Below are 69061 nucleotides of genomic sequence, written 5' to 3' on the forward strand. Positions count from 1 at the left end.
TAGTGAGCCGAGATCGTGCCACTGCACTCCAGCCTGGGCGACAGAGCAAGACTCCGTCTCAAAAAAAAAATTTTTTTTTAAGTTTTGTGCAGTGGCAGTATCATAGCCGATGAGGTTTGTCCAATGTACAATTATTGCTAATTGAAAACGTTTCAGGCCAAGCACAGTGGCTCATGCCTATAATCCCAGCACTCTGGGAGGCCGAGACAGGCCAATCATGAGGTCAGGAGATCGAGACCATCCTGGCTAACACGGTGAAACCCCCGTCTCTACCAAAAATACAAAAATTAGCTGGGTGTGGTGGCAGGCACCTGTTCCCAGCTACTTGGGAGGCTGAGGCAGGAGAATGGTGTGAACTCAGGAGGTGGAGCTTTCAGTGAGCTGAGATCGCGCCACTGCACTCCAGCCTGGGCGACAGAGCGAGACTCTGTCTCAAAAAAAGTTTCAAGCCAGGCATGGTGGCTCACGCCTGTAATCCCAATACTTTGGGAGGCCAAGGCGGGTGGATCACCTGAGGTCAGGAGTTCGAGACCGGCACAGCCAACATGGCGAAACCCCATCTACTAAAAATACAGAAATTAGCCGGGTGTGGTGGCACACGCCTGTAATCTCAGCTATTCAGGAGGCTGAGGCAGAAGAATCACTTGAACCTGGGAGGTGGAGATTGCAGTGAGCCAAGATTGCACCACTGCACTCTAGCCTGGGCAACAGAGTGAGACTCCAGAGTTGAGACTCTGTCTCAAAAGAAAAAAAGAAAAGGTTTCTGTTGGGCCAGGCCCAGTGGCTCACACCTGTTATCCCAGCACTTTGGGAGGCCAAGGCAGGCAGATCACTTGAGTCTAAGAGTTTTGAGACCAGCTTAGGCAACTTAGAGAGACCCTGTCTTTACAAAAAGTTAGCCAGACATGGTGGCACATGCCATGGAAGGATCACTTGAGCCCGTGAAGTCGAGGTTGCAGTGAACTGTGATCTTGCCACTGCACTCCAGCCTGGGTGATGGAGTGAGACCATGTCACAAAAAAAAAAAAAAAGAATTTTCACATATCCCACTGTGGTAACTTACAATATAGTTGGCATTGGCAATTTTTGACAGTCTCTACAGAGACTGACTTTAAAAAAATAAAATAAATTTCAGGCTGGGCATGGTGGCTCATGCCCACAATCCCAGCACTTTGGGAGGCCAAGGCGGGTAGATCACCTGAGGTCAGGAGATTGAGACCAGCCTGGTCAACATGGTGAAACCCTGTCTCTACTAAAAATACAAAAATTAGCTGGTGGTGACACACACCTGTAATCCCAGCTACTCGGGAGGCTGAGGCAGGAGAATTGCTTGAACCCAGGAGGCAGGAGGTTGCAGTGAGCTGAGATTGTGGCATTGCACTTTAGGCTAGGCGGCAAAAGGGAAACTCCATCTCAAAAAATAAATAAATAAATTTCAAATTGAAAGGTGAGGCTATTTTATAATTTTTTTTTTTTTAATTTGAGACAGAGTCTCAGTCTATCACCCAGGCCAGAGTGCAGTAGTGCAATCTCGGTTCACTGCAACCTCCACCTCCCGGGTTCAAACAGTTCTACCTCAGCCTCCCAAGTAGCTGGGATTATGGGCACCCGCAACCACACCTGGCTTATTTTTGTATTTTTAGTAGAGATGGAGTTTCACCATATTGGCCAAGCTGTCGAACTCCTGACCTCAAGTGATCTGCCTGCCTCAGCCTCCCAAAGGTTTATGCCCACAGGGTTGAGCCACAGAGCCCGGCCCTATTTTACAAAATTGTAATGAAGCTGAGAAAAGATAATTCATCTAAGATCACTTGATAAATGACAGACTCCAAAGCCCATGGCTACTTGACCAAATCACTTTGCTCTGTATACATCCTTATAGAGAACTAGGTTTGGAGCCAAGAGGGACTCCTGATTTATCCCTCTCATGGGCAGTAGGTTTGTTATAGTGGGCCCTTGGCCTTAGCTTGGTTTTCTTTATCAGTAAAGGAGAGCATGCCCAGATCATGCCATACCAACTTGATGGCCTAGGCCTAGGGTTTGGCTTGTGAGGTGTGACTAAATCACATAGCCTCAGATAAGGAATGAGGGAAGATTTAAAGCAGGATTGATAAAGCAGATTATGTTTTATACTTAACAAAATCTTAAACTGGATGTTTCAGCTGGGGTATCAAGATCTAATAGATATGAAACTCCAAAGGGAGACAGCAGATGTAAATGCAGTATTTTAAAGGAACTTACCAAGGACCAGTTGCACAACTCTTGAACCCCCTCACCCATTTCAAGAGTATAAAAAGTGAAGATAGAAGGCCAGATGCAGTGGCTTACTCCTGTAATCCTAGCACTTTGGGAGGCTGAGGCGGGAGGATCACTTCAGGCTAGTTCAAGACCAACCTGGGCAACATGGTGAGACCTTATCTCCACAAAAAAATTAAAAAATTAGGCCGGGCGCGGTGGCTCACGCCTGTAATCCCAGCACTTTGGGAGGCCAAGGTGGGCGGATCACGAGGTCAAGAGATCGAGACCATCCTGGTCAACATGGTGAAACCCTGTCTCTACTAAAAATGCAAAAAATTAGCTGGGCATGGTGGCACGTGCCTGTAGTCCCAGCTACTTGGAGGCTGAGGCAGGAAAATCACTTGAACCTGGGAGGTAGAGATTGCAGTGAGCACCGAGATCGCACCACTGGACTCCAGCCTGGTGACAGAGCAAGACTCCGTCTCAAAAAAAAAATAAAAAATTTAAAAAAATTAAAAAGCCAGGGGCAGAGGCTTATGCCTGTAATCCCAGCACTTTGGGAGGCTGAGGCAGGCGGATCACTTGAGGTCATCAGGAGTTCAAGACCAGCCTGGCCAAATGGTGAAACCCCGTTTTTACTAAAAATACAAAAATTAGCAGGGTGTGGTGGTGGGCACCTATAATCCCAGTTACTCTGGAGGCTGAGGCAGGAGAATCACTTGAACTCAGGAGGTGGAGGTTGCAGTGAACTGAGATCGCACCACTATACTCCAGCCTGGGCGACAGAGCAAGAGTAATCCATCTAAAAAAAAAAAAATTAGCCAGGCATGGTGGTGCATGCCTGTAATCCCAGCTACTACTCAGGAGGCTGAGGCAGGTGGATCACATGAGCCAGGAGTTTGAGGCTGCCATGAGCCATCATCATACCACTGCACTTCAGCCTGGGCCACAGAGTGAGACCCTGTCTCAAAAAAAAAACAACAACAAAAAAGCGGAGATTGGGTTTATAAAAGAGCTTTCTTTGGAGAGAGCTACTACCATGCTGTGAGCCCTATTCAATCCCAAAGAGAAGAGGTGGGGAAGGGCCAGGTGAGGTGGCTGACGCCTGTAATCCCAGCACTTTGGGAAGCTGAGGCGGGCAGGTCACCTGAGGTTAGGAGTTCGAGACTAGCCTAGCTAACATGGTGAAACCCCGTCTCTACTAAAAATACACAAAAATGAGCCAGGCGCGGTGACGGGTGCCTGTAGTCCCAGCTACTCAGGAGGCTGAGGCAGGAGAATCGCTTGAACCCGGGAGGTGGAGGTTGCAGTGAGCTGAGATCGCACCACTGCACTCCAGCCTGGGCAAGGGGAGCAAAACTCCATCCCGCCCCCCAAAAAAAGAGATGAGGTGAGGAGTAATTCTGTCTTCTCAATCCTAGAGACAGTGGCTTCAAGACCACTGAAACATTTTGTATTTGTCCTTGGGTAAGGGATAATCATTAGACTGTGTATGACTCATGGTAGAGGAATTTCAAGGCAAAGGCTGACTAACAACAGAGCCTGATGTAACAAAGTAGAGAGTCACATCCTGGAAGTCACCACACTGGCTTCTTGATAAACGGTCAGATATACATGAATCCTGTGGACCATGTGTGGAGCCAGTTTAAATCCTACTCAAGAGAACTGCCTGGATGCATAGTGGGGCTCTTCATGTGGAAAAGAACACTGGAAAACAAAAGGATAATGAGAGAGTGGTGGCTATAGAAATAGAATACATCACCTCACTTCAGGAAGTTGCCACTGCCTTTGGAAAGCACCCCCAGGGAAGCCTCTGATGGAGCCATACAAATGCTCATGAGATAATTCTTAACATCAGCCAGGCCTAGACAGCATGAAGCCACTAATAACCCTTCCTCTTCATTCTGCCCCATTCCTAGAAATATCAGTGTAGCAAAAGGAGAGAAGCCAACTACCCCTCTTTCACAGAGGCGAGCTGGCTGGCTCTGTTGACCCTAGCTGTGGGGTAGAGAGATTCTTACCTATGATGAAAATTGATGTGTTAATATATTTCTGACCAAGAGTATGTTTTGCTACTTAAAGTGGTTGCAAAGACTGTTACCTAAAGGTGATCCACATCTGAGGAAAACCTCTCCCACTGAAATAAATTGTGCAGAGACAGGGGAAAACAAATTAAACTTTAATTTTCATTACATTTCTTCAGTTGGTACTTGTTAAGCATTCCAGTTATGGTCATCTTTGTATTCTCTGAGGCACTTAATTGGCACTCATGATATTGAGATTATTCCTTCCAGATTGTAGTATGTAACCTTCTGGTTAATATCCTCTCTCTAATAAAACAAAAGACAGTTTTAGGGACTTAAATTTCAATAAATCTGGTTGAGGCCAAGGAACCAGAAATAAATTGAAAACAGAATAAAGTTAGTTGGAAACTAACTTTAAGATCATCTAGTTCCAGGCCAGGCACGTGGCTCACCCTGTAATCCCATCACTTTGGCAGGCTGAGGCAAGTGGATCTCTTGAGCTTAGGAGTTAGAGACCAGCCTGGGTAACATAGCAGAACCCTGTCTCTTAAAAAAAAAAAAAAAAATCTAGTTCCAACGAATGCCTCCTCAGTGAATCTTTTTCACAGTATCCCTGGAAAGTGGACATTTAGTCTCTTGAATAACTCCAGTGTCTTGAAATCTACTATCTTCACCCTCATGAAAACGTCAAGAGTTTGAGGACCACGTCTTTCTACATCTACTAGCCTAAACATTCTCCCTCCCTTTAGCTAGTCCTCCTTGACATAGTGTGGACTCCTGGCATCACCTTGTCTACTCTCTGGATGAGCTCAAATGTGTCAGTGTGCCTGTCTAACTTTGGTCCAGATGTGGCCTCACCAAGCCAAATAGAACTAAACCATTACCTGCTTGCTTGTAGACCTGGACCGTAGGAGAGCCCAAGGCCCCCTTAGGTTTTCTTTACTACTTATGCTACTGACTCATATCAAACTGACACCTAAGCTGGACCTGGTGGTGCACACTTGTAGTCTTAGCTGCTCTAGAGGCTGAGGCAGAAGATAGCTTGAGCTCCAAGAGTTTGAAACTGGCCTGGGCAACATAGCAAGATGCCCATCTGACAACTGACAAAAACCTACAGGTGTTATTTTCGGGGTAAGGTAGGGTTGTTTTGATTTCATAATAATAAATTAATGCATTAATTTTATACAACATATAACATTAAAAACCTTCATTCAAAAAAAAAAAAACTACAGGTTGGACGTGGTGGCTCACGCCTGTAGTCCTAGCACTTTAGGAGGCCAAGGTGAGCGGATTGCCTGAGCTTAGGAGTTTGAGACCAGCCTGGGCAACATGGTGAAACCCCATCTCTACTAAAATACAAAAAATTAGCTGGGCATGGTGTACTCCTATAGTCCAGCTACTCGGCAGGCTGAGGCGGGAGAATGGCTTGAACCCAGGAGGTGGAGGTTGCAGTGAGCCGAGATCATGCTACTGCACTTCAGCCTGGATGACAGAGCAAGACTCCAACTCAAAAACAAAAAACAACAACGACAAAAAAAGCCGGGCTTGGTGACTCATGCCTGTAATCCCAGCACTTTGGGAGGCCGAGGCCGGCCGATCACTTGAGGTCAGAAGTTTGAGACCAGCCTGGCTAACATGGTGAAACCCTGTCTCTACTAAAAAAAAAAAAAAAAAAAAATACAAAAATTATCTGGCCATGGTGGCAGACACCTGTAATCCTAGCTACTGAGGAGGCTGAGGCAGGAGAATCGATTAAACCCGGGAGGCGGAGAGGCGGAGGTGCGGTGAGCTGAGATGACACCACTGCACTCCAGCCTGGGCGATAGCGTGAGACTCCTCAAAAACTATGAAAAACTACAAACAAGGCTTCCTTGCCATTATTCCAAGTCCTGGTCCTTTCCTTCCAGAGATAAACACTGTTTAATATTGATTATATATCCTTCTAGCCCTTTTTCTATATATTTACATGTAGAAATATATGGGACTTTTTTTTTTTTTTTTTAGACGGTCTCACTCTGTTGCCCAGACTGGAGTGTACTGGCATGATCTTGGCTCACTGCACCCTCTGCCTCCCGGACCAAGTAATCCTCCCACTTTGGCCCCCAGAGTAGCTGGGACTACAGGCACATGCCACCACGCCTGGATAATTTTTGTTTATTTTTTGTAGAGACAGAGTTTTGCCATGTTGCCCAGGCTGATCTTGAATTCCTGGACTCAAGCGATCTGCCTGCCTTGGCCTCCCAAAGTGCTGAGATTATAGGCATGAGCCACCATACCCGGCTAGTTATATGAGACTTTTAAAACATAAATGAACCGGGCATAGTGCCTCACACCTGTAATCCCAGCACTTTGGGAGGCTAAGGCAGGAAAATCACTCAAGGCCAGGAGTTTGAGACCATCCTGGGTAACATAGTTTTGTGTCTACAAAAACTAAAAAATAGCCGGGTGTGGTGGCACACACTTGTAGTCCCAGCTACAGGGAGGCTGAGGTGGGAAGATTGCTTGAGCCCTGGAGGTCAAGGCTGCAATGAGCCATGATAGTGCCACTGGATTCCAGCCTGGGCAATAGAGCCAGACCCTGTCTCAAAAAAAAAAAAAAAAAAAAAAGTATCACATGGTTTGTATTATTCCAGATCTTCTTTTTACCCTTAACATGTTTCAGAGAACTTGCATCTCAATACATATAAAGATGTCTCATTCATAAGAACTGTTATATTGTATCCTATAGTATGAATGTATCACAGCTTACTTAACCATTCTGTTGTTGGACATATAGATTGTTTCCAATTGTAGCAAACTATTACAATGTTTCAGTGAAAATTCTTTATGCCTCTTAGTGCTATATGGGAGTATTTCTCTAGGGTAAAATATAAATATATATATAAATATATTATAAATATATATATAAATATATTATAAATATATATATATATAATATTGTTTTATTTTATTTTAGACAAAGTTTTGCTCTTGTCGCCCAGGCTGGAGTGCAATGGCATAATCTCGGCTCATTGCTACCTCAACCTCCCAGGTTCAAGCGATTCTCCTGCCTCAGCCTCCTGAGTAGCTGGGATTACAGGCATGCAACACCACGCCCGGCTAATTTTTTAATTTTTTTGTAGAGACAGGGTTTCATCATGTTAGCCAGGCTGGTCTCAAACTCCTGACCTCAGGTAATCCACCCACCTCAGCCTCCCAAAGTGCTGGGATTACAGGCATGAGCCACTGCACCTGGCCTCTCTACGGTAAATATTGAAAGTTGCTGGATCACAGGGTATGCACATTTAAAAATTTTTTTTCTTTTTAAAGGGACAGAGTATTGCTCTGTTGCCCAGGCTGGAGTACAGTGACGCAATCTTGGCTCAATGCAACCTCCACCTCCCGGATTCTGGCTCAATGCAACCTCTGCCTCCCGGATTCAAGCGATTCTTCTGCCTCAGCCTCCGAGTAGCTGGGCCTACAGGCACGTGCCACCATGCCCAGCTAATTTTTGTATTTTTAATACAGACAGGGTTTCACCATATTGGCCAGGCTGTCTCAAATTCCTGACCTCGTGATCTGCCCTCCTCGGCCTCCCAAAGTTCTGGAATTACAGGTGTGAGCCACCACGCCCGGCATTTAAAATTTTAATATGTACTTTTTGCAACCCAGAACTCATTGTTCAGTATGAGTTTTGATACATATAAGAAGGGATATTATGATACCTGAGACAGTTAACTGATGGGAGTATTGATAGCCATAAAGGTTGGTTCCAGGCCAGGCGCAGTGGCTCAAGTCTGCAATCCCCACACTGAGGTGGGTGTATTGCTTGAAACCAGGAGTTCAAGACCAGCCTGGGCAAGAAAGTAACAAACACCTCATCTCCACAAAAATTTAAAAATTAGCTGGGTATTGGGGCGTGTGCCTGTAGTTGCAGCTACTCAGGAAGGGGAGGCTGAGGCAAAAGGATTGAGCCCAGGAGTTGGAGGCTGCACTGAGCTTTGATGGCACCACTCTACTCCAGCCTTCGTAACAAAGACCTTGTCTCTTAAAAAAAAGATCGATTCTAGGACTGTAGAATAGGTAGTTAAACAGCATGGGATATGAGGGAAATCCTCAGCAGTATTAATTTTGCATTCCAATTTCATGTTGACGAGACATACGATGGCTTTTTGTTTTAAAAGCTTTTATCTTGAGAACATGATGTCTGGAGTTAAAGGTATTGGCATATTCCACACATCTGTACTATTCTTGAGATGGCTTAAGGTGTCAAATTGATAACCTGGCAGATCCCCACCACCTACAGTATAAAGGACCCTAAAGTAAATTGGTTGAAGAAATTAGATCCCAAAGATTCTTGGTGAATTTTGAAGTCTTCATCAGTATATCCATATTAAAAGGAGACGACAGGAAGCCAAAGTAATTATGGGCTGACAGGACAACTGGATCAGTTTCATTAAAAAGGCTAACTTGAAGATAAATCTTTTGACTCCAGCTCTTTAGAGGATCTAAAGTGACCTTGATGGACAGTGGAAGAAATTGCAACATGGAATTCCTTGAATAAAAATTTATTGACTTTAAATAATTTTGTCTATTGTTACATATCCACAATTTAAAAACTATTTACAGCCGGGTGCAGTGGCTCATATCTGTAATCCCAGCACTTTGGGAGGCCAAGGCAGGCAGATCACAAGGTCAAGAGATTGAAGCCATCCTGGTCAACATGGTGAAACCCTGTCTCTACTACAAATACAAAAATTAGCTGGGCGTGGTTGCAGGCGCCTGTAGTCCCAGCTGCTTGGGAGGCTGAGGCAGGAGAATCGCTTGAACCCAGGAGGCGGAGGTTGCAGTGAGCCAAGATCATGGCATTGCACTCCAGCCTGGCAACAGAGCAAGAATCTATCTCAAAAACAAAACAAAACAAAACAAAAAAACAAACAAAAACCTCCTTACACTGTTGAAAAAAAATTGTAATATGTACTTACAGATTGCCCTAAATTGATTTATATTCCCACCAACCTTGTAAGACCGCCATAGGCCATTTGCCCATACTTTTCTAATACTTGATATTAGATATGAGTGGTCATTTAATTTATTATTATTATTATTTTAGAGACAGAATCTCACTCTGTCACCCAGGCTGGACTACAGTGGCATGATCTTGGCTCACTGCAACCTCCACCTCCTGGGTTCAAGCAATTCTCCTGCCTCAGCCCCCTGAGTAGCTGAGATTACAGGTGCACGCCACCATGCCCAGCTAATTTTTGTATTTTTTAGTAGAGACAAGGTTTCACTGTATGTTATCCAGGCTGGTCTCGAACTCCTGACCTCAGTTGATCCGCCTGCCTCGGCCTCCCAAAGTACAGGGATTACAGGCATGAGCCACCGCACCTGGCCTGGTCATTTACATTTTTGCCAGCATGAAAGATAAGCAAAAGTTACACATACATGCATATACATACATGCGTGTGTAGAGATTATAGGTATATGTGTATGGGCATGTATGTATATACCATTTGTATTGTCCTCCATTTTAACTCCTTATTTTGCCCATATTTTTGTTGTCTCTCCTAAGTTATTTTTTAGAGACAGGATCTTGCTCTGTCACACAGGCTGGTATACATGGGTGAGATCATAGCTCACTGTAGCCTTGAACTCCTAGGCTCAAAAGATCCTCCCATCTTAGTCTCTCTCAAGTAGCTAGGACTACAGGCACACAGCATCTCAAGATCCTGGCCTCAGGTGAATCGCTTGACCCCAGGAGGTGGAGGTTGCAGTGAGCCGAGATCGCATCACTGCTCTCCAGCTTGGGCGACAGGAACTGACTCCATCTCAGAAAAAAAAAAAAAAAAAAAAATCCTGAACGCAATTGATTCTCCTGTCTCAGCGTCCCAAAGTGCTGGGATAATAGGTGTAAGCCACCAGGCCCTGACACTTTATTTTTATTTATTTATTTAGTTAGTTATTGAGACAGAGTTTTGCTCTTGTTGCCCAGACTGGAGTGCAATGGCGCGATCTTGGCTCACTGCAACCTCTGCCTCCCAGGTTCAAGCAATTCTCCTGCCTCAGCCTCCCGAGTAGCTGGGATTACAGGCATGTACCACCACGCCCAGCTAATTTTGTATTTTCAGTAGAGACAGGGTTTCTCCATGTTGGTCAGGCTGGTCTCGAACTCCTGACCTCAGGCGATCCACCCGCCTCAGCCTCCCAAAGTGCTGGGATTACAGGCGTGAGCCACTGCGCCCGGCCACTTTATTTTTTTTAACCTTTGCACTGAACTTTGCGTTTGACCCATTTAAACTGCATCTTAGCTAGGTGCAGTGGGGTATGCCTATAGTCCCAGCTACTTCAGAGGCTAACGTTAGAGGATCATCTGAGGCCAGGAGTTTTAAGGCTGTAGTGTGCTATGAATGCACCTGTGAATAGCAGCTGTGCTCCAGCATATAGAGACCCTGTCTCTAAAAAATGAAAAAACAAAACAAACAAAAAAAAAAACCCCACCTCGTTAGATTTGGTCCTGCCTGCCAAGATCTCTTTATATTCTGATTCTGCTATCCAACATATTATCTCTACTAGATTATTGATGTCTACAAATGTGATAATCTGTCATCAACGTTCTTAACTAAACCATTTGTACAAACATTGAATAGGACAGCACTCAGAACAGTATGCACTAGACACTTCTAATTTGGTATTAATCCATTGTTAGTTAATAGGATTCTGAGTATTGTTTGCATTGTCTGCTCAGCCAATAGCAACTGGGAGCCTAGTTCAGCTGGAACGTGCAGCTGCAGGCCCCATTGTAGACTTCACAGAAGAGAGGTGTGAGTTCTGTCTCTCAAGCCAAAAGGAGAAAAAAATTTTTTTTTTCTTTGAAACAGCGTTTTGCTCTTGTTGCCCAGGCTGGAGTGCAATGGTACAATCTCAGCTCACCACAACCTCTGCCTCCCAGGTTCAAGCAATTCTCCTGACTCAGCCTCCCCAGTAGCTGAGATTACAGGCATGCGCCACCACGCCCAGCTAATTTTGTATTTTTAGTAGAGATGGGGTTTCTCCATGTTGGTCAGGCTGGTCTTGAACTCCCGACCTCAGGTGATCCGCCCATCTCGGCCTCCCAAAGTGCTGGGATTGCAGGTGTGAGCCACTGCACCTGGCCTGGAAGTTTTATTTTCTTCCTTTTTTTTCTTTGAGACAGAGTCTCGCCCAAAAGGAGAAAAATTTAAATTTAATAGTAAACAAGTTTTCTACCCATTTCTTAGGCTTAAGTCATCTGGGTCACTGGGTCATTTCCTCTAAAGATCTGCTTCTTTCATTTCAGAACCCACAAATTTTCCAAACACCTATAAATTGTCATTCATTCTTCAATTTTGTTATCACCTAGTTTGGGTCAACTACAGTTCCAATCTACCATATCCTTTCTGGCTTCACTTCTTTCCTTATCCACCTTGGACTTCATGGACAATGATCTCAAGACACTTTTACCACACCCTCAGTTACCTTTGTCTTTTGTTCTTTGGTCGCAACCACCTCACCCCTCCCCAGTTCTAGATCAATGTAAACTTTATGTTTATTTGCTCATTCAAGAAATATTTATTGAGGGCCTGTTGATATGCCAACAGTTGTTCTAGGTATTGAGGACATAGATGTGTTTTCTCTCCTTCTGAGTGTTGGCATCTGTTTTATAGGAGAGCATTAGTTAATCATGAGTCGGAACTGGTACCAGTATGTGGTTTCCAGCCTTAACTTGGCAGTCCTCATGGGGAGCCAAATGCCTTGTCAATTTCTCACAGCTGCTCTCCTTAAGCACCTCTTTCTAGTCCCAGCCTCTGCCTTTTGTAGACCACCTTACAGTCGGCCTCAAAAGGATAATAAACCAGTGCCACATTCCCCAGCATTCTTCCCTTTCCTTTTCCTTTTCCTCCTCCCCTCCCCTCCCCCAGGCTGGAGTAGTACAGCAGCACGATCTCAGCTTCCTGCAACCTCTGCCTCCCAGGTTCAAGCAATTAACCTGCCTCAGCCTCCCTGGTAGCTGAGATTACAGGCACCCACCACCACACCTGGCTAATTATTTTTGTATTTTAGTAGAGACAGGGTTTCAAATGATCCACCTGCCTTGGCCTTCCAAAGCACCGGGATTACAGGCATGAGCCAGCACACCTGGCCTCTTCCCCCTCCCCTCCCCCTCCCCGTCCCCTCCCCCTCCCCCTCCCGTCCCCTCCCCCTCCCCTCCCCCTCCCCTCCCCTTCCCCCTCCCCTCCCCCTCCCCTCCCTTCTCTTCTCTTCCTTTTTTTCCTCGCTCTGTCACCCAGGCTGGAGTGCAGTGGCATGATCTCAGCTCACTGCAACCTCCACCTCCCGGGTTCAAGCGATTCTCCTGCCTCAGCCTCCCACTGTGATTACAGGCACCCGCCACCACGCCCGGCTAGTTTTTGTGTTTTTAGTAGAGAAAGGGTTTTGCCATGTTGGCCAGGCTGTTCTCCAACTCCTGACCTCAGGTGATCCACCCGTCTCGACCTCCCAAAGTGCTCTTTCTCTATCTCTTCTTTCCTTCTTTCTCTCTCTCTCCTCTCTTTCTCTCTTCTTTTTCTCTCTTTTTCTTTTTTTTCCCCCAGACCAGGTCTCACTCTGTCGCCCAAGATGGAGTATAGTGGCGCCATCACAGCTCACTGCAGCTTCAACTTCCCAGGCCCCAGCAATCCTCCCATCTTAGCCTCTGAGGAGCTGGGACCACAGGTGCACACTGCCACACTTGGCTATTTTTTTTTAATGTTTTTTTAGAGACGGGGTCTCACTATGTTGCCCAGGCTGGTCTCCTGGGCTTGAGGGATCTTCCCATCTGAGCCTCCCAAAGTGCCAGGATTACACACATGAGCCACTGTGCCCGGCCACATTCCTCCTTTTGACCTCTGAACTGTGAGGGCACCCATCTGTATGTATCTTCCTGCCTGGCTGAAGAAGAGGATCTCCTTACAAAGGCCTTATAACTCAGACCTTTACCCTCCCATCTGTCTCTTCTGAAATACTGCACCCTAACACTTATCCTTTCTCACTTTTATAATGTATTTTATTCTGCATGGTCATTCTCTTTAACTTACAAATATGTTTGATTCCCTCCTTCTGAATAATCTTTCTTCAACCCAACCACCCTTCTGCTTTCTCTTCACTCTAACATTTCTTGAAAAAAAAGTTTTATTTTCTTTTGAGATGGAGTCTTACTCTGTCAACAGGCTGGAGGGCAGTGGCACAATCTCGGCTCACTGCAACCTCCGCCTCCCGGGTGCAAGCAATTCTCCTGCCTTTGCCTCTTGAGTACCTGAGACTACAAGCGCGCACCACCACGCCCAGCTAATTTTTGTATTTTTAGTAGAGACGGGGTTTCACCATGTTGGTCAGGATGGTCTCGATCTGTTGACCTCGTGATCCGCCCACCTCAGCCTCCTAAAGTGCTGGGATTACAGGCGTGAGCCACCACGCCTGGCCAGAAGTTTTATTTTCATTTTATTTTATTTATTATTATTATTTTTTTTTGAGACGGAGTTTCACTCTTGTTGCCCAGGCTGGAGTGCAATGGCGCGATCTCGGCTCACCACAACCTCCGTCTCCCAGGCTCAAGTGATTCTCTTGCCTCAGCCTCCTGAGTAGCTGGGATTACAGACATGCACCACCACGCCCGGCTAATTTTGTATTTTTAGTAGAGACGGGGTTTCTCCATGTTGGTCAGGCTGGTCTCGAACTCCTGACCTCAGGTGATCCGCCCGTCTCGGCCTCCCAAAGTGCTGGGATTACAGGCGTGAGCCACTGCACCTGGCCTGGAAGTTTTATTTTCTTCCTTTTTTTTCTTTGAGACGGAGTCTCGCTCCGTCACCCAGGCTGGAGTGCAGTAGCGTGATATCGGCTCACTGCAAGCTCCGCCTCCTGGGTTCACGCCATTCTCCTGCCTCAGCCTTCCGAGTAGCTGGGACTACAGGTGCCCGCCACCATGCCCGGCTAATTTTTTTGTATTTTTTGGTGGAGACGGGGTTTCACCGTGTTAGCCAGGATGGTCTGGATCTCCTGACCTCATGATCTGCCTGCCTCGGCCTCCCAAAGTGCTGGGATTACAGGTGTGAGCTACCGCACCCGGCCAGAAGTTTTATTTTCTATACCTTCTTCAGCTCTCTTAATTTGTCAACCCACTGAAATTAAGCGTTTATCCTTATGACTTTACTACATCTATTATCAAAATGCCTAATTGCCAAATACAATAGCCTTTTTTCAGTCCTTATCTGAATTTTTTTCCTCTCTTGTCCTTTTAGGAACTCCTGACTTTCTTCCCAATTTCATATATTCAATGAGACAGGGGTCCCCAAACCCTGGGCTGCAGACCAGCACCAGTTCATGGCCTGTTAAGAACCGGGCTGCACAGCAGGAGATGAGTGACTGGCAAGTGAGCATCACAGCCTGAGCTCCGCCTCCTGTCAGATTAGCAGACATTAAATTCTCATAGGATTGCAAACCCTATCATGAACTATGCATGCAAGGGATTTGGGTTTCGTCCTCCTTATGAGAATCTAATGCCTGATGATCTGATGGAACAGTTTCATCCCAATACCATTCCCAGCTCCTGCACCCCCGCCCCCAAAAGATCCATCGAAAAATTGTCTTCCACAAAACCAGTCACAGGGCCAGGTGCCAGAAAAAGAGTGGTGAGGCCAGGCATGGTGGCTCACGCCTGTAATCCCAGCACTTTGGGAGGCTGAGGTGGGCAGATCACTTGAGGTCAGGAGTTCAAGACCAGACTGGCCAACATGGTGAAACCCTGTCTCTACGAAAATACAAAAATTAGCTGGGCATTATGGTCGGTGCTTGTAGTCCCAGCTACTCGAGAGGCTGAGAAAGGAGAATGGCATGAACCTGGGAGTTGGAGCTTGCCGTGAGCCAAGATCGCACCACTGCACTCCAGCCTAGGCGACAGAGCAAGACTCTGTACAAAAAATAAATAAATAAATAAAACACCTAAAACCACCAAACTATATTAGCTTGAATATAAAAAGCAAAAAGCATGAATTCAAGACACATATGGCTGGAATTGGCGACAGCTCTAGGGGAATCTGCCAAATCGCCAGTGACAGAGCTTCAACTTTAATGCAGTGGGCACAGGCTCCACTGTCAATGAAAGGGTAAACCAGGCCAGGCGCGGTGGCTCACGCCTGTAATCCCAGCACTTTGGGAGGCCGAGGCGGGTGGATCACGAGGTCAGGAGATCGAGACCATCATGGCTAACACAGTGAAACCCCGTCTCTACTAAAAATACAAAAAATTAGCCCAGTGTGGTGGCAGGTGTCTGTAGTCCCAGCTACGCTGAGGCAGGAGAATAGCATGAACCTGGGAGGCGGAGCTTGCAGTGAGCCGAGATTGCGCCACTGCACTGCAGCCCGGGTGACAAAGCGAGACTCCGTCTCAAAAAAAAAAAAAAGGAAAGGGTAAACCAGTAAATACCCACCTTGAAAAAAGAGACAGCAAGGAAACGTCCCTACTGCAATCTTGGCTCTGAATCAGGGGTGGAAGTCAGGGATTGTGAAGACCTCCCCTGGGTATTCACAGGCTAGTCTTCATGAGTTTATAGTCTAAGTTTATACTACCTGAATACACAGAAACACTTCAAGCCCAGAATTTTATTTATTTGTTTATTAATTTACTTACTTACTTACTTATTTACTTACTTACTGAGATGGAGTCTCCCTCTGTTGCCCAGGCTGGAGTGCAATGGCGTGATCTTGGCTCACTGTAACTTCTGCCTCCCGGGTTCATGCCATTCTCCTGCCTCAGCCTCCCAAGTAGCTGGGATTACCGGCACCCACCACGATGCCCGACTAATTTTTGTATTTTTAGTTGAGACGGGTTTCGCCATGTTGGCCAGGCTGGTCTTGAACTCATGACCTCAAGTGATCTGCCCACCTGGGCCTTCCAAAGTGCTGGAATTACAGGCATGAGCCACCAAGCCCGACCAAGCCCAGAATTTATTTTAAAGTAGTTACAGGGTGATAGTAACCTAACTGTCAGGCACTGCAGAGAACGAAATACAGATCCTCTCTGGAGAAAGTCACCTTCAAGGCAAACCTAAAAAAAATCCCTGGAGTTCAGATGGTAAACTATAAGGAAAAAAAATCCCTATTGTTAAGTTCCTTTGAATATGTGTTCACTAATAAAAATCCCACAAACACAAAGCAACAGGAAGTAGGCCACCATAAATGAGAATGAGCAGAAATCATAAATAGCAGAATTATGCCCACAGAGACTTTGGATATTAGAATTATATTGCTGCATATAAAGAAGTATGTTTGCCAGGAGCGGTGGCTCACACCTGTAATCCCAGCACTGTGGGAAACCGGAGGTGCGTGGATCACCTGAGGTCAGGAGTTGGAGACCAGCCTGGCCAATATGGTGAAACCCCGTGTCCACCAAAAATACAAAAATTAGCTGGGCGTGGTAGTGCGTGCCTGTAGTCCTGGCTACCTGGGAGGCTGAGGCAGGAGAATCACTTGAACCCGGGAGGTGGAGGTTGCACTGAACCAAGATCATACCACTGCACTCCAGTCTGGGTGACAGAGCAAGACTCCATCTCAAAACAAAACAAAAAAGATGTTTAATATATATAAAAGCCTGATTCAAGCACCGGACAGAAAAAATAATGTATCACTAGGGAATAAATCACTAAAAATGACAAGACTTCCATAACCATTGCTTGGTTTAAAAAAAAAAAAAACAAAAAAAACAGGCCAGGTGCGGTGGGTCACACCTGTAATCCCAGCACTTTGGGAGGCCAAGGCAGGCAGATCAGGAGGTCAGGAGTTCGAGAGTAGCCTGGCCAACATGGTGAAACCCCGTCTCTACTAAAAATACAAAAATCAGCTGGGCGTGATGGCACATGCCTGTGATCCCAGCTACTCGGGAGGCTGAGGCAGGAGAGCTGCTTGAACTCAGGAAGCAGAGGTTGCAGTGAGCCGAGATCACACCATTACATTGCAGCCTGGGTGACAGAGCAAGAATCTGTCAAAAAAAAAAAAGATTTTTAAAGGAACAATTTCTAGAAATGTAGATACAGTAATTCAACAAATAACTAAAGAAATAATTACATATATACTATGTCTATGTGTGTATGTGTATGTATATATAATATACACTGTGAAGGAAAATAAAGGGTGCCATGAAAACATATCATAGAGTGTTAGGGACTGAATTTTGCCTCCCTTCTCCCTACCCAAAATTCCTGTGTTTGAAGTCCTAACCCCCAGTACCTCAGCCTGGGATTGCATTTGGAGAAAGGGTCTTTAAAGAAGCAACTAAGGTTGGCTGGGCGCGGTGGCTCACGCCTGTAATCCCAGCACTTTGGGAGGCTGAGACTGGTGGATCACCTGAGGTCAGGAGTTTGAGACCAGCCTGGCCAACATGGTGAAAACCTGTATCTACTAAAAATACAAAAATTAGCCAGGCATGGGGGCATGTGCCTGTAATCCCAGGTACTTGGGAGGCTGAGGCAGGAGAATTGCTTGAACCTGGGAGGCAGAGGTTGCAGTGAGCTGAGATTGCACCATTGCACTCCCGCCTGGGTAACAAGAGTGAAACTCCATCTCAAAAAAAAAAAAAAAAAAAAAAGGGCACCGGACAAGATACAGCCATTTATAAGATGCCCCAGAAGAAACAACCTTCGATACCTTGACCTTGGACTTCTAGCCTCCAGAAGTGTGAGGAAATAAATTTCTGTTGTTTAAGCCACTGAGCCTTTGGTACTTTGTTATGGCAGCCTCAAAAAACTAATACTTAAACAATTCATCTCTGGTTCTTCTTTCTCTTTTCCTGCCCACCTCTTAAACATTGGTATTCCTCAGAGTTCTACATGGTCCTCCTTTCTCCTGTTACATAGTCTTCCTGGATAAGAAAGGGCTCTACAATTAGACTTGAATTCAAATGCTAGCCATCAATTAAAAGCTGGCTATAAATTCCCAAATCTACATTTAATTTTCTTTTTGTGTAAAAAATGGGGATAAGAATATGATATGTTTCTCTTAAGAGTTGTTGGGAGGACTAATAATAATAATAGGGTGGGTGAAGTGGCTCATGCCTATAATCCCAGCACTTTGGGAGGTTGGTGTGGGAAGAGCTCTTGAACCCAGGAGTTTAAGACCAGCCTGTGCAACATAGCAAGATTCTGTCTCTCCAAAAAAAAAAAAAAAAAAAAAATTTAATTACCTGTGTGTGGTAGCGTGTGCTTTTAGTCCCAGCTACTTGGGAGGCCAAGGCAGGAGGATCACTTGAGCCAAGGAGTTCAAGGCTGCAATAAGCTATGATCAAGCCACTGCCACTGCCACTTGCCTGGGCAACAGAGTGAGACCGCATCTCAGAAATAATATCTTTTCTTGGCCGGGTGCAGTGGCTCACATCTGTAATCCCAGCACTTTGGGAGGCTGAGGCGGGCGGATGACAAAGTCAGGAGTTTGAGACCAGCCTGGCCAACATAGTGAAACCCTGTCTCTATTAAAAATACAAAAAATTAGCTGGGAGTGGTGGCAGGCACCTGTAATCCCAGCTACTCAGGAGGCTGAGGCAGGATAATGGCTTGAACTCGGGAGGCAGAGGTTGCAGTGAGACAAGATTATGCCATTGCACTCCAGCCTGGGCGACAGAGACTCCATCTCAAAAATAATAATATCTTTTCTTCAGTACTAATTATGTGAAGGGACTGAACTAATTGTTTACTTTCATTATTCATTTAATCCATAATAACCCAGCAAGGTAGTTGTTTTACTCATTTTATAGCTGTGGGAACAGACCAAGAAGGTTAAATTACTCAGGCAGGGTCACTCAGCTAGTAAGGGGCAGAAGCAGATTCAAACCCACATCTATCTGGCATCAAAGCCTATGCTCTTCAACTGTGAATATAGCTAAATTTCAAAGGTAAAGTGGAAAAGAATTCATCTTTGATTTCCATTTCATTGGAAGAAGAGAGCATCACCAAAGACAGGAGCATTCTCTGCAAGAATGATAAAGTGGTGAAGTTCTAAAGGAGCAGTCCCAAACTCTTCTCATCAAGACTGCCTAAATGCCCTACCCCCTAGCCCCTTAGAGGGTTTCTCTTTCTTTCTTTTTTTTTTTTTTTTTTTTGAGACAGAGTTTTGCCCTTATTGCCTAGGCTGGAGTGCAATGGCGTGATCTCGGCTCACGGCAACCTCTTCCTCCAGGGTTCAAGCTATTCTGCCTCAGCCTCCCAAGTAGCTGGGATTACAGGCATGCGCCACCAGGCCCAGCTAATTTTGTATTTTTAGTAGAGACAGGGTTTCTCCATATTAGTCAGGCTGGTCTCAAACTTCCGACCTCAGGTGATCTGCCCACCTTGGCCTCCCAAAGTGCTGGGATTACAGGTGTGAGCCACTGCGCCAGGCTGAGGGTTTCCCTTTGTTTTTTTTTTTGTTGTTTGTTTTTTTTTTTGAGACGGAGTCTCACTCTGTCACTCAGGCTGGAGTGCACTGGTGCGATCTCAGCTCACTGCAATGTCCGCCCCCCGGGTTCAAGCGATTCTCCTGCCTCAGCCTCCTGAGTAGCTGGGATTACAGGTGCCTGCCACTGGTGCCCAGCCCCAGCTAATTTTTGTATTTTTTAGTAGAGACGGGGGTTTCACCATCTTGGCTAGGCTGGTCTTGAACTCCTGATCTTGAGATCCACCCGCCTCAGCCTCCCAAAGTGCTGGGATCACAGGTGTGAGCCACCGCGCCCGGCCGGGTTTCCCTTTCAAAGAAAATTGAGGCCATCAATTATGAGTGCCCTACCCACGCACAAACACCAGAGTGTCTGCCATTTAACAGATGCTCAGTAAATGTTAATTGTCTTCTCATTAAACTACAATCTACCTCTTGATAACTCCTGAAATATTTCTGTAGCCCTGACCATTCCTGTAGCCTTAATCCTGCATATCTGACTGCCTGTTGGATTCCTTATCTACTGAGTCTCACAGCACTTCTGGCTCAGTATGTATCATCTTTCCCGACAAAGCTTGTCTTCCAAATATATACACCCTTATTTAAAAGCATCACTTGGCCGGGCACAGTGGCTCATACCTGTAATCCCAATGCTTTGAGTTCGAGACCAGCTTGAGCAACATAGCAAGACCCTGCCTCTACAAAAAAAAAAAAAAAAAAATGTAAGCCAGGTGCAGTGGCTCACTCCTGTAATCCCAGCACTTTGGGAGGCTGAGGCAGGTAGATCACTTGAGGCCAGGAGTTCGAGACCAGCCTGGACAACATGGCAAGACCCATCACTACTAAAACAAAAATTAGCCAGGTGTGGTGGCACACGCCTGTAGCCCCAGCTACTTGGGAGGCTGAGGCAGAATTGCTTGAACCCGGGAGACGGAGGTTGCAGTGAGCCAAGATCGTGCCACTGCACTTAAGCCTGAGCGACAGAGTGAGACCTGTCTCAAAAAAAAAAAAAAAAAAAACAAATTAAAAATGAGTGTGGCCAGCACCTGTAGTCCCAGCTACTAAAGAGACTTAGGCAGGAAGATTTCCTTGAGCCCAGGAGTTCAAGGTTATAGTGAGCTATGATGGCATCACTGCACACCAGCCTATGTGAGACAGCAAGAACCTGTCTCTAAAAATATATAAAAAATAAATAAATAATTGAAAAAGCATCACTACTTACCCTGCCTCCCATTATAGAAATCTTTTTTTTTTTTTTGAAGCAGAATTTCGCTCTTGTTGCCCAGGTTGGAGTGCAATGGTGTGATCTCAGCTCACTGCAACCTCTGCCTCCCAGGTTCAAGCAATTCTCCTGCCTCAGCCTCCCAAGTAGCTGGGATTACAGGCACACGCCACCACACCTGGCTAATTTTTTGTAATTTTAGTAGAGACAGTGTTTCTCCATGTTGATCAGGCTAGTCTCGAACTCCCGACTTCAGGTGATCCACCTGCCTCGGCCTCCCAAAGTGCTGGGATTACAGGCTTGAGCCATCACACCCGGCCGGAAATCTTGGAAGTTATCTTAAACTTCTTCCTTTCTCTTTGGTCACACATCCAATTGGTCATCAAATCCTGCTGATTCTACCTTGAGAAATGTTTCTCAAATCAAAGTCCTTTCATCCTTTCCCATTCTTTTTTTTTTCTTTTTTCTTTTTTGAGACAGAGTCTCACTCTGTCACCCAGGCTGGAGTGCAATGGCGTGATCTCGGCTCACTGCAACCTCCACCTCCCAGGTTCAAGCGATTCTCCTGCCTCAGCAGCCTGAGTAGCTGGGATTACAGGCGCCTGCCACCACGCTTGGCTAATTTTTGTATTTTTAATTCACCATATTACCATATTGGTCAAGCTGGTCTCATACTCCTGACCTTGTGATCTGCCCACATCGGCCTCCCAAAGTGTTGGGGTTACAGGCATGAGCCACCGCGCCCGGCCCCTTTCCCATTCTTGATAAATTTGTTCAACTCCTTGTCAGATTTTCCCTAGACAATTGCAACAACTCCCTAGCTAGATTCCCATGGACCAACCTCCCCACCTCTTTGCCCACCACTCCTAGACTTGGCTTCCTAAATTACAAAATTCGATCGTGTCATCCCTGCTTAAAATTTTATCAATAGCACTGAAAGCCCTTCACAATCTGTCACCAAACTTCAAACTTTGCCCCCACCACTCCCCTATGCTCTTACTACATACTAACAGGTACTACTGGCTGGACATGGTGGCTCACACCTGTAACCCAGCACTTTTGGAGGCTGAGGCAGGTGATCGCTTGAGCCCAGGAGTTTAAGAGGGGGTAGTGGTGCACACCTGTAGTTTCAGTCACTGGTGGCCAGGGGAGAGGGGCGGCTGAGGTGAGAGGGTGAGAGGATCACCTGAGTCCAGGAGGTCGAGGCTGCAGTGAGCCACGATCATGCGCCACTGCACTCCAGCCTGGGCAACAAGAGTGAGACCTTGTTTCCAAAAAAAGAAAAAAAAAAAGCTACTACTTATTTGAGTGTTTATACGTTAGATACTGGGATAAGCAAGTATATATATCTTTTTTTTTTTTTTTTTTGTGATGGGGTCTCACTCTGTCACCCAGGCTGGAGTGCAGTACTGCAGCCTCCACCTCCAAGGCTCAAGAGATCCTCCCAACTGGGACCACAGGCGCACACCACTGTGCCCAAGTAATTTTTTGTATTTTTGATAGAGACAGGGTTTCATCATATTGCCCAGGCTGGTCTCCAACTCCTGAGCTCAAGCGATCCCCCTGCCTCAGCTGGGATTACAGGCATGAGCCACTATGCCCAGCCTATATATACTCTCATGTATCAGTGTTTCTCAAATTTTTTTGTCTTACAGCCCCTCTATATTATTATTTTATTTAATTTCTAATTAGTATTTTTAGTAGAGACAGAGTTTCCCCATATTGGCCAGGCTGGTCTCAAACTCCTAATCTCAGGTCATCCACCCGCCTCAGTCTCCCACAGTGCTGGGATTACAGGTATGAGCCACTGCGCCAGGCCTCTTTTATTTTTTTTGTAGAGACAGGGTCTCACTGTTGCTCAGGCTGGTCTCGAACTCCCTTGCTCAAGCTATCTTTCTGCCTCAGCCTCCCAAACTGGAGATTTGGGATGCTGGGATTTACAAGTGTGAGCCACCATGTCTGGCCTATATTCTTAAAATGTATTGAGAACCCCAAAAAGCTTTGTGTTTATGTAGGTGGTATCTACCAACATTTGTCCTAATGGAAATTAAAACTGAGAGACTTTAAAAATATAGGATCAAAAAAATAGAGAGAGAGAATTAGAGCCAGGTGCGGTGGTTCACGCCTGTCATCCCAGCACTTTGGGAGGCCAAGGCAAAAGCATAGCTTGAGCCCAGAAGGTCTAGACCAGCCTGGGCAATATAGTCAGACCCTGCCTGAAAATAAATAAATAAATAAATAAATAAAAATATAGAATCAGATTTTGAATCCAAAAATCCAAAATCTGAAACTTTTTTTTTGAGACAGGGTGTCTGTCATCCAGGCTGGATGGAGTACAGTGGCACGAACACAGCTCACTGCAGCCTCAACCTTCTGTATTCAGGGGATTCTCCTACCTCAGCTTCCCTGGTTGTTGGGAACACAGGTGCATGCCATCAAATTTTTTATAGAGACAAGGTCTTGCTATTTTGCCCAGGCTGGTTTTGACCTCCTCAGTTCAAGCAGTCCTCCCTGCTCAGCCTCCCAAAGTGCTGAGATTACATGCATGAGCCACCATGCTCAGACAGGTGTTTTTTTGTTTGTTTGTTTTAATCATGCACGGATGTTGAACTTTATTTAATGCCATGTTTTTTTTTTAACTATTAATTGCATGCATAGGCTGGGGCAAGGTGACTCACACACCTGTAATCCCAGCATTTTGAGAGGCTGAGGTGAGAGGATTGTTTCACCAGTCTGGACAACATAGTGAGGCCCTGTCTCTACAAAAAATAAAAAAATTTAACCAGGTGTGGTGGTACACCCCTGTGCAACCAGCTGTTCGGGAGGCAGAGGTAGGAGGATTACTTGAGCCCAGGAGGTCAAGGCTGCAGTGAGCCATAGTTGTGCCACTGCACTCCAGCCTGAGTGACAGAGCAAGACTCTGTCTTCAAAAAATTCATTAATTAATTTTTTTGTTTTTGTTTTTGTTTTTTTTTAGATGGAGTTTTGCTCTTGTTGCCCAGGCTGGAGTGCAATGGCGCAGTCTCGGCTCACTGCAACCTTCACCTCCTGGGTACAAACAATTCTCCTGCCTCAGCCTCCTGAGTAGCTGGCATTACAGGTGCCTGCCACTATGCCCAGCTAATTTTTTTGTATTTTTAGTAGAGATGGGTTTCACCATGTTGGCCAGGTTGGTCTCAAACTCCTGACCTCAGGTGATCTGCCCACCACAGCCTCCTAAAGTGCTGGTATTACAGGCGCGAGCCACTGCATCCCGCCCATGACAACGTTTTATTAACATTTTCAGGGTGGCAAGGGAGTCATGGAAAGCTAAGCACATTGTAATTCTGAAAAAAAAAATGGGGTTCTGTCAGAAAGGAAGAAAGGGAGGATAAATGTTGGATAAGATGGCTGGGCACGGTGGCTCACACCTGTAATCTCAGCACTTTGGGAGGCCAAGGTGGGTGGATCATGAGGTCAAGAGTTCAAGACCAGCCTGGCCAAGCTGGTGAAACCCCGTCTGTACTAAAAATACAAAAATTAGGCCATGCATGGTGGCTCATGCCTGTAATCCCAGCACTTTGGGAGGGCAAGGTGGGCAGATCACAAGGTCAGGAGTTCGAGACCAGCCTGGCCAACATGGTGAAACCCCGTCTCTACTAAAAATGCAAAAATTAGCTGGGTGTGGTGGCGGGTGCCTGTAATCTCAGCTATTTGGGAGGATGAGGCAGAGAATTGCTTGAATCCAGGAGGTGGAGTTTGTGGTGAGCCAAGATCGTGCCACTGCCCTCCAGCCTGGGTGACAGAGTGAGACTCTGTCTCAAAAAATTAAAAAATAAATACTGGCTAAGACAAGTAGCAATGTCTGTCACACCTCCTGAGAGACTACTGAACTCTAGTTATATGCTAGTGTTACCTGGGGAGACTTGGGCCTGAATTTTTTTTTTTTTTTTCTTTGAGATGGAGTCTTCCTCTATCACCCAGGCTAGAGTGCAGTGGCACAATCTCAGCTCACTGCAACCTCCGCCTCCCGAGTTCAAGCAATTCTCCTGCCACAGCCTCTCCAGTAGCTGGGATTACAGGCACCCATCACCACGCCCAACTAATTTTTGTATTTTTAGTAGAGATGGGGTTTCACCATGTTGGCCAGGCTGGTCTTGAACTCCTGACCTTAGGTGATCCACCCACCTCGGCCTCCCAAAGTTCTGGGATTATAGGCGTGAGCTACCACGCCTGGCCAAATTATGATCTTATATGTGAAAATGATTGAGTATGTAAAAATGATTGATTATGGTGTTGTGATGGGAGATGCTGTGCTGTCGGCACAGTAGTAGCACATAGGCCGGGCGCGGTGGCTCACGCCTGTAATCCCAGCACTTTGGGAGGCCGAGGCGGGCAGATCACTAGGTCAGGAGATCGAGACCATCCTAGCTCTATCCTCGCCACTCATACTATAAACCCCTATGGTTCCAGGTCCTGCCCAAAACATAAATGGGTGGTATGGACACCGTATCACCTTACTAAACTGTGACATTTTGGGGATTAGGAACTTTTGGCCAAGAGGGAGACTCACGCCTATAATTCCAACACTTTATTTATTTATTTATTTTTGAGATGGCGTTTCGCTCTTGTCCAGGCTGGAGTGCAATGGCGCACTCTCAGCTCACCGCAACCTCCGCCTCCCAGGTTCAAGCGATTCTCCCGCCTCAGCCTTCCAAGTAGCTGGGATTACAGGCACGTGCCACCACGGCCCGGCTAATTTTGTATTTTTAGTAGAGATGGAGTTTCTCCATGTTGGTTGGGCTGGTCTCAAACTCCTGACCTCAGATGATTCGCCCGCCTTGGCCTCCCAAAGTGCTGGGATTGCAGGTGTGAGCCACCGTGCCAGGCCTCATTATTATTTTTTTTTTTTTGAGACCGAGTCTTGCTCTGCTGCCCAGGCTGGAGTGCAGTGGCACTATCTCGGCTCACCGCAACCTCCGTCTCTTGGGTTCAAGCAGTTCTCCTGTCTCAGCCTCCAGAGTAGCTGGGATTACAGATGCGCACCACCACACCCATCTAATTTTTGTGTTTTTAGTAGAGACAGGGTTTCGTCATGTTTCCCAGGCTGGTCTCAAACTCCTGGGCTCAAGCGATCCACCCACCTCAGCCTCCCAAAGTGCTGGGATTACTGGCATGAGGCACAGAGCCCGGTCTGTAATCCCAACACTTTGGGAGGCCAAGGTAGGAGGATCACCTGAGTCCAGGAGTTCAAGACCGGCCTGGGCAAAATAGTGATACCCCATCTCTACAAGAAATAAAAAAATTAGCCAAGTATAGGGGCATGCACCTGTGTTCCTCGCTACTCGCGAGGCTGTGGTGGGAGGATCACTTCAGCCCAGGAGGTTGAGGCAGCAATGAACACTGATGGTGCCACTGCACTCCAGCCTGGGTGACAGGGCAAGACCTCATCTCAAAAAAATAAATAAAAAGTGAGCTTGCTCACCTTTCCTATGTCTCTCAGCACCTTGCTTTTGAATTTTAGCTATTATTTTTACAGATCTTTTAACAAAAAGGCTGCTTTAATTAACGTTAACATACATGGCATATAAGAAGATCCTTGTTCTCAAGGGCTTTACAAACCTCTAGAGTCAAATGTGCCTTATTATCAGTACAAAAATAAATGGTGTCAGCTGGGTGCGGTGACTCACGCCTGTAATCCCAGCACTTTAAGAGGCTGAGGCAGGTGGATCACCTGAGGCCAGGAGTTTGAGACCAGCCTGGCCAACATGGTGAAACCACATTGTCAGGCCTCTGAGCCCAAGCCAAGCCATCGCATCCCCTATGACTTGCACGTATACATCCAGATGGCCTGAAGTAACTGAAGATCAACAAAAGAAGTAAAAATAGCCTTAACTGATGACATTCCACCATTGTGATTTGTTTCTGCCCCACCCGAACTGATCAATGTACTTTGTAATCTCCCCCACCCTTAAGAAGGTTCTTTGTAATTCTCCCCACCCTTGAGAATGTACTTTGTGAGATCCACCCCTGCCCGCAAAACATTGCTCTCAACTTCACCGCCTATCCCAAAACCTGTAAGAACTAATGATAATCCATCACCCTTTGCTGACTCTCTTTTCGGACTCAGCCCGCCTGCACCCAGGTGAAATAAACAGCCATGTTGCTCACACAAAGCCTGTTTGGTGGTGTCTTCACACAGACGCGCATGAAACACATCTCTACTAAAAATACAATAATCAGCTGGGCGAGGTGGCTCACAGCTGTAATCCCAGCACTTTGGGAGGCCGAGACAGGCAGGTCACTTGAGGCCATGAGTTCGAGACCAGCCTGGCCAACATCGTGAAAACCCCATCTCTACCAAAAATACAAAAACTAGCCAGATGTGGTGGCGCACGCCTGTAATTCCAGCTACTCGGGAGGCTGAGGTACCGAATCGTCTGAACGTGGGAAGTGGAGCTTGTAGTGAGCCGAGATCGCCCCACTGCACTCCAGCCTGGGCAACAGAGCTAGACTCTGTCTCAAAACAAACAAAAAATGGTGTCAAGACTCTCAGACGAGATGCTAATGGATTAAGGCCTATATGTAAATAGCACCAAAGACTATGGAACAGAGATGGGAGAAGCAAGCAGGGAGGCAGGAATAGTTTAGCTGTGGCAGTTTTAGCTTAATCCACTTACATAAATGGTTCTTTAGGGTAGCACATGGAGCATCCTCATTTCCAAACATTGGACTGAGAGTAGAGAGCTGTGCAAAATAACCACAAGTCCCCAACTATGCCCTCTTAATTATCCCTATCATCTAAGACTGTTGTTCCCATCCATCACTGAACTTCCCCGTCCTCTTCCTTCAACCCCTGTGTTAGTCAACGGTTGAAATTTTGATTTGGTAAAACACCTCTGGCGAAAACCAGCAAAAAGGGCTCGCAAATCAGGTCTCAGGGAAGCACAGAAGTAGCCACGAGAAGGCCCGAGGTGCTCATGGAAAGAGCTCGAGCGCAGGAGGAGCTCGAGCCTGGGAGGACCCCAGGCGCTCGGAGCCGCCGTTACGTAACCGGCACTCAGAGCCTCGGAAGACCGGAAGGCCGAGCTCAGGCCCCGGCCCCGGCCCCGCCCCGGCCCGGCCGGGCAGCCGGTAGGTGCCGTGCGCAACCCTCCGGAAGCTGCCGCCCCTTTCCCCTTTTATGGGAATAGTTTTTTTAAAAAAATAAGAGTTCGCTGGCGCCACCCCGTAGGACTGGCCGCCCTAAAACCGTGATAAAGGAGCTGCTCGCCACTTCTCACTTCCGCTTCCTTCCAGTAAGGAGTCGGGGTCTTCCCCAGTTTTCTCAGCCAGGCGGCGGCGGCGACTGGCAATGTTTGGCCTCAAAAGAAACGCGGTAATCGGACTCAACCTCTACTGTGGGGGGGCCGGCTTGGGGGCCGGCAGCGGCGGCGCCACCCCTCCGGGAGGGCGACTTTTAGCTACGGAGAAGGAGGCCTCGGCCCGGCGAGAGATAGGGGGAGGGGAGGCCGGCGCGGTGATTGGCGGAAGCGCCGGCGCAAGCCCCCCGTCCACCCTCACGCCAGACTCCCGGAGGGTCGCGCGGCCGCCGCCCATTGGCGCCGAGGTCCCCGACGTCACCGCGACCCCCGCGAGGCTGCTTTTCTTTGCGCCCACCCGCCGCGCGGCGCCGCTTGAGGAGATGGAAGCCCCGGCCGCCGACGCCATCATGTCGCCCGAAGAGGAGCTGGACGGGTACGAGCCGGAGCCTCTCGGGAAGCGGCCGGCTGTCCTGCCCCTGCTGGAGTTGGTCGGGGAATCTGGTAATGACACCAGTACGGACGGGTCACTACCCTCGACGCCGCCGCCAGCAGAGGAGGAGGAGGACGAGTTGTACCGGCAGTCGCTGGAGATTATCTCTCGGTACCTTCGGGAGCAGGCCACCGGCGCCAAGGACACAAAGCCAATGGGCAGGTCTGGGGCAACCAGCAGGAAGGCGCTGGAGACCTTACGACGGGTTGGGGATGGCGTGCAGCGCAACCACGAGACGGCCTTCCAAGGTAAGGGGGTTCATTAATCGCCAAGGCCTCACTCCCTTTTTTCCATCTCTCCCCGGACTCACCCGCCAAGGGTGGGTTGGAAACCGAAACGAGTCAGTGTTGAAACGTGTCTCATCCTATTCCTGAAGCCAGAATATTCTGGCCATGAGTCATTGTTTCCGCCCATCTTGATTCTTTTGGAAATGGCAGCTCTTGTTAAAAGACCGGAAAGGGTGGGATGTCAATTTCAAGTGGGGTCAACCTGAGTTCTGTAAATCCCAGTAGCGACTTTCCCGCCGCGGGTGGGCAGGCGAATCTTGCGCCTGTTTAGACAAAGGAGGCCGTGAGGACCTGCATGCTTTTCTTCCTCAGGCATGCTTCGGAAACTGGACATCAAAAACGAAGACGATGTGAAATCGTTGTCTCGAGTGATGATCCATGTTTTCAGCGACGGCGTAACAAACTGGGGCAGGATTGTGACTCTCATTTCTTTTGGTGCCTTTGTGGCTAAACACTTGAAGACCATAAACCAAGAAAGCTGCATCGAACCATTAGCAGAAAGTATCACAGACGTTCTCGTAAGGACAAAACGGGACTGGCTAGTTAAACAAAGAGGCTGGGTAAGTTTGCCTTAAGGATGAAAGGGGCCTTGGAGTGGAAGTAGAATGAAGGATTTTTTTTAGAGAGGTGGGGATATCTAAAGGTTTTTATGACGCATGGCTATTTGCAGGCTCTAACTAAAGGACCATTGTTTATTTGATGTTGATTTAAGTAGTGGATCCTTAGAGATAGTGGTATGGCGGTCTTGAATTGTATCAAAAATCTTGGTTTTCTCTAGGCTATTTTTTGTTCCAATTCAGTTGAATACTCTTCAGTGGATTCAAAGCATGAAAAAATAAGTCACCAGGGGAGGATAGCTGAAATAATTCCTAAGGCGCTCCCTGTTTTAATTGAGAAGATATGGGGTGGAGCCTGCATTTTAAACAGAAACCCAGATCTGATGCAGGATGTACTTAACTAAGTTGAGAAAAAATGATCTGCGCAGTTGAGGTGTTACTGAAATATTAGGTGGTGGAGATTTGAGAATAAGGGTTTTCGTCTTTTACCTCATGGGAACTCTGGAAGTCCCTTTGTTAGGATAAATCCTAATAAGACCAAGATAGTACCGTAAAATGAAGTTTAACTATCATGGGTGCCCGCTTAAGAAACTGAAGAACTTATTTTCTTTTTTTGCCCCGGGGTGAATAATAATTGGTTTACTATTGCTTTAGGGGGAAACCTTAGATATTTTAATTTACTTTCTCTCTGGATAGTAGTGTTGTTAAGAGAGCAGAAACCCATACTTGAAAATGTGCTTTTCTTTTTTGTTTTCTAGGATGGGTTTGTGGAGTTCTTCCATGTAGAGGACCTAGAAGGTGGCATCAGGAATGTGCTGCTGGCTTTTGCAGGTGTTGCTGGAGTAGGAGCTGGTTTGGCATATCTAATAAGATAGCCTTACTGTAAGTGCAATAGTTGACTTTTAACCAACCACCACCACCACCAAAACCAGTTTATGCAGTTGGACTCCAAGCTGTAACTTCCTAGAGTTGCACCCTAGCAACCTAGCCAGAAAAGCAAGTGGCAAGAGGATTATGGCTAACAAGAATAAATACATGGGAAGAGTGCTCCCCATTGATTGAAGAGTCACTGTCTGAAAGAAGCAAAGTTCAGTTTCAGCAACAAACAAACTTTGTTTGGGAAGCTATGGAGGAGGACTTTTAGATTTAGTGAAGATGGTAGGGTGGAAAGACTTAATTTCCTTGTTGAGAACAGGAAAGTGGCCAGTAGCCAGGCAAGTCATAGAACTGATTACCCGCCGAATTCATTAATTTACTGTAGTGTTAAGAGAAGCACTAACAATGCCAGTGACCTGTGTAAAAGCTACAAGTAATAGAACTATGACTGTAAGCCTCAGTACTGTACAAGGGAAGCTTTTCCTCTCTCTAATTAGCTTTCCCAGTATACTTCTTGAAATAGAAAGTCCAAGTGTTCAGGACTTTTATACCTGTTATACTTTGGCTTGGTTTCCATGATTCTTACTTTATTAGCCTAGTTTATCATCAATAATACTTGACGGAAGGCTCAGTAATTAGTTATGAATATGGATATCCTCAATTCTTAAGACAAACAACTTGTAAATGTATTTGTAAAAATTGTATATATTTTTACAGAAAGTCTATTTCTTTGAAACGAAGGAAGTATCGAATTTACATTAGTTTTTTTCATACCCTTTTGAACTTTGCAACTTCCGTAATTAGGAACCTGTTTCTTACAGCTTTTCTATGCTAAACTTTGTTCTGTTCAGTTCTAGAGTGTATACAGAACGAATTGATGTGTAACTGTATGCAGACTGGTTGTAGTGGAACAAATCTGATTGATTAACTATGCAGGTTTAAATTTTCTTATCTGATTTTGGTAAGTATTCCTTAGATAGGTTTTTCTTTGAAAACCTGGGATTGAGAGGTTGATGAATGGAAAGTCTTTCACTTCATTATATGCAAGTTTTCAATAATTAGGTCTAAGTGGAGTTTTAAGGTTACTGATGACTTACAAATAATGGGCTCTGATTGGGCAATACTCATTTGAGTTCCTTCCATTTGACCTAATTTAACTGGTGAAATTTAAAGTGAATTCATGAGCTCATCTTTAAAGCTTTTACTAAAAGATTTTCAGCTGAATGGAACTCATTAGCTGTGTGCATATAAAAAGATCACATCAGGTGGATGGAGAGACATGGAGAGACATTTGATCCCTTGTTTGCTTAATAAATTATAAAATGATGGCTTGGAAAAGCAGGCTAGTCTAACCATGGTGCTATTATTAGGCTTGCTTGTTACACAGGTCTAAGCCTAGTATGTCAATAAAGCAAATACTTACTGTTTTGTTTCTATTAATGATTCCCAGACCTTGTTGCAAATTTTTGCATTGGCATCTTTGGATTTCAGTCTTGATGTTTGTTCTATCAGACTTAACCTTTTATTTCCTGTCCTTCCTTGAAATTGCTGCTTGTTCTGCTCCCTCTACAGATATTTATATCAATTCCTACAGCTTTCCCCTGCCATCCCTGAACTCTTTCTAGCCCTTTTAGATTTTGGCACTGTGAAACCCCTGCTGGAAACCTGAGTGACCCTCCCTCCCCACCAAGAGTCCACAGACCTTTCATCTTTCACGAACTTTATCCTGTTAGCAGGTGGTAATACCATGGGTGCTGTGACACTAACAGTCATTGAGAGGTGGGAGGAAGTCCCTTTTCCTTGGACTGGTATCTTTTCAACTATTGTTTTATCCTGTCTTTGGGGGAAATGTGTCAAAAGTCCCCTCAGGAATTTTCAGAGGAAAGAACATTTTATGAGGCTTTCTCTAAAGTTTCCTTTGTATAGGAGTATACTCACTTAAATTTACAGAAAGAGGTGAGCTGTGTTAAACCTCAGAGTTTAAAAGCTACTGATAAACTGAAGAAAGTGTCTATATTGGAACTAGGGTCATTTGAAAGCTTCAGTCTCGGAACATGACCTTTAGTCTGTGGACTCCATTTAAAAATAGGTATGAATAAGATGACTAAGAATGTAATGGGGAAGAATTGCCCTGCCTGCCCATCTCAGAGCCATAAGGTCATCTTTGCTAGAGCTATTTTTACCTATGTATTTATCGTTCTTGATCATAAGCCACTTATTTATATCATGTATCTCTAAGGACCTAAAAGCACTTTATGTAGTTTTTAATTAATCTTAAGATCTGGTTACGGTAACTAAAAAAGCCTGTCTGCCAAATCCAGTGGAAACAAGTGCATAGATGTGAATTGGTTTTTAGGGGCCCCACTTCCCAATTCATTAGGTATGACTGTGGAAATACAGACAAGGATCTTAGTTGATATTTTGGGCTTGGGGCAGTGAGGGCTTAGGACACCCCAAGTGGTTTGGGAAAGGAGGAGGGGAGTGGTGGGTTTATAGGGGGAGGAGGAGGCAGGTGGTCTAAGTGCTGACTGGCTACGTAGTTCGGGCAAATCCTGCAAAAGGGTAAGGGAGGATTTGCTTAGAAGGATGGCGCTCCCAGTGACTACTTTTTGACTTCTGTTTGTCTTACGCTTCTCTCAGGGAAAAACATGCAGTCCTCTAGTGTTCATGTACATTCTGTGGGGGGTGAACACCTTGGTTCTGGTTAAACAGCTGTACTTTTGATAGCTGTGCCAGGAAGGGTTAGGACCAACTACAAATTAATGTTGGTTGTCAAATGTAGTGTGTTTCCCTAACTTTGTTTTTCCTGAGAAAAAAAAATAAATCTTTTATTCAAATACAGGGTGTGATATGGGTCTTTTCTCATCGACGCCTCTTTTTCCTTCCCTCTCTTAGGCAAACCTTTTAGAGAAGTCAGATGAGCAAATATGTATAGGTGAATTCAAAGCAAAAGCCTCACAAAGCTGATTTGCCTTAGAGCAAAGGACAGTTCCTTTCTTCAATTCAAATTAGAGGTGTTGGGTTTTTAATTAAATATATTACTGCTGTACTTAGAGGAGTTCTTAAACCTCCAAGTAAAAAAATCAAAAACCTCCTTAAAATTAAAATTTCTGTCTTATTTATTTATTATTATTTTTTTGAGATAGAGTTTTGCTCTTGTTGTCCAGGCTGGAGTGCAATGGCACGATCTCCGCTCACCGCAACCTCCGCCTCCCGGGTTCAAATGATTCTCCTGCCTCAGCCTCCTGAGTAGCTGGGAATACAGGCATGCGCCACCACACTCAGCTAATTTTGTATTTTTAGTAGAGATGGGGTTTCTCCGTGTTGGTCAGGCTGGTCTCGAACTCCTGACCTCAGGTGATCTGCCCACTGCCTCCCAGAGTGCCAGGATTACAGGTGTGAGCCATCGCACCCAGCCTCTGTCTTGATTTTTTTGAATCACCAGGTGTTGGTATGTTTTGTTTTGTTTTGTTTTGAGGCACAGTCTCACTCTGTTGCCCAGGCTAGAGTGTAGTGTCGCAATCTTGGCTCACTGCAACCTCAGCCTCCCGAGTAGCTGGGATTACAGGTGCCCGCCACCATGCCCGGCTAATTTTTCTATTGTTGGTAGAGACGGGGTTTTGCCATGTTGGTCAGGCTGGTCTTGAAGTCCTGACCTCAGTGATCCACTCGCCTCAGCTGAAGTGCTGGGATTACAGACCTGAGCCACTGCGCCCAGCCTTGATCTTGAGGTAAGAGGGTACTGTACAGCAGTTACTCTATCATAACACCTAAATAATACCTAAAGTTAAAAGAGTTTTGATGAAGTTCTTGGCAGCAGTGCTTTTCCCCTTCTGCTTTCCAAAAGGAGGTAAAAAGAAGCCAGTCAATTTCAAAAACCCCTATCCTGCCTTTATTTTCAGCTACCTTGAAAGTGAGCTGAATTACCATGGAAATGTGCAAATGTGAGGTTTGCATACTTGGTTTTAAACCCTGAGCTCCATATGCTAATCAGGCAATCAGGATTCTGTGCCTCCCTGCAGTCAGTTGCATTTCTATTTAAAAGTGCATTTTGGTTTGGAAGCCCCTTTCTGGAGCCTAACTACCAAAAGGCAGCAACTTTTTGTATCATTACAAAGAAAGCTGTGTAAGTGCACTCCCAAGCAAAGGTGTGGTAGGAGAGTAGCACCCACAGAGGACCCAAGCCCAAGTCTTGGCCTGAGTTAAGTTAGTGCTATTGCTCCCATTGACGTGCTATGATGTGAAGCCGTTTCTGGTACAGTGTTCCTTTGCTCAGCACCTTAAAAGCTTGGATTTAATAGTAACTGGGTAACCTTAATCAGTAGTCAGAATTATCAACACTTTGCTTTATTTGACACAACCAGACTTTCTCAGTTCCTGTTCTGTATCTAGAGCAAGGTCTTCATACTGTTTTTTCACAAAATGTTTATTTAAAACAGTTGTGACAGCCGAAGGATTTTTTTTTTTACAAAATTAAAATGAAATAACTTGTACAACTGGTGCGTACCATGGCTCCAGCCAGATGCCCAAAGCACTGGCTATTAATTCCTGGAGTTCAGATGGTCAGTTGAGTCTCTATCCTAGTTTTTTGCTTCACTTGTTCAAGCATGGAACTGTTTCTAGAACGCTGCCACTCTTCAAAGGCTTCTCAATTTCAAATTTGAAAACTTAATTCTCTCCCTCTTAGTTTCAAAGTTATTACAGTGTTATCTATGTGAAGTATGTGGAAAGTTGGGGGCTGGGGATTTTCCTCCAGGCAGATTAAGAAACAGCTCTCAGGGTCGGGCGCTGTGGCTCAGGCCTGTAATCCCAGCACTTTGGGAGGCTGAGGTGGGCGGGTCATGAGGTCAAGGGATTGAGACCATCCTGGCCAACATGGTGAAACCCCGTCTCTAAAAAATATGAAAATCACCTGGGCGTGGTGGCAGGCACCTGTAGTCCCAGCTACTCGGGAGGCTGAGGCAGGAGAATCGCTTGAACCCGGGAGGTGGAGGTTGCAGTGAGCTGAGATCATGCCATTGCGCTCCGGGGCTTGGGCAACAGAGCCAGACGCTGTCTCAAAAAAAAAAAAAAAAAAAAGGCACGGTGACTCACACCTGTAATCCCAGCACAGCACTTTGGGAGGCCCCAAGGCGGAGGGATCACGAGGTCAGGAGTTTGAGGCCAGTCTGGCCAATACAGTGAAACCCCATCTCTACTAAAAATAAAAAAAATTAATTGGGCATGGTGGCGGGCGCCTGTAATCCCAGCTACTTGGGAGGCTGAGGCAGGAGAACCACGTGAACCTGGGAGGAACCCCGGAGGTGGAGGTTGCAGTGAGCCGAGATCGTGCCACTGCACTTAAGCCCAGGTGACAGTGTGAGACTCTGTCTCAAACAAAATAAAGAAGTACCTCTCTGGTGCAGTGGCTCACGCCTGTAATCCCAGCACTTTGGGAGGCCAAGGCGGGCTGATCACTTGAGGTCAGAAGTTTGAGACCAGCCTGGCCAACACGGTTAAACGCCACTACTGGTGGCGGGCACCAGTAGTCCCAGCTATTCAGGAGGCTAAGGCAGGAGAATTGCTTAAACCCAGGAGGTGGAGGTTGCAATGAGCCAAGATCATGCCACTGCACTCCAGTCTGGGTGACAGAGCGAGACTTCCTCTCAAAAAAAAAAAGCCAGGGGTGGTGGCTTATGCCTGTAATCCCAGCACTTTGGGAGCCCAAGGCGGGCAGATCACCCGAAGTCAGGAATTCGAGACCAGCTTGGCCAACATGGTGAAACCCCGTCTCTACTAAAAATACAAAAATTAGCCGGGCATGGGGTCATGCGCCTGTAGTCCCAGATTGCAGTGAGCCAAAATCACACCACTGCACTCCAGCCTGGCGACAGAGCGAGACTCCATCTCAAAAAAAACACCTCCGAAAATTTGGTGTCCTTTACTAATAATTCTTCGGAAGTAGAAAAAGGATATACATAGCAAGCTTTTGTTCCCACACTATACTTGGTTTCTAATTTGCAGTTCCCTTCTTGACCTGCATAGAATAATAGTTATTTTCCATTGGGAAATGAGAAATCCTCAACATTGAGGTAAGCTGGGATTTTTTTTTTTTTTAAGAGGTGGGGTCTCACTGTATTGCCCAGGCTGCAGTGCAGTGGGACTATCACGGTTCACTGCAGCCTTGAACTCCTGTGCTCAAGCAATACTCCCACCTCAACCTCCAAAGTAGCTGGGACTACAGGTACCTCACCATGCCTTGTGTTTTGTTTTGTTCATAGAGATGGGGTCTTGCTATATTGCCCAGGCTTGTCTATTTAGCAGGAGCTCTAGGCAGCCAGATGTTGAGAGTGTCTTCATTTTTCCATTACATGACAGTAGACTGCTTATTATATATCATGAGCTGTTAGATAATGAAATTATAAAGAGATCATTCTTCCCCTTAAGAAACTCAAAAAAAGAGGCCGGGTGCGGTGGCTCACGCCTGTAATCCCAGCACTTTGGGAGGCCAAGGTGGGCGGATCACAATGTCAGGAGTTCGAGGCCCGCCTGGCCAATATGGTGAAGCTCCGTCTCTAGTAAAAATATAAAAATTAGCCAGGTGTGGTGGTGGACGCCTGTAGTCCCAGCTACTTGGGAGGCTGAGGCAGAAGAATTGCTTAAACCCGGGAGGCCGAGGTTGCAGTGAGCTGAGATTGGGCCCCTGCACTCCAGCCTGGGAGACAGAGCAAAGACTCTGTCTCAAAAAAAAAAAAAAAAAAAGAAAAAGAAAAAAAAGAAACTCAAAAAAAGATTGGGGAATAGTTCAAAAGAAACATGACAACTACACATGTCAAAAAGCTATAAAGGACATGGGGACATTTGCGGAAATTTATGGATTGTATGTTACTACTGTATCAATGTTAAATTTCTTGAGTATTATACCTTGTTTTTAGGAGATGCATGCTAAAGAATTTATGTATAACAAATCCCATAATGAGAATGCAAATGTGGCTAGATGTTAAAGTTTGTGATCTAGCTGGGTGCAGTGGCTCATGCCTGTAATCCCAGCACTTTGGGAGGCTAAGGCAGGCAGATTGCTTAAACCCAGGAGTCTGAGACCAGCCCAGGCAATATGGTGAAACTCCATCTCTATAAAACATAAAAAAAACTAGCTTGGCATAGTAGCATGTGCCTGTGGTCCCAGCCACTGGGGAGGATGAGGTGGGAGAAGCGCTTGAGCTTACGAAGTCGAGGTTGCAGTGAGCTGAAATTGTGCCACTGCACTCCAGCCCAGGCAACAGAGTGAGACCCTGTCTTAAAAAAAAAAGAAACACACACACACAAAGTTTACAATCTAGTAAGAGTCATAGACATGGACAGAAAAAATTAGAAGGCACTGTACAAAGCATTATAGGGTTGGGAAAAAGCAGGGTGACAACTTCTACACGTAGAGGGTGGTAAAGAAGGCTTCATAAGAAATGTGAGGTTGGCCCTTAAAAGATGAGTAACGAGGCTGGGCACGGTGGCTTATACCTGTAATCCCAGCACTTGGAGAGGCTGAGGTGGGTAGATCACCCGAGGTCACCAGTGTGGCCAACATGGCAAAACCCCGTCTCTACTAAAAACACAAAAATTTGATGAGCGTGATGGTGCACACCTGTAATCCTAGCTTCTTGGGGGGCTGAGGCCGGAGAATCACTTGAGCCCGGGAGGTGGAGGCTGCAGTGATCCGAGATCATGCCACTGCACTCCAGCCTGGACAACAGAATGAGACTCAAAAAAAAAAAAAAAGATGAGTAAGAAACACGTACCAAAGCATGGAATTGGGAAAGATCCTCTGGGTGTATGGAGATGGGAGAAGCAGGGATGGACTGTGTAGGTAATTTTCTTATTCCATCTTCCTTCCCTGCCTTCTTTCTCTGCTCGCCGCTCTTGGTCAGTGAATACTGTATGTCTTCAGTTTTTCCCATCTCAGGCCTTATATAAAAATATTAGAGCCAGGCGTGGCGGCTCATGCCTGTAATCCCAGCACTTTGGGAGGCCGAGGCAGGCAGATCACCTGAGGTCAGGAGTTCGAGGATAGCCTGGCCAACATGGCGAAACCCCATCTCTACTAAAAATACAAAAAAATTAGCTGGGCGTGGTGGCTTATTCCTGTAGTCCCAGTTACTCGGGAGGCTGAGGCACCAGAATCACTTGAACCCGGGAGGCAGAGGCTGCAGTGAGTCATGATCACACCACTGCACTCCAGCCTGGGTGACAGAGCGAGACTCCATCTCGGGAAAAAAAAAAAAAATTTGGCCAGACACAGTTGTACATACCTATAGTCCCAGATATTCTGGAGGCTAAGGCAGAAGAATCACTTGAGCCCCGGAGTTCAGGGCTATAGTGTGCTACGTTGATCTGGTGTTCACGCTAAGTTCTGCATCAATATGGTGACATCTTGGGAGTGGGGGGACCATCAGGTTGCCTAAGGAGGGGCGAACCTGCCTAGGTTGGAAATAGAGCTGGTTAAAACTCCTGTGCTCCTCAGTAGTAGAATTGCACCTGTGAATAGCCACTGCTCTCCAGCATGGGCAACATAGCAAGACCCTGCCTCTTAAGATAAAATTTGGAAAACACTGATAGGAAAAAAAGGCTCTTTGGTCTAAATAAGTCTGGACTGGGTATAAATGACACACAACTGGATGGACTGTGTTTAGGAAGTAGAAAAGACTCAATTGCTTCCTGTATCATGTTAAAGTGGTGACCCTAAACACACAATCTCAGGATCATAGCCATCTTTGGATCTAGACTGAAGGAGTTGGCATTGGCAGGCCTGGTTTGAATAAAGTTGCTCTTTTAAGAGCATCACCTAAGGTAGGTCACTGGAGCCTCACTGGTCCTTCACCCTCTAGGTTTTACATAGTCAGGGAAAGGAACCAAGGTTTTGCCTAAGAGCACTATGCTGTCTGCAGAACAGAATTTTAATAAGAGCTTCCAAAAGTTATTTAACTGGAACCCTAAGATACTGAATGGTGGCTTCCACTCTCCCTGATCCTGTTCCCGTGGGAGACTCAACTATTGCTATTCCCATCCTGATTCAAAAAACCAGTTTGCTCTAGCTGCCCAGACTTCCCCACAGGCTGCATTCTTGCCCATGAGCTCATTGTTTTGGCTTCTTTGCCTGTATAAGTCTACTGCCAGTGCCAGAGGTCTCAGCCCGGGGCCCCCTAACTAGCTGGGGCTGCATTCCATTCAGAATTTCACCACCCCCACTTGGTGTTCTTCCCGCCCTCATGTGGTCACATGTGTATGTTTACTCAGGTTAGCCTGGGACAAGGTGTGCTGGGATAGAGAGCCAAAGAAGCAGAGAAGGAAAAGAATGTTTAACTGTTAGGTTTCATCCTGGATTAGATTTCAGTAAAAATGCTTTCAGTTCTGTGCCCTAAAAAATGTTAATTTTCTTGTCTGGTAGGAGGAGCTGGTTTTGAAAATTTTGCTATACATTTCATAGTCTACCCTACTGGGCTGGTTATGACTCTCAGGTATTCAGATTTGAAGGCGAGAATGCAGTTAATTCTCCCTGGGAAACACTGCATTCACATGCATTTTATTCCTGAAGCTCCTATGCCCAGATCTATCAGGCCTGCCTTTCTCAGCTCACAACGCCATCCTTTAGGTTGCCTGGAGCAGTTCCCACCGTCTCCGGCCCTTGGTGGAAATGGGGGGAGGGGAGACAGCTGGCCTGCTGCAAGGGAGCAGCTGTTCGGTTTCACTGCTTTGTAACTGAACTTTCCTGAGGGGAGGATATCTTGTTTATTTCCTTTTGCATGAGAGCCCAGATCTAAGGAAAGTGGGGCACACCTCAGGTGAAGGGCTATGGGAAGAGCATTTCTCTTACTTTGCAGAGTTTTGGATTAATACTAGATGCTTAAGCGGTATACTCCTTTCCTCCACCCCCCTCTTCTTCATCTGTAAAAACAAAACCAAAAAACAAAACTGCAGGCTGTGGCTGTGGGAGGTGACTTTTTTTCATTTCTCAGAAATCCCTCATGAGGCAAAGCAGAGAAACAGAAAGAGGGAAACAACTTCGTGTCAAAATGAGGTTGTGTGTGTGTGTTTTGAAATGAGGTGGCTTGTTGTCAGCTTTAAGGAACAACAGCTCTGCAGAGGAGCCTGGTGATGGCGGGGAGGAGTGCTGGGCTACCTGCTTCCTTGCCCCTTGCCCCACTTCAAAGCTGGGTAGTTGGGGTCAGGTATGAAACAGGATGGAAGTCGCTGTATCTTCCTTTCCCCATCATGAACCATGAAAGATGTATCAGTGCTACTGTATGAAAGAAAAACTTGACCAGTCGCGGTGGCTCATGCCTGTAATCCCAGCACTTTGAGAGGCCAAGGCGGGTGGATCACCTGAGGTCAGGAGTTTGAGACCAGCCTGACCAACATGGCAAAACTCTGTCTCTACTAAAAATGGGTATGGTGGTGTGCACCTGTGGTCCCAGCTACTTAGGAGGCTGAGGCATGAGAATTGCTTGAACCTGGGATGCAGAGGTTGCAGTGATCCTAGATCGTGCCACTGCACTCCAGCCTGGGCCAGTGAGACTATGTCTCAAAAAAAAACTTAGTAAATGCTTGTGGCTTACCATTATACATAAGCCTATGTTTGCAAGACAGTGTACCTTAAACAAAGACCAGGAATACTGTCATTTCCTGGACCCAGGAAAATTGGCCAGGCGCAGTTGCACGTGCTTGTAGTCCCAGATATTCTGGAGGCTAAGGCAGAAGAATCACTTGAGCCCCGGAGTTCAGGGCTATAGTGCGCTATGTTGATCTGGTGTTCATGCTAAGTTCCGCATCAATATGGTGACTTCTTGGGAGTGGGGGACCACCAGGTTGCCTAAGGAGGGGTGAACCTGCCTACGTTGGAAATAGAGCTGGTCAAAACTCCTGTGCTCATCAGTAGTAGAATTGCACCTGTGAATAGCCACCGCCCTCCAGCATGGGCAACATAGCAAGACCCTGCCTCTTAAGATAAAAATTGGAAAACACTGGTAGGAAAAAAAGGCTGTTTGGTCTAAATAAGTCTGGATTGGGTATAAATGACACACAACTATCATGAATTTGAAAGCATTTCTAATTTCTTGAAAGTTTGAAAAAGTTTAAACAGAATTTTAGCTGAAAAGTCCTGAAAGACATTTGAAAAAAAAACAGCAAGAACACTTAAAACTATTCAAGGTTTGGGCTGGGCACAGTGGCTCATGCCTGTAATCCCAGCACTTTGGGAGGCCAAGGCGGGCAGATCACTTGAGGCCAGGAGCTCAAGACCAGCCTGGCCAACATGGCGAAACCCTTTCTCTATTAAAAATACAAAAATTAGCCAGGCATGATGGTGCGTGCCTGTAGTCCCAGCTACTCAGGAGGCTGAGGCAGGAGAATCACTTGAAGCCAGGAAGTTGCAGTGATCCGAAATTGCACCACTGCACTCCAGCCTGGGTGACCAAGCGAGACTCTGTCTCAAAACAAAACAAAACAAAACAAAACAAAAAACTATTCAAGGTTTGGATCATTGAGGCCAAAATTATTTTGATAACAAGATGCCCCGTGTGAATGAAACTGAGTAATAGAAGGCTCATGGCCAGTAGTCGTAGCTACTAGGGAGACTGAGGCAGAAGGATCACTTGAGCCTAGGAAGTTGAGGCTGCAGTGAGCTGTGATTGTGCCACTGCATTTCAGCCTAATGACACAGCATTTCAGCCTGATGACACAGCAAGACCCTGTTTCAAAAAAAAAAAAAAAAAAAAAAAAAAAAATAGAAAAGAAGGAAGCCAGGCACCCCATAGACCCAGCTATTCAAGAAGCTGAGGCGGGAGGATTGCTTGAGCTTAGGAGTTCAAGTCTAGCCTAGGCAACATAGTGAGACCCTGTCTCTTAAAAATATACATATAATTTTAAAAAATTCTTTTATTTTTACATAAATGGAAACAGGGTCTCACAGTGTTGGCCAGGGTGGTCTTCAACTCCTGGACTTAGGTGATCTGCCTGCCTTGGCCTCTCAAAGTGCTGGGATTACAGGCGTGAGCCACCGTGTCTAACCAAAAATAAATTTTTAAAAGTGTTTTTGGCCAGGCGTGGTGCCTGTAATCCCAACACTTCGGGAGGCTGAGGCGAGTGGATCACTTGAGGTCAGGAGTTCGAGACCACCCTGACCAACATGGTGAAACCCTGTCTCTATTAAAAATACAACATTAGCCAGGCATGGTGACACATGCCTGTAGTCCCAGCTACTTGGGAGGCTGAGTGAGTAGAATCGCTTGAACCCGGGAGGCGGAGGTTGCAGTGAGCCGAGATCACACCATTGCACCCCAGCCTGGGCAACAAGAGCAAAACTCCATCTAAAAAAAAAAAAAAAAAGTGAAGAAACTAGATCTGAAGCCTTAATTTTCTCCCCTATAAACAGGACTTAACGATACTGTCAGCTATCTTATTACCGCAAAGATTTAAAGAGAGACTATTGATACACGTGCTTTGTGCTTTTACCTTAAAGCACTACACAAATAGAAGGAGTTTCAGGACTGTCCCTTAAGGGTTTACTCTATTAACCATTTTCAAGTCCTTAAATTCCCTAGGAGAAGCAATTAAGAACCAGGCATCAGTAGAGTATGTTGAATTAAAAGGTTCTACAGCTGTATTTTGAGGCCCGGAAGAGACACAAACAGGACTTTCTATGGCTAGGCAGAGCAGGAGTCACCAGTTAGGAAAAATCCCCAGGGTCAGAAACCACCTCCCTGCCAAATTTGCCCTGCTGCCTGTTTTTGTATGGCCCACAAGCTAAGAATCATTTTGGTATTTTTAAATGGTTGAAAAAAATGGGCCGGGCACAGTGGCTCATGCCTGTAATTCCAGCACTTTGGGAGGCTGAGGTGGGAGAACTGCTTGAGCCCAGTAGTTCAGGACCAGCCTGGGCAACACAGTGAGACCTTGTCTCTACAAAAAAAATTTTTTTAATTAGCTGGGTGTGGTGACCTGCACCTGTGGTCCCAGCTACTTGGGAGGCTGAGGCAGGAGGATGGCTTGAGCCCTGGAGGTCAAAACTGCAGTGAGCTACGATTGCGCCCCACCCCCGCACTCTACCCTGGGCAACAAAGCAAGATCCTGTCTCAAAAAAAAAAAAAAAAAAAATTAAAACTTTAGTGTCACAAGTCTGATTGGAACACAGCTAAGCCCATTTGTTTACTTATTGTCTATGGCTGCTTTGTGCTGCTACAGTAGAGAAGCTGCAACAGAGATGATAGGGCCTGCAAAGCCTAACATATTTATCATCTACTCCTGTAGAGAAAAAGTTTGCCCAACCCTCTACTAAAGCTAAAGAGGAGTCTCATTTTGTGATGAAAGAGGCAGGCAACCAATAGTCAACAGTAAGGAGGAGAGGAATGTAGCGATGGGAGAGAGGAAGATGTTCCTCTCTTGTTCCAGGGGAGATGATCTCTGCCTGTCTCATCAAGGGGAGGGCCTTTTAGCCTAGGGATCCCAGGGGTACAGTCTGCTCCTTTTTTTATAATCCCACCCTCTTTCTCCCAGTTTCTTTTCGTCTTCACTCAAAGTTCAGTGGAGCTATCTCAAGAGATTCAGGTAAGGCTCAGAAGAACACAGCACACAAACTTGCCGACCCAACCTAGCCTTCCTCCCCCAGCACAGGGCTCTTCCCAGGCCTCTCAGCACAGCTCTCCAGTGCTCACAGAAGAAATGCTCTGCTCTGGCCAGCTTCCAGCCAACTCTGCACCTCCCCTTCAGCTGGCAGAGCTGATGTCTCCCTGGCATCTGACTGCCATATCTCGTGCATACCTTGTTTTGGACTAATCTTACACATTCCTCCCTCAAATCCTTTCTTCCTTCACACTCAGCCCTGAAACACCCTCTTCTTGAGTTTTCCCAGTCTCCTAGGTCAGGAAGCCCAAAAGTCAGATTCAGGGTTTATGCTGGCTACTTTGAGGTTAACCCAAACTTTTTCTGTCTCTTGTTGACAGACTTAGACTTAGGTACTTTCCTGAGGCTTTCTACTTCCTTTAGATGTTGTCTCTGCCCTTTAAAGCTGACAGCTCTTCATCACCTACCTGTGGCAAACCACCTCTACTTGAAACACACACCTCCCCAAACCATAATTTCTACAGTAGCATGATTCTCCATGGTTCAAAGAGAGGAGAGGGCTTCCTGGGTCAGTTTACTCTGGTGGGGAAGATGCTAACATGAAGTCTCTATTTGTAAACCTGGGGACAAGGGGAGAGCAAGGAATGAGAGAGGGTCTGGCTGGAGAGAATCTGGACGGAGGCTCTCCTGGCATCTTGTTCTCTCTACACCCCACCACCCTCCATGTCCATCTAGAGTCTCCCACCAGAGCTCTTCTCTTACAGGTTTCCTGGGAGAAGGTGGCTTAAGGCTGAGACACTTATGCCCTGGGCCAGCCACTGGATTCCTGTGCTCTGCTTCACTCCTAGTTACCAGAAAGGTGGAATCTGGATGAGTGGAGGTGAGGAGAAGGTTCAAACTCTCCACCAGACCCACGCTGCAGCTGTGAGCACCTGCTTACAGGGAGGCCTGGGGGTTGGGGAAGTCCAGGAGCTAAATTTAGTCCAAAAGCTGCAACTTAAATTGGGTGGGTATTTACCCTGGGGAAGCTGGGAGGGGGAGGGGAGAGGAATCCTGACCCAGCTGAACTTGTGAGAGCACAGATCACCCCTAGTGTCACTGATACTCAAACCACAACCCCCTCCCCCAGCACACCCTCAGAAAGGAGGCATCCTCAACAATTTGCAGGCCTTTTGCATGCTTGATCTTTCTTGTGCGTATCAAGTTTGTTCCTATCACTACCCCACCCTCATCTCAATTCTCAGGGGTCCAGTTCCTCTGAGTCCTTCCCTAAATTCCCACTAGTGCACCAAACCCAGGGGCCCTCCCCACATTCCTCTGCCCTCAGGCTGCAGCTTCTGCTCTCCCAAGTCCCTCCAGAGGGTTTCAGAGGTCAGCGAACAGGTGTCTGGCCACACTACTCCCCTCTACGGGGCCAAGAAAAGGGATTGCTTGGGGTCGGGTTCCCTTTCCTGAGAACTTCCACATTGACCCCATAATGACCTCAGTGACCAGAGGAAGGAATCCTTAGGGGCTGCACTGAGTCCTAGCTCTAAAATAAGAGGGGAAAGGGAGCAGACCCCCCGATGAGAGCCCACCTCCTGAGAGGTCAGAGGCTGGAGGCCGAGAGGGAGCTCATGGGCGGGCAGAAAGAGAAAGGGGGTGCTGAAGCCGGGGAGCCCTGCGAGGGGCTGCGACCGCACCTCCACCTGCGATTGGTTCTCAGGCTCAGGGCAAACGCCAAACCTGCCCAGCAACAGCCCTGAGCAGAGGGAGGGGAGCTTCGGGGAAGTCAGCTGAGCCGGCACCGCCCAGCTCTGGGCTTCCAGGAATCGCTGGGAGGGCCCCAGCCTCCACCCCACCCCTCCCTGGGTCTCAGGACTCTGCCTTCGGCCTTCTATACCTACTGGGCGGGCTCGGATCCCGTTTCCCTGGCCCCCCACATCTGTGATTCCCTGCTGAGGCCTCTTTAGGCTCAGCAGAGACGTTGGAACTGGGCTTTCCTTGTGGTCCCCTTTCCTCGCTCCCTGCCCTGGGCTGACGTCAGTTTTATCTTCCTTCTCCATTCCCTTTTGCCTCCTTCCCCACTCGCTCTCCTCTTAAGATGTCCAAATTCTTCCTTCTCAGCCACTTTCAACCCAGAGAAAGCCCGAGTCCCAAAGCAACAGGAAGATGTGCGGGGGACCACGAGTGTGGGGACATCCTGCCGCCTCGGGCAACTCTGTCGTCCCCCACAGGGTTCAGGTGCTCAGAAAACAGCAGCCACTGAGTTCACTGTTTCCGCAGGCCCCGTATTCCCGGCCGTGCTCAGCTGGGCTTGTGGAGTCGCGAGCGGGGGCGCTGCTGCGGTACCGCCCCTCCTGGGCAGCCCGGCTTCCAGGAGAGACTCGGCCTCAGTCTCCGAATGGCAGGGGTCTGGGAGAGGATGTGATGGCAAAGGCCTGCCCCTCTCAGGCCGCCTCTAGCAAGTTCTCTACCTTGAGAGAAGCGAGTAGGAGGAGGAAGGAGGCCAGGCTGAGCCATCTCTGAGGAATGTGGCTTTGGCAGGACATCCAGTGCTGCCCCGCTCCTCCCTCAGCCCCGCCCAGGGCCCCGGAGCCGGGCCGGGCTCCTCCTCCTCCAGGGGAAGGGCTCGGGGCAGGAATCCCTTCCCTTTCCCCACCCCAGGAGAAGCCCCAGAGCGTAGGGAAATGTGTACGGCAGAAAGGGAGACAGAAGGCAGGGCTAGAGAAAGGGAACAGGAAAAAAGAGCTTCGACAAGCCAACTGCCCTTCGCTCAGGCCCCAGCGGAAAGGCGCAGATACCCGGAGACTTCCCAGAGAGACTCGACCCACCAAAAAGCGCACCGCGGCCGCGCAGCCCTTCCTTCAGCTCTGGAACCCAGCGCCCCACACCTCAAATGGGAGAACTGGTGACCTCTAGTGGCCCATGACCAGCCTGCAGGGCCTGGGGCTGGCGGGGATTCTCTGACCCAAACAAACTCTCCTGGGCTCTAATGCTGTTCCCCTGCCCACCCTACCGTCTGCCTTCACACTGCTGAGGGGTCCGTAGCCGACAAGGAAGAGCTCATTTCTCATTTGTCATGACCATCTTTAATAAAAAATAAATTAGTTCTGGGTGGGAACCATTTCAGGAGGCAGGGAGTGGGGCTAGGGGCTGGGCGGGGTGTGGGGGGGAGCGCATGCTCACATTTCTCTTTTTCACCCTCTGCCCAGCTGGGCCTTGCTCTGGAGAGGCAGTCTCTTTCCTCCTGCCTTCCTGGGTAAGGCAGGATTGGCAGTGGCTGACCCCAGCCCTAGCTAATTAGGGAGGCAGGGGCAGAGATACTAGGCAAATGAGAAGGGGTCAGAGACACAGGGCGGCTTAGAAGATGTGAGGTCTGAACATGAGAAATGAGGCTTAGGGCACAAAACTGGAGTTGGTGGGGAGACCACACTCTAAGTAGCTCAGATTAGCAAGGAACTGCAGACTTGCTTTCCTCTCCACCTAGGAAAAAGTCTCAGGGAAACAGGTCTTGTCCTTCTCAGTCTGTGTAACCTCTTTTTGAAAAGTGATACACGTTTGAGCACACACATATCCATGCAGTCCCAAAAGCACACCTGAGGCATATGTGCACACACCCATCACACCACCACATGGGCCTGACCACAGCCCTGAAAGTCACTTTCTGTCAGTCACCTTGCCACCCTCTGTCACCTGGAGGACATCCCTGCTGAGACTGGGACAGGCTGGAGAGCCAGGGGGTTCAGAGTGGGCCGATCAATGGGTGACCGATGGTGGCACAGAAAACCGTGAAGGTGCCCCGGACCCCTTTCAGGAGGGATCCTGGGGAGACCGCTCCAGGACATGTGCGCAAGAGCGGCAACAGGTGGCTGTGTAGTAGGGGTAGACGCAGAGCCGGGCCTGTACCACCAGGGGGCAATGTGGAGAGCTGTCCTTGCATTGATCATCTGGGGACAGAGGAGGCCAGTGGGCACAAGAGAGTCACCAGGACCCACCCGTCTGGGAATGGGTGTGCTGCCCATTCCCACTGGTCCTTTCTCATCTCCTCCCATACTTCAGCTAATCCACTGTATTGGGGATTGGGGAGAGGGGGCTCTTTACCAGGGCGCTGGCTGCAGGGTTGGCTGTTACAGGGGCGCTTCCTGGAGGGCCGCAGTTGAGGAGGGCATCGGGTGCTGAGGGTCTGGTTGGTGCTCAGGCACTGGACCTCCCGTGTCTGCGTTCCCCCTTGGCAGGAGCGAGAACACTGGGGCGACCCCAGCCATCATATCAGACCTTTGCCAGGCCCGGGATCCTCCTTAACCCCTGGCTGCCACCTATCTCCCCAAAAGGTGGTGGTGGGGACCCTCCTAGGACATTGTGAAATCCCAAATGGAGAGGGCCCATCTTTCCTCCAAGTCTATTAGAAGTAGGACAGTGGTAACGCTTGGCTGGGCTTATTCTGGGGCATAGAGAGACCTGGAGGGGGTACAGCGAGAGGAGCTCCCCTCCCCTAGGGGCCCAGGCTGAGCAGGGCAGGGCAGCGCAGCCAGGCACTCACCGGGCTCCAGGGCGTGGAAAACCATCGGTCCTGGCAGGCCTGCCCTTGACAGGGCTGCAGGGCAGGGGGCCTGGGGAGGTGAGAACAGTTGCTCGGAGAAGTCACGTTGAACTCCGTCCCCAGTTTGGATACACAGATGATGTCTCTACGCTGTGTGCCAGAGCCACATTCGGAGGAGCACTAGTGTAGGGGGAGGGCAGGGTGATGAGGGGAGGGGAGGACAGAGAGCACCCCAAGTGCCCACAAGGAATTCCACTGGGACTGGCACCCCCTTCCTGCTCTCAGCAGGCGCTCAGCTTACCTCACCCCAGGGCCCTGTGTACCAGCGCCAAGTTCTCTCACAGGGCCCCAGGCTGCAGGCACGCATGTCGGGGGGCCGGCTTCCTGTTGGACAGCTCTGCCCAGTTCCTGCTCCTGCTTCCCCCTGGCCTGGCCCGAGGGCTGCCCCACTCCCAAGGCAGACCACAGAGCGCCGCTGGATTCCCGTCCCACACTCCGCTGAGCACTGCGGAGGAGGAGAGCGGCCTGTGTGAGGGGCCTGCTGGTGACTGGCACAAGGGACAGTAGCGGGGCAGGGAGGGATGCATCCTGGGTCCGAATCCTGGGTGGTTGGGAATGTCCCCGGGTACCAGGCCTGGACGAGGAATCCTAGCCGGGCCCCTCATGGAAGTTGTTCTCACTTATCTCTGAGTTCCCAGGGTCAGGCATATAGCAGGCGCTTGATCAATACGTTTATTGAGCTGTGCTGGAAAGGCTGAGGTGTCCTGGGCATGGTTACCCAGGATGCAGGACATGGCTGGGGGTTCCGGGCTCACCTTGGAGCTCCAGTCGCTGTGGAACCAGGCGGTAGTACAGGGCCCCATGTCACAGGCCTCTCTGCTGGGGGGCTGCGGGGGGCCTGACGCACACTCCTGCTCGCTCACTTCATCACCATTGTTCCCAACACAGCGAACCTGCCGGCTTCTCTGGCCCCGGCCACACCGCACGGAGCACTGAGGGGGCGAGGGGAATCCAGGGAGCTGGGCTTCCCAGACCTTCTCAGCCAGCTTCCAGCTCTAGGCTTCAGAACCAGGCTCTGCCTTCGATCCCCAGCCCAGCAGTCACATGGCTTCGTGGGCTGAGGAGGAGGCTGAGCCCTAGGGCCCTGGGCCCCCAGTCCCTGGTTCAGTCCCTTATCTGACTTCTATATTGGGGGTCCATATGAAACCCTGTTTGTAAATAGTTTCTGCTGATGAAAAAGAAGTTGAAAAACCACTGCTGTTGTTCACCTGTGCCCGTTCCCCTCCCCAGCACCTCCTTGCCTGGGCAAACTCACCTGGCTCCAAGGAGAGCCAACTTCCCAATGGCCACAGAGGCGCAGCTGGCAAGACTGGGTGATGTGGGGCCGGGGGAGATGTCCACAGCGCTCTGGGGGCACCGAGGAGCCACCCCCCCCAAATTCCTGCCGGCACTGCAGCTGGCGGTGCTGGGTGCCGGGGCCACAGGAGCGGCTGCAGGATGTCCACTCGCCAGCCTCCCAGCTGCAGGCACCAGCAGGGCAGGGAAGAGGCGGAGACACAGATGAGATGTGTGGGGCTGCCGTGGCAGCAGAGATGGAAGACACACTGGACGTGGGGGCCTCAGAGGAGAGTGGGCACGTTTGGCGTTTGGAGTCTGGGTTCCTGGGGGGCTCAGCCTGCCATGGCTTTCTTGCTGCCTACCGAATGTCTGCCCTTCTAATCTAATGTTGTCTCTCTGCAGCCAGGAGATGCTGCATTGAGTGCAGAGTTCAGGTAAGATTCTGGGGGCAACTGCTGTGTTTCCAGTACCCTAACCCTCCCTGTGGGCTCCCCCATACTCACTATGGGGGGCATGGGGTGCCATGGCAGGGTTCAGGGGAGGCTGGGGGCCTGGCACCCGCGGCACAGCTGCGTTCATCCAGTTCCTCTCCCGACTCACGGGAGATGCAGAGGAAAATGGGGCGCCAGACACCTGAGTGGGTGAGAAGGCAGCCAGGGAGGCAGGAGGCTAGAGCCCAAGCTCAGTGGTGTCCCAGACGCAGGGTCGGGCGTGGCCCCACAATCCGGGACGCGGGAGTGTCAGATGGGGGGTTTGGACCGAGATGTCTCACCTTTCCCACAGGACGCTGAGCATGCAGAGTGTCCCACTCGTTTCCAGTACGCAGCTGGAGACCCCAGGGGTGTCCTGGGATGGGGCGGGGCGGGCATCTGGGGGATCCGCACCTGACGCTGGAGGGTGCCTGGGGTCCGGGCTGGGCGGGGCGCCGGAGCGAGTGGGGGCTCCACCCTCAGAATCTCTGTGCAGGGGAGCAGGCGAATCAGATGCCACCCCACTGCCCCGAGCCAACCCTGCAGCCTCTCCCTCCTCCTTCCAAGTGCAGGGGTCAGAGTCTTACCCGGCTGAAGCTGGGGGACAGGGGGCTCTGGGGTGGGGTTCTCAAGGATTGGAGGAGGTGAAGAGATGACATACTGATAAAAAACGCCTGGGTTTTCCTCCTGAAAGATCATCTGGGGAGAAGAGAAGATAATGAATATGTGCGGGTGGCCAGAAGAGGATGCCACCAGCTCTCTCTCCCATCTTGACAACCACAGCTCTGCCCTTAGAGGGAACGGCCTCCCTCCCCAGCATTCAGCTGCCCCTGGCCCCAGGCTCACATAGACATCCACAGGCTGGGTGGTGGGGCCTTCAGCCGACAGACTCTCCCCTTTGCCCTCCTCCCTGGGAGGACGGTTATATCGAAAGACGGTCCCGCCGGCCCTGTAGGACCCAGGGGGATCCACAGCCCAGTTCCCATTGATGATGGACCGGCCCCCAGGGCCACGAAGTGCTGCGGGTCAGAGGTGAGAGATCGGGAAATTCCAGGGTGATAATACCTTCCTCCTCCCACACCGTGTCCTTAGCCTATAGAAGCTCCCACCAGAACCTAAGATCCCCCCAAGCCCTCTCAGCTTCCTCACTCCTTCCACGAGGGGAGGGGCTAGGCCCTGGACTTCCCTCTGTTTGGCTTGCTCACTGCTCTGAGTGGGGGTATGGAGGGCCGAACAGAGACGGAAGTGGAAGGGGAGGCAGCTGGGTGCTCACCCAGGTAGTTGGAGCTAGGCCGGAGCTGGGCAATCTGGAGCCGCGAGGCTCCCGCTGGAATCCACAAGATCTTCTGATAGCCCAGGGGGCCCCCTCGGTCAGTGAGGTTCCCCGAAACAAGGCGACAGGTAGAATCATCACCCCCACAGACTCCACAGCCATCAGGACGCCTGCCAGAGCCAAGGATCCCATCACAGCCGGGGCTCTGGAGAGAGTGAGGTGAGGCAGCGGCCACAGAACGCCAGACACCACCTCAACCCCACCCCGGTCCCCTTGGGAGCCTCAGCTCACTACCCTGCTTTTTGTGCCACAAGTGAGAGCACAAAAACAGCCCCACCATCCCCAGCCAGACCCAGGGACACGGACAGGTGCCCAATCAGATCCTTCAGGCTCTGCTCAGCACAGCTTGGCAGGTGAGAATTCTCCCTTGGTGATCTCAGTATGGTGTTTTGTTGTTGAATTGAGACTGTGCAAATACGTGTGTGTGCATGTGTGCATGTGTTCATGCATGCGTGTCTACATGTGTGTGCATGTGTGTCTGCATGCATGTGTGTGTGCATATGTTCATGCACGTGTGCACATGTGCATGCATGTCTGTGTCCATATGCGTGTGCATGTGCATGTGTGTGCATGTGTGTGTCTGTGCGTGTCTGTGTGCATATGTGTGTGTGTATGTGCTTGCATGTGTGCATGTGTTCATACATGTGTGTGTGTACATGTGTATGCATATGGGGGCATGTGTGTGTCTGTGTGCATATGCATGTGTGTGTGTGTGCACACCTTCCCTCACCAGACAGCGTCCAGCCACACAGATGTCAGGGGCTCCAGGCTGACACAGGGTCCCATCCTGGACCTTTTCGGTGTGACGGACATAGAAGCGGAAGCCACGGGGCCGGCAGTTCAGTTCACAGCGCTGGGAGCCCTGGACTAAGGGACAGGGTAGAAGGGTGGTTAGTGGGCTCCCTGGTGGGAGGTCAGCTGAGAGAGGCCCCAGAGGGGGCACCTTGAGGTTGCCCAGGTCACTGTGGATGAAGGAAATGTGACAACAGCACAAGCTGAGGTGGTCAGGGCCGGGCGCAGTGGCTCATGCCTGTAATCCCAGCACTCTGGGAGGCCGAGGTGGGTGCATCATTAGGTCAGGAGTTCAAGACCAGCCTGGCCAACATGGTGAAACCCCGTCTCCACTACAAATACAAAAATTAACCAGGCGTGGTGGCACATGCCTGTAGTCCCAGCTACTCGGGAGGCTGAGGCAGGAGAATTGCTTGAACCCAGGAAGCAGAGGTTGCAGTGAGCTGAGATCGTGCCACTGTACTCCAGCCTGGGCGACAGAGTGAGACTCTGTCTCAGAAAAAAAAAAAAAAAGGTGGTCAGGTCAGTTGAGGTCACCGAGACCATCAAGGGGACTCTGAACTGAGAGAGGAGCAATCCCTGATGCCCATGATTCTGTGTGTTCAGAGCTCTTGAGTGCTTGTCCTGGTGTCAAGTTAACACAGGCCTAAAATGAAGCGGATGGTAACCTGGGAGCAACCGATACGATAGTGCCCAGGATGCGTGGCACACCCCCACCTGGCTGTCACGGCTGGACAGGATCTCTCCCACCATGGCCCTCTTGTGTCACAGCCACCTGACCCCCAGTGATGGCCTTCCCAGGGGAGTCCGGACAAAGCGTGTCTCCCACACCTCCTCCTCCCACCCCGACCCTTCTGCAGACCACTCACCACCTGTGCTGTCTCCTGACCCAGCCCCAGGGAGAAGAAAGAAGGCATGGCGCAGGGGAAGCAGAGGGGCTGGAAGTCATTCAGGGCTGGGAGTAACCAGGTATCTCCTCTCCCCTTCATCCCCAATTCCAAGCCACCACTGCCCAGGGGTGAGCAAGAAACCTCACCTTCAGTGAAGGGCTCCCACTGATACAGCTGGCCCATAAATTCCTGGGAGTTAAAGGCTGCGCACTGCAGGGCCCGAGGGTCTGGCTGCTCAGGGGGGCAGGGCTGCGGTGAGGGGTACAAAGGAGTCAGAGCTGGGGAGCAAAATGAGGGTAGGGTCAGGGCTGAACCTGGGGAGCAGGTGGGAGGCTCAGGTCAGCGGAAGAGCTCCAAGACCCCTGCCCTGAGGTGGTCAGATGCCAAGGCCCTTCTCCCTCAGGTGCCAAGCGGAAGCTGAGGACCCAGCTTCAGGGCAGGGAAGCCACACTGGAGGTCGGGGTTGGGAGGGGAGGCCCGAGGAGACTCACCGCTTGGCTGCAGGCTCTTAGCTGTTCACTCTCCCCAGAACATCTTGGGATAGGGCTACTGGGAGCAAAGAGGCTCCAGAGGGAGCTGGCATGGGGGCCGTTGCTCAGCAGGGGCAGCCAGGCGCCCGGGTGCTGAGGGTCAGGCTCCAGGAGGGGCCCGTGAGGAGTCCCCCCCGTTCCCCAAGGCCCCTGGCCCTGCTGGCCTCGGCCCCGAGGGACCGAAGGAAAAGGATCAGGGCGTCTCCCTGCTACCTGGGGACTGGCCCAACCCTGGGAACTTGGCCTTCGTGGCTGAGGGGATGCACGGAAGAAGCCACCTTCTGCTAAGGAGTGTGTGGGTGAGGGGGGCTCTGTGCCAGAGGCCTGGGCCCTGGGGTGATGCCGTAGGGGGGCAGGCCTGGTTCTGGGGGCCACCTCTGTCTGAGCAGTTTCAGGGCTTAGAGGTTCTGCTGTGGGGGATGGGGTGTGGACAGACAGTTCTGTGGGAGGGAGCTCAGTCTGGGGGCTGCCGTTTGCGGAGAATGGCTCTGCTCTTGGAGTAGGGGATGGAATGGGCTCTTCCCCTCTAGAAGAGATCAGGGACAGCTCAGATCTGGGTGGCCTCCGAGGGTGCCTGCGGTTCCGGTGCAGTGGCAATGCAAAGGGCACTCTCCCATAACCGAACATTCCTGGCTTGATGGGGTCTCGAAGCCGGGACCTGAGAAGGTGTTTCAGATGTGGGGGCACAGCTCTGACCACCTCTGACCCTGTTTCCCCAGTTTACTTCCTGGCACCAAAGACAAGCCCTCTGAAGCCACCCGTGCTCCCCTTTCCTTCATGCTAAGCCCCCACCTTGCCCAAGGCCCACCTCTTCCACCCAGGCCTCTCACCTCCTGGCCTCTCGAATCTCCTGGGTCTCCTCTCTCCCTAGGTGGGAAGCGGGACCTCGAAGTGGGCCACCCCTTCCCCGAGACTGTGTCCTGTACAAGGGGAGGGTTTCTGGAGAAGTCTGGGGTCTGGGACCCTGGCCCCGGGGGAGGAGGGCTTCTGGATGTCTTGGGGGCCGGGGAGGGAGGGGCAGACTCAGGTGGAGCTGCACTTTAGGGAGCTGACATGTCCGGCTCCTGCGCTGCACCCCTACCCCGCAGGGCTGGGAGCAAGAGGCCCACTGGACCCAAGGTCCCCAGACACCTTCGGGGCCCTGGCCCTCCTCTGTAGGTGTCTGAAGAGAGTGTCCGGACAACACCTATATAGAGAAAAAGGTCAGACAGAATTGGAAGGATTAGAGGGAACTGTCCAGAGCGTCCATGTAGACCAACACTGAGGCTCACGGAGTCGCTACCAGTCCAAGGTCACATTCAGCAGCAGAGGGAGAACTACACCTCGGCCTCTTGGTGTTATGAGGCAGGGAACTGGGGAGTTGGCAGGGGAGGTGGGTGGGCTGTGGGGAATGGAGGCGTGGCCTGGAGAGATGGGGTGGGAGCCTAGGGGGAGATGAAAGGGTGGCAGGCAGGCTGCAGCTGCTCACTTGTCCAGAACTCACCTCCTGATCCAAGCAGAGCTGAGGGAGGGACAGAAGCAGCAGCAGATACAGCCAGGGCCTGCAAACCAAAGGCCAGGGGAGGGACGTCAGACTGGAGCCAGAGGGGGTGTTGCAACACTGCCCTCCGCCCCCAGCCGGCTCACATATCCTGACTACCAACTTCTCAGAAAGCAGAAGTTACTCATCACTTCCCCTGCCCCTCCCAGTGGTCCCCTTTCCCTCACTTCCAGACACAGAGCCATCCCAGCACCTCCCCTTTTCCTCCCCCCCGACCCGTGGCCCCTTCTCTCACCTGCCAGTCCAGTTCTCCATCACTCCCCCTCTACTGCCCCAGGCGAAGGCAGGAGTGGACTGGTCACAAAAACTACGCAGGCATCTGGGCGTGGAGGGTGCTCTCTGCAGGGACAGAAGCCTGGTGGTTACCTCTCCAGTGTCCAGAGAGCTTGGGGCTGGGAGGACAGCTCAGAGAATATGGAGGAGGGGGTGAAACTGGCCCATCCCTTTAGGATCCTCAGGGTGGGAGCAGGGAGGATCACTGCCTTGTCCATCTGTAGAGGCTACATGGTCAGGGGCTGACCTCAGCCTTCCAACTAAGGCTCAGTCCCCACCTCTGGGCCCTGTAGGGGCTTCTTAGCTCCTCCCCAAATCCTACCTAGGGACTGTTTCTAGGCCGGCTCAGGCACACACAAAAGGCTTTTTTTTTTTTTGAGATGGAGATCTCACTCTGTCATCCAGGCTGGAGGGCAGTGGTGCCACCAAAGCTCATTGCAGCCTCAAACTCACAGGCTCTTCTTCCTCAGCCTCCTGAGTAGGTGGGACTACATGTGTGCACCACCACACCCAGCTAATTTTGGTATTTTTTGGTGGAGATGGGATCCAGCTAAATTGCACAGGCTGGTCTCGAACTCCAGGCCTCAAGCGCTTCTCCTGCCTTGGCCTGCCAAAGTGCTGGGATGACAGGTGTGAGCCACCGCACCCAGCCAGAGGGCTCCTTCTAAAATGGTTGTCATCTGCTCCCACTCCTGCCCTCCCAGAGGTGCCTAGAAAGTAGAGGAGGAAGGCTCCACTGAGGATGCGCCAGACACTGTCTCTGAGGACCCACCAGAAGCCCCTTCCTTAGGTCTTCCAGAAACAAGACCTTCCCCAGTCATCTCTCTGTCCTACTTGCCTCCCGGCTTTCTCTTCCCTTCTTAGATAAGCTCTTTAGGGAACATCTAGGCACATCTCAGACACTTTTTGGCCAAGGGATAAGCTAAATGGGTTGACGGTTTAATCTCTAGAGAAGAAGCCGGCAATGTAACACCCACTTTGGGTGCCAGCATCCGGAGTTGGTTCAGTGAGGGCTTGTTTCCTGTGCGTCTCTACCAGCTGGGGAAGCGGGAAGGAGAGGTGCAGCCGGGGCTGCCTCATGCCCCAGCCACAGGCCTCTCATTCTGAAGAGCCGGGAAGTCCATCTGAAGTTCAGCTTTGAACACTGGAGAAGTGAGGCTTGGAAGAAACCCCAGCCACCAAGCCTGACTCTCTTTGCCCCCTTCTTCTCACTTTGAGTCCTTCCCACCCCTGCTCCTCATCCCACTCTTAGTTCTGCTTTCCAGGAAAAAAAAAAATCTGTTTCTGTTGGATCTGAAAGGCACCCGGGAGAGGAATCCAGGGAGCCCTCGCATTGCTGAGGTGGGCCAACTCTGGGGCAGAAAATGACCAAGAGAAGGGTAGGAATGTGCCTGGGGGCTGACACTCAGCCCCACTGCCCTCCCTGAGACCTAGGGTTTGGAATTTGAGGGAGGGGTCAGAGTGGCTGAGCCAGAGCGGGCGCCTCAGGGATTGGGGTTGGGGAGGGGGTTGCCGATGGCCACTCCTTCCCCTGGCTGGGCTGGCCACTAAGGTCAGCAACTCCACCCTGACTGAACGGGGGAGGCCAGGGTCTCCAGAGAAGGGCCCATGTTCCACCCAAGTCTTCAGGCTCTGCCTGACTCTTGTTACTCCAGCTGAGGGAAGAAGAATTGGGGTGATAGTCACTGCCTGCCCCTTCTCTGATGCCGACCCCTCTTCATGCCCTCTCTGCCTCTGCTTCTCTCTGCCACCGAGATCTCTTCTCGCCGCCCCTCTCCACGGGTCTACCCAGTACACATAATCCCGTCCCGAGCTGGGTTTGGCTTTGGCAGTTCCCTGGAGAAGTGAGGGGTGGGGGTGACGTGAGCTCCCGGGGCCCGGGCCAGGCCTGGCTCCCTCTCTGGAAAAGTCCCACCCCACCCTCCCCTGCGCAGCCCGGCAGGGGCCCATGCCCCCTCCTCTGCAGAAACACACGCACATTTATGCTTCTCACCCCTTTCTATGTCCCTCATTTGGTGTTGTTCCCCGCCCAGGACGAGGAAAGGAGAGGTCAGAGGTGGTCACTCTGGTGCCAGAGTAGACCCTGGTCTGGACAAACGCGGGTTCCTCCTGGCCACACCTCTCCACACTGCCCAGTGAAGACCAAGGAACAGAGACCTGCGCAGGGCTCACCCCTTCACCCCCAGGTCTCCCCGCTGGAGAGTGGTTGGACCCTGTGTTTCTGGGCCTAGCCATGGAGAATCCCTGTCCTGGGTCCGAATTCCCGAGCCCTCACAGAGCCCTCAACTCCTGGGTCTGGCAGGCCACCCCAACAGGTGTCTTTCTTTTTTGTCAACCTCTTCTGCCATCGGGCTGAGCTGGATCAAGGGCACCCACCTGCGTCCCTCGCGGCGACCCTGTCCTCCAAGTTCAGGAGTGCAGTGGGGGGCACACCGTCCGAGAGCACCCTCCTAGAGAGAGGGCAGGAGGCGCCGGCCGCGCGGGGAGGTCGTGGGTCTGTTTTCCAACTTTACTATGTGACTTAGGAGGAATTTTGGTTCACTCCCCGCCCGGGTGATGGGGCCAGAGTTCCACGGGATCAGACTCCCTCCCCAGGAATTCGACCCCAGGGGCTGGAAGATTGTCCGAGGCCACCGGAGCTGGGTCCGGGGTCGTGGCGGGGTCGCGACCGCACAGCGCAGGGAGAGGGGACGACGCGGGCGCGCGGGGCGGGCGGTCTAACGGGACCCGGGAGAGGGGCGGCCGGGGCCGGGGTCCCGGGGAGGTCTCTACCTGCTCTGCGAGCCCCCGGTGGCCCGTTAACCCTTCTGCGCCCTGGCGCTCTCTCCAGGCAACCTCGCTCCGCGGCGGCCACTGGGGCCCCTGAGCCGCGCTCCGGTCACGGCCGCCTCGGCCGCGACTCCGCCCTCGCGCCCGCCCCCGCCCAGCCCCGCCCGCCACGCGCCCCAGCCCGCGCCCCTCGGCGGCCCCGGGGTGGGGCCGGTCTGCCTCGCAGCCCCACTCGCCAGGACCACCCACCCCGGGCTGCGCGCCGGGCGCCCCCCGACGGCTGCGTGAGCTGAAGCCCGGGCTGGCCCAGCCGGGGTCGGAGGCTGCAGTCGCTCCCGGGCGCTGTCCTCGTGCCCGGCCGAGACTAGGGACTTCAGCAGCCCGGGCTGGCCCAGCCGGGGTCGGAGGCTGCAGTCGCTCCCGGGCGCTGTCCTCGTGCCCGGCTGAGACTAGGAACTTAAGCAGCCCGGGCCTCCGAGCGGCTCGGGTGAGCGGTGCGAACACGGCGCGGCGCGGCACAGGCGGGGCAGCCTCCAGCGGCGCCTGGAGCGAGGCGGCCTGGGAGAGCCGCTGGTCCGGGAGGGAAGCGCCCTGGACGGAGGTACCCGCGGCCCCCGATCCGCGTGGGTCCAGGCTCTCCCCTCCACGCAGCCTCCCCTGCAAACTCAGTCACTCCTGCCTCTCCCGTGTTGGGCAGTGGTGGTTCCGATTGCTGGGACTTCTGTGAGCTTCGGTTTTTTCCTCAGTAAGGTTTTACACTCGGGACTCAGCGAAAGGACAGCGTGCTGACTTTTGAGTCAGACTGATCTGGATTTGAATCTCAGCTCCAGCTCTTGCCAGCTATGTGGTCTTCGACGAATACTTCCACCCCTGTGTGGTGCAGTTTGCTCATCTGGAAAATGGGACTAATCTAATATATATGATGGGCTTGGATATGTCTCTTTATCCATTTATACATGGAAGAATGCACCCCAAACTCAGTCGTATTGGTGACATCTGGGGAGGGATGCAGGGTTGGGGGAGGACTGAAAAAGGCTTTTGCTTTTTACTCTGCGTTATGTTTATTATTATTATTATTATTATTATTATTTTTTTTTTTTGAGACGGAGTCTCACTCTGTCGTCCAGGCTGGAGTGCAGTGGTGCTATCTTGGCTCACTGCAAGCTCCGCCTCCCAGGTTCACGCCATTCTCCTGCCCTAGCCTCCCAAGTAGCTGGGATTAGAGGCATGTGCCACCATGCCTGGCTTATTTTATATTTTTTAGTAGAGACGGGGTTTCTCCATGTTAGTCAGGCTAGTCTCGAACTCCCGACCTCAAGTGATCCTCCTGCCTTGGCCTCCCAAAGTGCTGGGATTATAGGCATGAGCCACCGTGCCTGGCTATTATTTATTATAAATAAATAATATATGTAAGCTGGGGGTGGTGGTGAAAGCCTGTAGTCCTAGCTACTCAGGAGGCTGAGCGGGGAGGATTGCTTGAGCCCAGGAGTTTGAGGCTGCAGTGAACTATGATCGTGCCACTGCACTCCAGCCCCTGCGACAGAGAGAGACCTCATCTCAAAAAATAAACACATAAATAAATAAAATATGTAAAATGGCTGGCATAGAGTAGATAATAAATGGTCACTGCTATTTTTATATTTTACTTTTTTTTTTTTTTGAGAAGGAGTCTTGTCCTGTCACCCAGGCTGGAGTGCAATGGCGCCATCTCAGCTCACTGCAACCTCTGCCTCTTGGGTTCAAGCCATTCTCCTGCCTCAGCCTCCTGAGTAGGTGGGATTGCAGGCACGAGCCACCACGCCTGGCTAATTTTTTGTATCTTTAGTAGAGATGGGGTTTCACCATGTTGGCCAGGCTGACCTCATGATCCGTCCGCCTCAGCCTCCCAAAGTGCTGGGATTACAGACATGAGCCACTGCGCCCGGCCTATATTTTTACTTTCTATTTACTGACGCGTTGTATTTTGTTGGGTCTACTCAGTGTTTTAAAGGTTTTTGTTTGTTTGTTTTTTGTTTTTAAGACAGGCTAGTTTCAAACTCCTGGGCTCAAGAAATCCTCCTTCCTTGGGCTCCTAAAATGCCGGGATTACATGTGTGAGCCACTGGGCCCAACCTAAAGGCACATTTTTTTTTTTTTAAATAACTTGTCAATACGTATTTTAAAACCTGGGTATTTTTAAATTTCTCTTGAAAAACTAAAACACAAAAATAGAAGCTCTAACAACATTGTCCTGCATCCTCACAAAATATCAGAGGTCTTTGGTTCCCATAACTGTCATTTTTTGGGCACCTTTTGCACTTGGTGTTGAAGAAGCAGCAAGAAGTCTCTGGCCTCAAGGAGTTTGGTCTGATCAGGCACAGACACGGAAGGTAATGGGGTCATGGGAAGGTTAATACTGGGCTCAGCTGAAGGAGATGTTATCTCTAAGAAGATGATGGATGTGAAAACATAAAGTGCTTTCAAAATGTAGAAATTGGTCCGGGCGCAGTGGCTCATGCCTGCAATCCCAGCACCTTGGGAGGCCAAGGCGGGCGGATCATCTGAGCTCAGGAGTTCAAGACCAGCCTAGCCAACATGGCGAAACCCCATCTCTACTAAAAATACAAAAATTAGCCGGGTGTGGTGGTGGGCGCTTGTAATCCCAGCTACTCAGGAGGCTGAGACAGGCAGAATTGCTTGAACCTGGCAGGCGGAGGGTGCATTGAGCTGAGATCATGCCACTGCACTCCAGCTTAGGTGACAGAGCGAGACTCTGTCTCAAAAAAATAAAGAAAAGAAAAGAAAATGTAAGAATTGTGTCCCGAGCTGGGTACAATTGCAGGCACCTGTAGTCCTGGTGATTCGGGAGGCTGAAGTGGGAGGATCACTTGAGGCCAAGAGTTCAAGTCCAGCCTGGGCAACATGGCAAGACCCCATCTCTAAAAAAAAAAAAAGAAGAAAAAAGAAAGGAGAAAAATAATTGTATCATTATTTGAAATTTAACATGCATATTTTTTCTCGGTAAATTACTAAGTTCTTTCAGGATAAAGGACTATTTGTGCTACTTTGTATCATCTATACTTTTTCCTATTTTATATTAGAGTTTTGTTTTTTTGATAAGTCACTGAAACAACAACAACAACTTGAAAACACGAAGTACACCATGAAACATGAAGCGGGTCAGATTGACCTGCGCCTCTGGGAGGTGCCTCTCCTCATCCTCCATCTGAGTCCTGAGTTCCTACATGGGTTGAGAAGATAAAAGGTTAATGCCCCTCCCAGAGGGGTGGTTTATCTAGGGACTCCTGGTGACAACCTGGAGGCATATTTATAGTGCTAGCTTTGAAGGGGAAGCCCCTTTCCCCAGACCTCAGAGTATGATATAGATGATGAGAAGCCCAGCCTTCCGGGCAGAGGAAGATATTTTAGGCCAGGGACCCTTCAGTCCTGGCCCAGTCACACCCCATCAGCATTCACTTATCTACAGGGAGGGAAGCTGCAGGACAGGAGTGTGGGAGGGGAGCCTGGGAGGAGAGAAAAGGTCTGCCTTTGACATTTGTAACTGCTGAGAACTGAAGGTCAGATACAGTCCTTTCCACTAAGAAATGGCTGCTGACCGAAGAGCTCATGAGATTTGCTACTGCTGTCACCTCTCATGGCTTGGTGGTCTGAAAATATTGTAGAAAGAAAAGAGTTTCCTATGCCTCAGCAACTTGTGAAATACCAGATTAAGTTTGTGGACACTGTCTCCAGGATAAGAAGTTTTAGGCTGGGTGCGGTGTCTCACACCTGTAATCCCAGCACTTTGGGAGGCTGAGGTGGGTAGATTGCTTAAGTCCAGGAATTTGACACCAGCCTGGGCAACATAGTAAGACCCTGTCTCAAAAATAAACAAATACATAAATAATTTTTAAAAAGAAGTTTTTAAGGACGGGCACTGTGGCTCACACCTGTAATCCCAGCACTTTGGGAGGCTGAGGTGGGCGGATTACCTGAGGTTGGGAGTCCAAGACCAGCCTGACCAACCCTGTCTCTACTAAAAATAGAAAATTAGCCAGGCGTGGTGGCGCATGTCTGTAATCCCAGCTACTTGGGAGGCTGAGGCAGGAGAATCGCTTGAGTCTGGGAGGCGGAGGTTGCGGTGAGCTCAGATTGCGCCATTGCTCTCCAGCCTGGGCAACAAGAGTGAAACTCCGTCTCAAAAAAAAAAAAAAAGAGATAAGTTTTTAAAAAGATTATGTAATAAGTAGATGTTCATCCAGCCTGTAATCCCAGCACTTTGGGAGGCCGAAGTGGGCAGATCGCTGAGGTCAGAAGTTTGAGACCAGTCTGGCCAACATGGTGAAACCCCGTCTCTACTAAAAATACAAAAATTAGCCAGGCATGGTGGCAGGCGTCTGTAATCCCAGCTACTCGGGAGGCTGAGGCAGGAGAATTGCTTGAACCCGGGAGGCGGAGGTTGCAGTGAGCCGAGATCGTGAGATAAGTTTTTAAAAAGATTATGTAATAAGTAGATGTTCATCCAGCCTGTAATCCCAGCACTTTGGGAGGCCGAAGTGGGCAGATCGCTGAGGTCAGAAGTTTGAGACCAGTCTGGCCAACATGGTGAAACCCCGTCTCTACTAAAAATACAAAAATTAGCCAGGCATGGTGGCAGGCGTCTGTAATCCCAGCTACTCGGGAGGCTGAGGCAGGAGAATTGCTTGAACCCGGGAGGCGGAGGTTGCAGTGAGCCGAGATCGTGTCATTGCACTCCAGCCTGGGTGACAGGGCGAGACTCCATCTCAGAAAAAAGAAAAGTAGATGTTCATCCAAAATTATCTCTAAAGATTGGACAGATAAGGAAAAAAAGAGGGGACGGGCTGACATTGGTCTGACTTTGAGCTCAACATACTGATTTAATAATAATAATATAGCTAACATGTATATAGCACTTACTTTGTGCCCCTGACTGGGCTGTTAGAAGAGCTTTACACACATTACCTCACTCTGTCCTCATTGTAACCCTGTGAGGTGGAGACTGTTACACCATTTACAGATTTGCAAACAAAGACACAAAGACAAATCCACTAATTTGTCTCTAATCTCTCAGCTAGAAAGTGAGAGAGCCAGGATTCTAAATTAGGCGCTGTTATTTGTATACATTGTATGCAAATAAAATTTCCAGAAATTTAGCTGAATTTACTTAATAATTTTTTCCCCTGGCAGTAGCATAAGGAAGTTTTATAAATTAAATAACATTTTGAATGAATGCCTCATATAAGACGTTGTCTCTATTCCAAGATAATGCTGATGCTAATACCAATAATATGTACAGTTGGGGCCCAGAAATGAACATGCAGCTGTCCGTCTTTAGGTTTGTGGTCATAGCAACCATTTTCGGAAAGCCTGGTGTTTGCTTTTCTGCCTCTCCGAATCATGGTTGCTCAACTCCTTTGTTCCAAAACAGACACCCCATTCCCAATTGCTGCGCGCCAGGCTGGCTTCCAGCCGTTGAGTCCGTGTCCTGTCATACTGTCTCCACTGTTTTGTCTCACTGATGCTGTTCTTCTGACCATTCCGCTTTGGCTTGACCCAGCCGCCCATACTAGGCAGCTGCTATGAGAGCAGCCAGTGGTGACCTGTGCTCTTCCAGGGACTGGAGGGTGAGACCACCTTGCTGTGTTTACCTTTGTATTCACCACCTCACTCTGCACACAGTAGGCATTTAATGAATGTGTGTGGGGTGAGCACTGCCTCAGCTCTGGCCACATTCCAGCATTTTCTGGTTGTTGTCCTGCCCCATCATGGCCCAACTGCCTTGCACCTGATGAAATGATGAAGAAACAGGATGTGATCCATTTGGTACGATGAGGACCAAGACATGAATGGGATATTCTGGTCTCCCAGTCACCGCTATGCAGACTTTATTTCTTTATTTATTTTCTTTTTAAAAAAAGATATACTCAGTCCGGCGCGGTGGCTCACGCCTGTAATTCCAGCACTTTGGGAGGCCAAGGCGGGTGGATCACGAGGTCAGGAGTTCGGGACCAGCCTGGCCAACATAGTGAAACCTCGTCTCTACTAAAAATACAAAAATTGGCTGGGCATGGTGGAGGGCATCTATAGTCCCAGCTACTCGGGAGGCTGAGGCAAGAGAATTGCTTGAACCTGGGAGGCGGAGGTTGCAGTGAGCCGAGATCACGCCACTATACTCCAGCCTGGGCAACAGAGCGAGACTTCATCTCAAAACAAAAAACAAAAACAACAAAAAAAGATATACTCCTATATTTTTTTCTTTTTTTTTCTTTTTTTTGAGATGGAGTCTCGCTCTGTCGCCCAGGCTGGAGTGCAATGGCAGGATCTCGGCTCACTGCAACCTCGCCTCCCAGGTTCAAGCAATTCTCCCGCCTCAGCCTCCCAAATATGTGCTACCACCAGCTAATTTTTGTATTTTTAGTAGAGACGGGGTTTCACCATGTTGGCCAGGCTAGTCTCGAACTCCTGGCCTCAGGTGATCCGCCCGCGTCAGCCTCCCAAAGTGCTGGGATTACAGGCGTGAGCCACCGTGCCTGGCCAACTTCACAGGTTTTCATAAAACCCCAAATACAACTGATGGAATATGTATGAAAGCTGTGGAGTCATATACAAAACGAAGGCAGCACTATTGTTAATGATGCTGTGCAAAATTATTTTGTAGCTGATGTTCTAGGTAGATCAAGACTGTATTAAAAGAAGACTTCGTGCTGCTCCTCTGTGATGCTCAGAGTTCTTTGCTGGGGATGCTCTCAGAGTCCAACAAGACTCTGGTCAGGATTTGCCAGTGACAGAGAGGACATAATGTCTTTTCACAGTAGGTTGACAATAATGGCTCAGCCTCTGTGCCAGGAATTGGGGGGAAAAATGATGCTGCCATCTGTACAGGACCTTTCTTTTCTTTCTTCTCTCCTCTCCTCTTTTCTCTTTCTTTCTTTCTTTTTTCTTTCTTCTTTCTTTCTTTCTCTCCTTTTTCTTTCTTTTCCTTTTTTTTTTTGAGACAGAGTTTCACTCGTGTTGCCCAAGCTGGGTGCAGTGGCGCAATCTCGGCTCACTACAACCTCTGCCTCCCAAGTTCAAGTGATTCTCCTCCCTCAGCCTCCTGAGTAGCTGGGATTACAGGCGTGCACCACCACGCCTGGCTAATTTTTTGTATTTTTAGTAGAAACGGGGTTTCACCATGTTAGCCAGGCTGGTCTCGAACTCCTGACCTCAGGTGATCTGCCCCCAAAGTGCTGGGATTATAGGCGTGAACCACCGCGCCGGCCCTTTCTTTTCTTTCTTTCTGTTTTTTTTTTTTGAGACGGAGTTTTGCTCTTGTTGCCCAGGCTGGAATGCGATGGCATGATCTCAGCTCACTGCAACCTCTGCCTCCCTGATTCAAGCGATTATCCTGCCTCAGCCTCCTGAGTAGTTGGGATTACAGGCCTGCACCACTACATCCAGCTAATTTTGTATTTTTCGTAGAGACAGGGTTTCTCCATGTTGGTCAGGCTGGTCTTGATCTCTTGACTTGGTGATCCATCTGCCTCGGCCTCCCAAAGTGCTGGGATTACAGGTGTGAGCCACTGCACCTGGCCTTTTTTTTTTTTTTTTTTTTTTTGAGATGGAGTCTCGCTGTGTTGTCAGGCTGGAGTGCAGTGGCGTGATCTCAGCTCACTGCAACCTCCGCCTCCTGGGTTCAAGCGATTTTCCTGCCTCAGCCTCCCGAGTAGCTGGGACTACAGGTGCACGCCACCATGCCTAGCTAATTTTTTTTGTATTTTTAGTAGAGACAGGGTTTCACCATGTTGGCCAGGATGGTCTCGATCTCTTGACCTCGTGATCCACTCGCCTTGGCCTCCCAAAATGCTGGGATTACAGTCATAAGCCACCACGCCTGGCCTTCTTTTTTCTTCTTTTTTTTAGATGGAGTCTTGCTCCTGTCACCCAGGCTGGAGTGCAATGGTGTGGTCTCAGGGCTCACTGCAACTTCCACCTCCTGGGTTCAAGCGATTCTCCTGCCTCAGCCTCCCAAGTAGCTGGAATTACAGGCACCCACCACCATGCCCAGCTAATTTTTGTATTTTTAGTAGAGACGGGGTTTCACCATGTTCGTCAGGCTGGTCTCGAACTCCTGACCTCAGGTGATCTGCCCATTTCGGCCCCCCAAAGTGCTGGGATTACAGGCATGAGCCACCACGCCTGGCCCCTCTCTTTTCTTATCTCTTTTCTTTTTCTTTCTCTCTCTCCTTCCTTCCTTCCATCTCTCGCTCTCTCTCTCTCTTCCTCCCTTTCTTGCTTTCTCTCTCTCTCGTTCACCCTCTTCTCCCTCTTTCTTTCTTTTTTTTTTTTTTGGAGTCTCGCTGTGTCACCCAGGCTGGAGTGCAATGGCGCGATCTCGGCTCACTTTAAGCTCCACCTCCCGGGTTCAAGTGATTTTCCTGCCTCAGCCTCCTGAGTAGCTCGGATTACAGGTGTGCACCACCATGCCCAGCTAATTTTTTGTATTTTTAGTAGAGACAGGGTTTCCCCATGTTGGCCAGGCTGGTCTCGAACCCCTGATCTCAGGTGATCCACCTGCCTGGGCCTCCCAAACTGCTAGGATTACAGGAGTGAGCCACCGTGCCGGGCCTTCCTGCCTGCCTGCCTGCCTGCCTGCCTGCCTGCCTGCCTGCCTTCCTCCCTCCCTCCCTTCTTTCTTTTCTTTCTCTCTCTCTCCCTCCCTCCCTTTACTTCCCTCCCTTCCTTCTTTCCTTCCTCTCTTTCTTTCTTTTCTTTCCTTTCTCTCTCTCTCTTTCTTCTTTCTTTCTTTCTTGATGGAGCCTTGCTCTGTCGCCCAGGCTGGAGTGCAGTGGTGCAGTCTCAGCTCACTGCAACCTCCACCTCCCAGGTTCAAGCCATTCTCCTGCCTCGTAGTAGCTGGGATTACAGGAGCCTGCCACCACATCCAGCTAATTTTTGTAGTTTTAGTAGAGACGGGGTTTCACCATTTTGGTCAGGCTAGTCTTGAACTCCTGACCTCAAGTGATCCACCCACCTCAGCCTCCCAAAGTGTTGGGATTACAGGCATGAGCCATCATGCCTGGCCCTTTCTTTCTTTCTTCTTTCTCATTTTTTTTTTTTTTTTTGAGACAGGATCTCACTCTGTTGCCCAGGCTGGAGTGCAGTGGTGTGATCATAGCTCACTGCAGCCTCAAACTCTGGGGCTCATGCAATCCTTCTGCCTCAGCTTTCTGAGTAGCTGGGACTATAAGGTGTGCACAACCACGTCCGGCTAATTTTAAAAATTTTTTGTAGAGACAGAGTCTTACTATGTTGTGCAGGCTGGTCTCGAACTGGGCTCAAATGATCCTCTCACCTTGGCCTCCCAAAGTGTTGGGATTACAGGCATGAGCCATGCACCCAACCAGAACCTGTCCTCTTTACTGCGAATTCTGGCGGCAGATATGCCAGTAGAACTGAGTTCTGTGATGACTTCCCAGCTTGGCAGGCTCCTTGTGCTTGGGGGTTCTGGACAGAATGTGAGGTGGTTGTGAGGGCAGATGCTCTGGGAAGAGGGGTGAGACAGCAGAGGAAGGATAGGCGCTGCCTAGTTGTTGGGGGGCCAGGCCTGAGGACTCAAGGCATTTTGAGAAAACAGAGCATCCTATTGTTTTGTTCTGGAGTCTGGAATCACACTACTGTCCTGACCCCATGGCACTGCACCCAATTCCCAGGACAATTGTAGATGCTGAATTAAGAGCAGGAAATAGTACATTTTGTCTCAAGTAAGGAAGGTGAGAAAAACCCAGTTTCCTTCCCCAAAGAGGCTCCTCCGAGAACATAAACATCCACATCATGATGGCCCCAAATTGCAATCTGTCGCCCGAGTCCAAAAGTAAATGAAGAATTTTTTTCCAGCAGAGCAGAGCCTTACAGAGAGGTGAGCTCTGGGGGTGAGAAGGGCCCTAGTCATACTTTGAGGAGGGCCTGTCTCTCTCTGTCAGGAGCAGGGCACAGGGTTGGAGGGAGGGCGGGCGGGTGCAAGACCCTGAGCGAGCTGTTTCCCTCCAGACAGGGCCTCCGCGTCCAGGGTGCTATCCCGGCCTGGGTCGGGTCAAGGACTCCAACCCCAGGACTGCCTTGAGGAAGGGGCCATGAGCATTTTCCCCAAAGGAATCTTGCTCTTGTGCCTAGAAGTTTCCTTGAATTTCCAGAGAAAGCCAATTTGGTGTCAAATTAATCTTGACACATTGGGCTGAAGGCCTGAGAAAGGCAGATATAAAAGGGTAGGAACAAGGGACAAAACTGTAACTGCAGCCAGGGAGGCAGGCAGGGCGGCCAGAGGAGAGGCAGGAATTTCATACATACCAAGGACTTGAAGTCAGAGGCAGGAGAGCCCGGGCCTGCTGGGAAGGAAATGCAAGTTGAGGCAGGAGGTGCTCACCCCTCCCACCACAGGCCCAGCTCATCTCAGTGGACAAAGGGTGGACGGGAAGGTGTGTATCTGCTTTTTGTTTTTGTCTTTTTTTGAGATGGAGTCTCGCTCTGTTGCCCAGGCTGGAGTGTGGTGGCATGATCTCAGCTCACTGCAACCTCCGCCTCCTGGGTTCAAGTGATTCTCCTGCCTCAGAAAGGCCTCCCGTCCCTGCTC

General features: G+C 49.4%; 4 protein-coding genes and 1 pseudogene across 12 annotated transcripts; 3 read left to right on the forward strand and 2 right to left on the reverse strand.

The window, feature by feature from the left end:
• The first annotated feature begins 7878 nt into the window (after window positions 1-7878).
• Window positions 7879-7959, forward strand: LOC115932369 (uncharacterized; annotated as a pseudogene).
• Window positions 7960-27909: 19950 nt separating this feature from the next.
• On the forward strand, window positions 27910-33245 carry MCL1 (MCL1 apoptosis regulator, BCL2 family member). 2 transcript variants are annotated; one of them, XM_004026584.4, is made up of 3 exons: window positions 27910-28936; window positions 29288-29535; window positions 30291-33245. In XM_004026584.4, the coding sequence occupies exons 1-3, from the start codon at window positions 28249-28251 to the stop codon at window positions 30405-30407; spliced, it is 1053 nt and encodes a 350-aa protein (XP_004026633.3). In that variant the 5' UTR covers window positions 27910-28248; the 3' UTR covers window positions 30408-33245. The 2 variants fall into 2 exon arrangements, with proteins under 2 accessions (XP_004026633.3, XP_004026634.3); XM_004026585.5 differs by lacking the exon at window positions 29288-29535 and having other exon boundaries at window positions 28026-28936.
• Window positions 33246-44902: 11657 nt separating this feature from the next.
• LOC109025877 (uncharacterized protein ADAMTSL4-AS1) lies at window positions 44903-47054 on the forward strand. The gene has a single exon (XM_055358913.2). The coding sequence runs from the start codon at window positions 46507-46509 to the stop codon at window positions 46894-46896; it is 390 nt and encodes a 129-aa protein (XP_055214888.1). The 5' UTR covers window positions 44903-46506; the 3' UTR covers window positions 46897-47054.
• Window positions 47044-58588, reverse strand: ADAMTSL4 (ADAMTS like 4). Of its 8 annotated transcripts, none has more exons than XM_055358161.2 (19): window positions 58456-58588; window positions 58060-58203; window positions 55646-55749; window positions 55354-55411; window positions 54701-54790; window positions 53832-54528; window positions 53487-53589; window positions 52389-52525; window positions 51599-51803; window positions 51172-51344; window positions 50913-51024; window positions 50628-50813; window positions 50359-50488; window positions 49833-50037; window positions 49333-49509; window positions 48819-49022; window positions 48518-48697; window positions 48079-48223; window positions 47044-47924 (listed from the first exon to the last, which is right to left on the reverse strand). In XM_055358161.2, the coding sequence occupies exons 6-19, from the start codon at window positions 54495-54497 to the stop codon at window positions 47788-47790; spliced, it is 2760 nt and encodes a 919-aa protein (XP_055214136.1). In that variant the 5' UTR covers window positions 54498-54528; window positions 54701-54790; window positions 55354-55411; window positions 55646-55749; window positions 58060-58203; window positions 58456-58588; the 3' UTR covers window positions 47044-47787. The 8 variants fall into 8 exon arrangements, with proteins under 8 accessions (XP_055214136.1, XP_055214135.1, XP_004026632.2 ...); XM_055358160.2 differs by having other exon boundaries at window positions 54701-55056; XM_004026583.4 differs by having other exon boundaries at window positions 54701-55056; window positions 58060-58133; window positions 58456-58561.
• LOC109025875 (uncharacterized) lies at window positions 56932-58044 on the reverse strand. Its single transcript, XM_019021757.3, has one exon. It carries the CDS (start codon window positions 57661-57663, stop codon window positions 56932-56934), a length of 732 nt encoding a protein of 243 aa, XP_018877302.1. The 5' UTR covers window positions 57664-58044.
• Window positions 58589-69061: the final 10473 nt, after the last annotated feature.

Source organism: Gorilla gorilla, chromosome 1 (genome assembly GCF_029281585.2).
Source record: "Gorilla gorilla gorilla isolate KB3781 chromosome 1, NHGRI_mGorGor1-v2.1_pri, whole genome shotgun sequence".
NCBI lineage: Eukaryota > Metazoa > Chordata > Mammalia > Primates > Hominidae > Gorilla > Gorilla gorilla.

Excerpts from the sequence above, each read along its gene's own strand:
- LOC109025877 (XM_055358913.2), top strand. The coding sequence starts at position 46,507 with ATGTGGCTTTGGCAGGACATCCAGTGCTGCCCCGCTCCTCCCTCAGCC.
- LOC109025875 (XM_019021757.3), bottom strand. The coding sequence starts at position 57,663 with ATGTGCGTGTGTTTCTGCAGAGGAGGGGGCATGGGCCCCTGCCGGGCT.
- MCL1 (XM_004026584.4), top strand. The coding sequence starts at position 28,249 with ATGTTTGGCCTCAAAAGAAACGCGGTAATCGGACTCAACCTCTACTGT. Across the intron at positions 28,937-29,287 it reads CCACGAGACGGCCTTCCAAG|GCATGCTTCGGAAACTGGAC; the intron begins GTAAGGGGGTTC and ends TTTCTTCCTCAG. Across the intron at positions 29,536-30,290 it reads TAGTTAAACAAAGAGGCTGG|GATGGGTTTGTGGAGTTCTT; the intron begins GTAAGTTTGCCT and ends TTTGTTTTCTAG.
- ADAMTSL4 (XM_019021742.3), bottom strand. Across the intron at positions 52,526-53,486 it reads GTGGGAGCCCTTCACTGAAG|TCCAGGGCTCCCAGCGCTGT; the intron begins GTGAGGTTTCTT and ends CCTGTCCCTTAG. Across the intron at positions 48,698-48,818 it reads ACACAGGGCCCTGGGGTGAG|TGCTCCTCCGAATGTGGCTC; the intron begins GTAAGCTGAGCG and ends CCCCTACACTAG.